The sequence below is a fragment of the Rana temporaria genome, chromosome 4 (assembly GCF_905171775.1).
Source record: "Rana temporaria chromosome 4, aRanTem1.1, whole genome shotgun sequence".
In the NCBI taxonomy this organism is placed as follows: domain Eukaryota; kingdom Metazoa; phylum Chordata; class Amphibia; order Anura; family Ranidae; genus Rana; species Rana temporaria.
This window is the reverse complement of record NC_053492.1, coordinates 41,010,401-41,082,447: the sequence shown is the minus strand read 5'-3', so window position 1 is coordinate 41,082,447 and position 72,047 is coordinate 41,010,401. Positions and strand designations below refer to the sequence as shown.

The 72,047-nt window shown below is 43.7% G+C and overlaps 1 protein-coding gene across 1 annotated transcript; it reads left to right on the top strand.

Moving 5' to 3' along the window:
* The first annotated feature begins 11,336 nt into the window (after window positions 1-11,336).
* LOC120936167 (cytochrome P450 2K6-like) lies at window positions 11,337-51,579 on the top strand. The gene is made up of 9 exons (XM_040348321.1): window positions 11,337-11,585; window positions 15,609-15,771; window positions 22,116-22,265; window positions 22,361-22,521; window positions 28,035-28,208; window positions 36,080-36,221; window positions 42,995-43,179; window positions 46,095-46,236; window positions 50,527-51,579. The coding sequence occupies exons 1-9, from the start codon at window positions 11,397-11,399 to the stop codon at window positions 50,706-50,708; spliced, it is 1,488 nt and encodes a 495-aa protein (XP_040204255.1). The 5' UTR covers window positions 11,337-11,396; the 3' UTR covers window positions 50,709-51,579.
* The last annotated feature ends 20,468 nt before the right edge of the window (window positions 51,580-72,047 follow it).

The window sequence follows — 72,047 nt, the reverse complement described above, 5'->3', positions numbered from 1 at the left end:
TTTTGTCACACCGTATTTGCGCAGCGGTCTTACAAGCGCACTTTTTTTGGATAAAAATCACTTTTTTGAATTAAAAAATAAGACAACAATACATTTTGCCCAATTTTTTTATATATTGTGAAAGATAATGTTACGCCGAGTAAAATGATACCCAACATGTCACGCTTAAAAATTGCGCCCGCTCGTGGCATGGCGTCAAACTTTTACCCTTAAAAATCTCGATAGGCGACGTTTAAAAAATTCTACAGGTTGCATTTTTTGAGTTGCAGAGTAGGTCTAGGGCTAGAATTATTGCTCACTCTAACGATCGCGGCGATACCTCACTTGTGTGGTTTGAATACCGTTTTCATATGCGGGCGCTACTCGCGTATGCGTTTGCTTCTGCGCGCGAGCTCGTCGGGACGGGGCGCTTTAAAAAAATTTTTTTGGGTTTTCTTATTTATTTTTATTTAGTTTTATAATTTTTTACACTGAAAAAAAAAAAAAAAAAATTGATCACTTTTATTCCTATTACAAGGAATGTAAACATCCCTTGTAATAGAAAAAAGCATGACAGGTCCTCTTAAATATGAGATCTGGGGTCAAAAAGACCTCAGATCTCATAATTAGACTTAAATGCAAAAAAAAAAAAATTTCATTTTTTCAAATGACAAAAAAAAAAATGTTTCTTTAAGAGGCTGGGTGAGGACGGGTGAAGGAGATTTCTCCTTCAGTCCCGTCCCCGCTCAGCTGCCGGACACATCCGATCCCCTCCGCCGCTACCGACGGCTCCGGTAAGCGGCGGAGGGCGCGGGAGAGCGGCGGGAGGGGCCCTCTCCCGCCACCGATAACGGCGATCTCGCGGCGAATCCGCCGCGGAGACCGCCATTATCGTGTACACCACCGCCCCCTGAAAAGATGAATATCTCGGTTGTGGCAGCAGCTGCTGCCGTTATCGAGATATTCAACTTTAAAAAGAGGATGTCTTTTTGACATGGGGCGGTGGTCAAGAGGTTAAAGAAAGATAATGCATAAGGTACTCGCCTCCTGTCTTCATATAATTAATATTTTCCGTCACAAGCTAGGAAAATCTCGAATTCTTGATCTAATATTTCACAACAGGGCCCAATCCAGCGCCCACCAAGAGTAACTGTGAGGGCTTACAGTGTTGTGGCAACACCACCACACCACCACCAAAAGTCCAATTTTTCTGCCCCTGTTCAACAGGGATATGTAATTACAATTCTTGATCTAATATTTCACAGCAGGGCCCGTTCCAGAGCCCACCAAGAGTAACTGTGAGGGCTTACAGAGTATATAGGGCAGGCCCCTACTTTCAAACATCCGACTTACAAACTGTAACAGAATGGCCCGGGACATCCCAGAGACTTTTAAAGGATGTGGGGTACTCCTGTGCCAGCGTCACTAATAACTCTTGGGTCTAGGGTCATCCTGTGCCCCTTTTGGGCATAGGGTGACTGAGAAATATTAATTATAAATTACATGAGATGTGACTAATAACTGATAATTCATATTGCAGGAATATTACAGTTTGGTTCATGCTGACCCACACCCGGTCAATAGGAGTGTCTCCTTCAATGTGAGGACACATGCTTTTGAGATGTTAATTGAGGCTCCTAAAGACCTTTCATTATGTATGCTAATAATACTGTTTTTGTAGCTGGCCAGCTAGAACCTGTCCTAGGTAGCTAACATAACCTACATGTATATACAGCTAAACCTGCTAAGAACCTAAATGTAATGCACATGTTTATATGTGAGAGACAAAAGCAAAGTTAATCACTGTTATTTTATGCTTGAATGTCATATAACAGTTGTATGTTGTGTTCACAGAGGCAAAAGAAAAAAAAATGCCTTTAAGAGTCGTTTATTTATATGACAGTGAAGGTAAGCTTAAATTACACAGTAGAATTCATACCAGAAAGCATAGAGTTAAGCTTTTGTGACTCATCAGTAGCCTTGCCCAATCACAGCTAATCTCACATTGAGCAGAGTCTTGACCTATCACAGCCACCTTTGCATCCATTCTGTCTGGGAGGTTCCTAATACTGTACATTCATGCAAATTCATTCCACATGAAGACAGAGAGCAGAGCAGACATACAGAGTTCAGTTTTATGGAAGCAAGGGCCTAAATAGGTACGTTACACAAGTTATATATATGTTCTTATTGTAAATAGTGTGATCAGAATTGAATACTGATCTAGTTGTGTGTTCACTTGTAGTTCCACCAAACAGTCATCTAACCGAACTAAGCCATTCAGAAAGAGTTAGGCAGGCTTATCTACAGATACGCGGCGTAGGTGTAAATGTGCGCCGGCGCGCTTTTGTTCCGTACCCACAGAACAAGATACGCCTGAAAATAGGCTTCCTCCGACCGACGCAACTTTTCTACGCTGGCCTAACTTGGGCGCATATTTAGGCGCGATGCATCTTCCTCTCTCATTAATTTCCTATTTAAATATGCAAATTTCGGAGATACGAATATTTGCAAATGTAAGTGCGCCCGACGCAGGCTAAGCCCGGTGCGCGCAAGCGTTACGTCAGGCCTAAAGTTATTCCATCAAAAAGGTGGAATAACTTTGCACCAGACGGACACAGGTCAGCTGGAGAGCAGCTACAGCACCGTTACGGACGAGCTGAGCAAGCTGAGCACCCACACTTGCAGGACAACACATCTGTGTGCCAACATGCCAGGGGCAGGCGTGCTCCTAGCACTACTAATGGGTCCACGAACTCGTAGGAGGGCACGGGAGCGGATATACCGAACGTGCATGAACATCTTTGACATGGGTGAATCGGAGGTGTATCGCATCTTCAGATTCAGCACTGATGCCATCCAGGATTTAGCCACAATCCTGCATGATGACATCACCAGCAAGACACATCGCGCACATGCAGTGCAGCCACTGGTCAAGGTATTAGCAACACTGCATTTCCTTGCCAGTGGCTCCTTTCAGCGTACAAGTGGAGTCTTGTCTGGGATGTCACAAACCACCATGAGCAGATGTGTGCACCAGGTTATCCCCGCAATCCTCAGACGCATGTCCCACCACATCATCAGACCCACCCAGGAGCACCTGCAGTAGAAGGCAATGGAGGATTTCTACAGAATTGACAGATTCCCACGCACTGTGGGGGCCATTGATTGCACACATGTGGCTCTACGGCCCCCCTGTGAGACAGAGCACATATACTGCAATCGGAAGCACTGGCATTCCATCAACGTACAGGTGATAGCCGATGCCCAATGCCTCATATGGCACGTCCGTGCCAAACACCCAGGGTCCAGCCATGACAGCTTCATATGCCGTCAAAGCGACATCCCAACAGATTTTGACCAGAACATGTATGGGGACACCCGGCTGGTTTGTGAGTGACATGGGTGTCAGGCATGACTGTCCCCCCCCATGATGCAGACATCACGAGGGGCACATGCACGACTAACATCCTCCTGTCTTTTCCCTTCTAGGTGACTCTGCATATGCACTTGGACCCCATCTCATGACTCCATTCCGGAATCCCCAAACCCCAGGAGAGAGAAGATACAATGAAGCACACGCACGTACCCGTGGAGTGGTGGAACGCACCTTTGGCCTCCTGAAGTCCCGTTTCCGATGCCTGGATAAGTCTGGGGGGACCCTGTTGTATTCCCCAAACTTTGTGTGCCAGATCATTGGTGCATGTTGCATGCTGCACAACTACGCCATGAGAAAGGGCCTGCAGATTGACATACGTGATGACCTGACCCCCGAACCACACAATCCCCCCATAACCGAAGGCTACCCCATCTGCTGTGGGAGCAGAAATCAGAAGACGCCTCACAGAAGACATCTTTTCACGTTAAACACACACATTAATCATGGCACAAGGATAATGCACGCATGCACACCGCTGTGGTCCCTAGCACACACACTTCACATCCTCATCGAATTGGATTAGACCAAAGTACACCGCACGGGACTTTGGAGCAGCAACGCCACGCCAAGGCTCCAATTATGTCACTGTACATTCATACACCTTTCACACGGCAGAGGGTGACACCCCTTTGCCAGCAGGAGTGACACCCCCCCATTCACACACCAGTCACACTGTAGCAGCACTCCTCACCGTGTGCTTTCACAAATCAAAGAAAAGCATCACCTGAGGCTTTTTTCTAAAATCAAGCTCATTACCTGAACACAAAACAAAAAATCAGGCTCATTACCTGAGCACAAAACAAAAAATCAAGCTCATCACCTGAGCAGAAAAAAAAAAGGCATTTATTTTGCCTTACGCTGGCTGCGCCTGCTGCCAGCTGTTTGGCTCCTCAGCTGCCTGGGGGGAGCCTGGGGTGGGGGGGGGGGTGGGAGATCTGGCTCATCCCCAGGTGGCCCAGTCCTGGCAGGTGACGGCTGCCTGGCCTCCAAGGCAACGGCTATCCGGCTGAGGACCACGTTGGTCTGGGCCTGCATCCTCAGCTGTCGGGTGAGGTTAGCCCTCTCATTCCGCTGCCTCCGTCTCCCCTCCTCCTGTATGGCAGTGGTGTTTGCCTTAACAGCCTCAATAAGGCAATCAACCTTGGTCACTAGGTTGGCAGTGGTGGCCTGCAGGTCAACCACACAGGTGGCTTCTGCAGAGCTGTTGCAGCTCACCTCCTGCACTGCCTCCCTTAGTTGTCCAGCATTGTCAGCCATCTTCTGGAGGTGCTCAGCTATCTCCCCCATATGCTGAGTCTGCTGACTCTGATCCAGGGAAATTTGGTCCTGGACATCCACCGCTACACCCCTCGTCTTCCTGGTCTTCTATCTTGGGCCAGAAGAGGCGACTGAGCGGGTGTAGGGGGAGCCCCTTGAGGTGGTTCCCCTGCTGGTGGGAGATGCAGAGGGGCTTCCTATCATGGGGGTGGAGGTGTGAGAGGGCCCAACCATCAGAATGGACTCCTCAATGATCAGACCGATCTGGCCTAGGTCCACAGATTCATCCAACACCACCTCAAGAGGAGAGGTGTGGACAGTCCCCACCACCACAGCATCTTGGGGGTCTTCATGAGGCTGCTCCTCGGACACTTACCTGTCCTCAAGACCTCTTGCCGGGAATCAAACCTCTCTGCTCCCTATGCAGACACCGGGCGATCCTCTCATCCTCCGGGGTCAGCTCAACATCGCAGGGTGGTCCACCCCCAGTGCCAGTCCGGTGTTTATTGATTTTGGCCAGCTTCTCCCGCACACGAAGTCGCATGTCGTTTATTTTTTTATTTATGTCCTTTCCAATGTGGGGGACATTGCCAAGGGCATTGACCCGAGAGGCTATAGTGTCCAGGATCTCCTGCTTCCTGGCACGGGTGGTATTCCTACTTTCCGGACCATGGAGGAACTCATCAAACTCCTCCATCCCTGAAATGATGATAGCCCTCTCCTGGGCAGTAAAGTTCTTTTTTCTCTTGCTGACAGGAGCAGCCATAGTACAGCCATAGCCATAGTACAGAAAAAAGAAACAAGCCACCAGCAAAATTACCTTGCTCAGGGGGGGGAAGCAGGATGTAATTTTGCGTCGGACGGATGCATGTCTGGGCGTATTTATGCGCTCGACGCAAGCCAATAGGCCGTACAACGGGAAGTTCGGCCCACCTAGATGCGCGCATGCGCACAAGAAAGCACAAGAAAGCAAGAAACCAAGAATGGTTGGGCCCTCTCACACCTCCCACCCCCAGAAGAAAGCGCTCTGGCTTAGACATCACTGCGCATGCTCCGTTGAAGTTAGGCCGGGCGTAAGCCACTGCACCACGCTCAGACAATCATTTGCATAAGTTCACACCCACTTCCACTTACACCGGCTTAAGCCTTCAATTTTAGGTTCGGCCGGCGCACATTGGTGAGCAAGTGCTTTGTGAATCATCAATTTTGCTCTCCGACTTATGCCGGCGTAGCGCATATACGTTGCGTTACGCCGGCCCAAATATGCGCCAATCTACCTGAATCTACCTAAAAGTCATCTAATCGCCCTAACTGCATTGAGTCATTCGTTCCACCGAACTAAGTTACATCCATCCATCCACTCTAACAAGCTAACTGCACCAAACTCATTACCGAACTAAAGCAACACTGCAAACCAAGTTGCAAACCACATTTATACCTTTAAGAGAAATCCGAGAATGCTTTGATAACTTACAGAGAGAGAGTATAAATACTGAATAAAGAAAGAAATATATCCACCGTTTTATGTTGAATGACAAGATTGAATATTTGAACCGCCATTGTCTGTTATACTTATTCAACACGTGTTTGTACATGGGCTGTCTGCTGCAAAGCAGCAGTGTTATCTATGAAGAAAAGTTAATAAAGACGTTATTTTAAGCATTTGGTGTGCTCTTTAAACCTTACTGCTTACTGCTCTTTAAACCTTAGGCCCCGTACACACGATAGAATCCATCCGCTGAAAAATCTCAGCGGATCGGTTTCAGCGGATAGATTCTATGGTGTGTACATTCCTGCGGATATTTATCCGCGGATATTTCCGAATTCCAGCAGATAAAAATGTGTAGACATGTCTACAAATCTATCCGCTGGAATCGGAACCAGCGGATCGATCCGGTGGTCTGTACAGACTCACCGGATCGATCCGTCCGAAGGGATCCCCCGCATGTGTCGTAATGATTCGACGCATGCGTGGAATTCCTTTTATGACAGCGTCGCGCACGTCGCCGCGTCATCATCGCGGCGACGGCGCGACACGTCTTCGCGAGGGGATTTCGGCGCGGATTTAGATCCAATGGTGAGTACACTCCATCGGATCCAAATCCGTGGAAATCCTTGAGAGGATTTATCCGCGGATACGGTCCGGTGGACCGTATCCGCGGATAAATCCTCTCGTGTGTACTAGGCCTTAATGCTTCCATAGAACGGCAATAGAGGAATTTCAGAGTAATAGACAGTCTTGTTGGACTGAAAAGTCAGAGATATCACAATTCTTCTAATGCCACAGTGCATGAGGCACTTTATAGTGTTGCGCCTGCCACAGTTTTGTGTGTGGAATGTGACTTTTCAAGCTGTAGTAATTACCTCCTCTAATGCGGAGACAGGCTGTCTGGAATGTTTAGTAATTAGCCCATCTGAAGGTGTATTAAAGCCCCCCCAGTGTGTGATGTGTGGGTGGAGAGTTGATTCATTGTTCACTTGGTTTCTAAAACTGTATATAAGAAAGCTAAGTTACCATTAAAGGCATTCATACTTTTGACTCAGAGAACGGGGCTTGTCTCGTTATTCTGGGAAATGAAATGGATCATGTCTGCTAGATTGTGGAGTGTCAGATAAGCTGTCGTGTGGCTGATGGAATGGGAATATCGTAAACGGTGGTGACCGTTACACAAACAACTCCTACTTACAAATGGAGGGAGACAACAGGAAATCAGAGGAAATCTACCCCTAAGAAGGGAAATTCTTTCCTGTAAGAGTTAATATGGGAAAAAGGTTTCTCCTCTCCGCTGATGTTTTATCACCAATCCTTGTTTCCCTAAAAAAAAAAAAAACATTTTCAAAATACAATTGTCATTGGGACAGAAAGTGAGGGTACATTTTCTGAACAGGGGCACAGACAGCAAACACAAATGTTACAGGGGTGATTACCCTTCCCTATGTTTTCCAAAAAGGTTAAAAATAGATTTATTGGCTGGAGCTACACTTAAAAAATGTACCTGTTCCAAATTACAAACAGTCACTGTCTTGTTTGCACCGCCTGTATACTGTTGTTCAGAGTATATAGGGCCTGGGGGCCCCACACCTTTTCTTTTTTTAATTTGGGTGCGGGGTTCCCCTTAATATCCATACAAGACCCAAAGGGCCTGGTAATGGGCTGGGGGAGGGTACCCATGCCGTTTTTCTCAATGATTTTTATCTATATTGCCGGGACCAGATATTACATTACAGCCACAAGCAGTTTTAAATGACTTTTATTCCTTTAGAAATGTCATTTTGTGCAGGGACAGTTCTAAACACGGGAAACTCGCGCCACTTTACAGGCATATTATAGACACCCCCAGGCACGATATTTAAAGGAATATTTCACTTTTATTTTTTTACTTTAAGCATCAATATAATCACTGCTCCCGAAAAAAAAACATGTCAGTTTTTAAAACTTTTTTTTTAGGACAATAACTTGCATATTAGCCTTTAAAATTCACACTTTTGATTTCTCCCGTTTGAGTCCCATAGACTTTAATGGTATTGAAAGTTCACGCAAACTTTCGGTCCGTTCGCATGTTCTGGATATCTTTCTAAAATATAGGTACCCACATCCTAAATATCATGAAAAAAGGGAATGGAAAGGGTGGGGCAGCAGGATTTTATTGATGCCATCAAAGGACATTACAACATAAAAAAAGTAATACATTTTATTTATATACATACAACAAATTATGTAGTATATACATATTAACAACACAATATAAAAGGTCAAATAGACGTACAAGATACACATTTGCAATTCTTGACGGTTGCTATACCCCCAACATTGGGGTAACTTCTACCTGGGAAATTACTGCGGTGAAGGTATGAATTTGTAGACCACCAGACTCAACATGTTTCACGGTCGCATGCTTCTTCAGGAGAAAACATGGGACAGGACACTAGAAATAAAAAGCATAAGCTGGCTGGACGCCCCAGGGTTGAAGCTGTGTATAAAGGGCACAATTGTTTCATTGACAGCATGACAGTGGATGCATTACATTTTTTTGACAGCTTTTAATTTAAAATGAGAAGGGATATAATCTCAGTCAGGCATTACTTTGGTCAGTTTCAACACCAAGTGATTTATTCTTGGTCCCTGCTCTGTTACTGGGGCAAGTAATGAGGGGACATTTCTCTAGCAGGAGCAGAGCCCTGTGCTGTAGTGCCTAGCCTAAAGCTGTAATTGTGTCAGGAACATCATGTCAGCCATCACAGAAATCATGCCAGCTGCAAGACTTGTGCTCATGCTCATAAATGTACACACGTACATGCATAGGAATACATACACATCAGCATGCACACGAACACTCAGTCATGTCCACCACAAATGCTGGCGCCCAGTAGCCTTTTTAAACCTGGGCCCTACATGGGATCATTGCTAGATGATCTTCCAGCTTTTATCCATGTTATCTTTGATCCTGAATCTGTTTGACTTTGTTATTGACCTGGCTTTTGTCTGACCTGCCTCTAGATAACCCTGCTAATTTATGTCTGTTGCCTACCTGTATTACCGACTTCAGCCTGGACTCTTGACTAAGATTTTGCCTATCAATTCTGTACTTCATATACGTCGGCAGAATGGCACGGACAGGCAAATGGGCTTACCTATACGTCCCTTTGAATTTGCAGCCCAGCAGGCACACAGACACTCGCCGCGTCCCTCATGTGTGTGCCCGCGTGTCCCGGGAACTCGATGTTCCCAGGCGGCCCGCAACTGCGTTCGGCAAAGGCAGAACAGGGGGGTGCCTTTGTAAACAAGGCATTTCCCTGTTCTGCCTAGTGACATGTCAGGGATCTACTGTTCCCTGTGATCAAGAACAGTGTTTGCTGATGTGTCACTGGTAGCTCCTCCCCCTTACAGTTAGAATCACTCCATAGGACACACTTAACCCCTTCAGCGCCCCCGACCCTTTTACTGCCAGTGTCATTTTTTGCAGTAATCAGTGCATTTTTATAGTTTTATGGTCCCAGAAATGTGTCAAAAGTGTCCAATGTGTCCGCCATAAAGTCGCAGATCGTCACCATTACTAGTAAAAAAAAAAAAAAGACATAAAACGACCCAGTATTTTGTAGACGCTATAACTTTTGCGCAAAACAATCAATATACGCTTATTTATTGACTAAAATTATGTAGAAGAATACACCTAGATTTAGCAAAAATAACTTTTGCTCAAACCAATCAATAAACGCTTATTGCAATTTTTTTTACCAAAAATAGGTAGAAGAATATGCATCGGCCTAAACTGAGGAAAGAAAATGTATTCTATATTTTTTGGGGGTATTTATTATAGCAAAAAGTAAAAAATATTGCATTTTTTTCAAAATTGTCGCTCTTTTTTTGTTTATAGCGCAAAAAATAAAAATCGCAGACATTATCAAATACCATAAGAAAGCTCTATTTGTAGGGAAAAAAGAGCGTAAATTTTGTTTGGGTACAGCCTTGCATGACCGTACAATTGTCAGTTAACCACTTAAGACACGGACCATTATGCAGGTAAAGGACCTGGCCAGTTTTTGCGATTCGGCACTGCGTCGCTTTAACTGACAATTGCGTGGTCGTGCGATGTGGCTCCCAAACAAAATTGGCGTCCTTTTTTTCCCACAAATAGAACTTTCTTTTAGTGGTATTTTATCACCTCTGAGGTTTTTATTTTTTGCGCTATAAACAAAAATAGAGCGGCAATTTTGAAAAAAATCAATATTTTTTACTTTTTGCTATAATAAATATCCCCAAAAATATATATTTTTTTTCCCTCAGTTTAGGCCTATATGTATTCTTCTACCTATTTTTTGTAAAAAAAAAACGCAATAAGCATTTATTGATTGGTTTGCGCAAAAGTTATAGCGTTTACAAAATAGGGGATAGTTTTATGGCATTTTTATTAATATTTTTTTTTTTACTAGTAATGGCAGTGATCAGCGATTTTCATGACTGCGACATTATGGCGGGCACATCGGACACTTTTGACACATTTTTGGGACCATTGTCATTTTCACAGTGAAAAGTGCTATAAAAATGCACTGTTTACTGTGGAAATGACAATGGCAGTGAAGTGGTTAACCACTAGGTGGCACTAAGGGGTTATGTGTGCCCTTAGGGAGTGATTCTTACTGTAGGGGGGTGTGACTGCAGGCATGACGTCACTGATCGTCATTCCCTATATAGGGAACAGGCGATCAGTGTTACTGCCACGGAGAAGAACGGGGAAGCTGTGTTTACACTCACCTCTCCCCGTTCTTCAGCTCCTGTGACCGATCGCGGGACACCGGCAGCGATCGGGTCCCGCGGGCCCGGTCATGGAGCTTCGGACCCGGTCACCAGACCCATGGCCGGGCTCTTAAAGGCGACGTACCTGTACGTGCCTGTGCCCAGCCGTGCCATTCTGCCGATGTATATAGTCGGTAGAGGGTCCTTAAGTGGTTAAAGCAACGCAGTGCCGAATCGCAAAAAGTGGCCCGGTCATTTGGCAGCCAAATGGTCCGGGGCTGAAGAGGTTAATGAGAATAGACTGGTAGGTTATAAAAGTTTGGTAAGAGATTTAGGTGTTCTCTAAACTTATCACATCGTTTGTTATTAACTTATGCAGAACTGATTATACACTGAAATAAAGGTGAAAGTTAACTGTTATGAAAGACAGCAAAAGAATAGCTGTCCACCAGATACCAGATCCTGACTCTTCTAATAGCTAACACAATGATGGATTTAGGGTTCTCTTCAGCTACATACATTGTGCTGGCTCTATCCATATTATATGTTCTTCATATTCTGAATAAGTGGAGCAAAGGCAATATTCAAAACTTTCCTCCAGGACCATGGGCTTTACCACTCATTGGAAATTTACATATTATGGATTTAAAGGCACCACACTTAACTTATCTGGAGGTAAGGGAACCTGTGTACCCAAAATGATATGATGGTTGACAAAGTTTTATTTTTATTTTGCAAAAGTATATCATTTGTACATAACAATATTAGAAAAAATAATGGAATGTTAAGGCAACTCAAATATAACCATTTTTAACTAATGCTTTCGATCAGTATTCCTTTTTTAAATAATAAAATAAGTGGTAGAATCATTTAATGCTGAGCATTCTTTCCTTTTAAAATTCTTATTTAAAATTCTGTAAAAATGTATATGTGTAATATAATATTTTATATATATATAGTTGCTGGGTTGAATGATAACATGTATTTGGTGATGGCCCGAAAGTACCTAGGTTCAATTTGAGGAACATTCAGCATACTTTACTGCAATGTTTCTCAACTCCGGTCCTCAAGAACCCCCAACAGGTCACGTTTTCAGGCTTTCCATTATTTTGCACAGGCGATTTGATCAGGCACATGGAACACGACAGATACAGTGATTTCACGCAACAGAGTCGCCCTGCCGCAGTATATATGCACGGGGCGGTCCGGAAGTTGTTATACTACCTTAAAAACCCCTTTTATAAATTGAAATTAATCAGATTGGGGTGCTGCAACTGTATTTAAGCTAAGCTAAATGTAAAAGTTAAAAAATAAATTACACATCCAAAATATGTGATGCCAGAATGCCGTGTCGCTATCATTGTATATCAAAATTGTACTGTTCTGTAACACCACATACAGCTTAAAAGGCATTTGATTTAAACAACTGGTGTTAAGTTTTTTTGAAGCCACATTGAAAGGACTTGGCTCCCAGTGTGCAGTATTTTTTATTTTATTTGTTACAGTTACATAGTAGGTGAGGTTGAAAAAAGACACAAGTCCATCAAGTCCAACCTACGATTTGATATGAGAAATGTCCCCCCATTGCAGTGACCAGCAAACAATCCTCTTTTTGACAATAGTTTTCTTATTTGCCCAAGAAATTGTCAACATTTAACAGCAGGATTTTTACCCCCTTAGGCCCCGTACACACGACCGGATCTATCCGGATCGTATGTAGGCCCGACCGGACAATTGTCCGGCGGATCGGACAAATTCCAGCGGACAAAAATTTCTTAGCATGCTAAGAAACCTGTCCGCTGGAAACCTGTCCGTCGGACGTGTTCGGTCGTCTGTACAGACTCACCGGACACGTCCGACCGACCGCCATCCCTCGCATGCATCGTACTGATTCGACGCATGCGTGGAAGCTTTGAACTTCCAGGGCCGCCCACGTCACCGCGTCATCGTCGCGGCGACGGCGCGGCCACGTCCCCGCGTATTGTTTACGCGTGGATTTCTGTCTGATGGTGCGTACAACCATCAGACAGAAATCTCCGGGCGGACATGCCCGCTGAAAACGGTCCGGCGGACCGTTTTCAGCGGACTGTCTGTCCGTGTGTACGAGGCCATAGACTTCAATAGAATTATCCTCAAAGCTTGGGTTCATCATATTTCGATCATGTTTGCAGAACCCTGGGTGAATCGAACCCGAGGAATTTTGGCCATCAATAGTAAAACAAACAGGAATGTATTACGGTATATAATAATTTAATTAAATAATTTCCTTTATATTCTATGTGCCTTTTTCAATATGTCTATCCTTATTTACATGTAATTAACACATATGGTTAGACCAGAATCAGACCTTTAATTCATTTTTAAAAAGCTTTTTTGATTAAGATGATTGCCTTGCTTTCTTGTGATGTCACATGAGCAGACAGACCCTCACATATCCAGTAAATGCGATTACTTAAAGGTGAACTAAGACCTTTTATGCAGGTGATGTGCACTAAGTAATGTGTGAGTTAAAATTGGCCTTAACCACTTGCTTACTGGGCACATAAACCCCCTTCGTGCCCAGGCGAAATTTCAGCTTCCGGCACTGCGTCACTTTAACTGACATTTGCGCGGTCGTGCGACGTGGCTCCCAAACAAAACTGACGTCCTTTTTTCCCCACAAATAGAGCTTTATTTTGGTGATATTTAATCACCTCTGCGGTTTTTATTTTTTGCGCTATAAACAAAAAAAGAGCGACAATTTAAAAAAATATATATATATGTTTTACTTGTTGCTATAATAAATATCCCATTTTAAAAAAAAAAAAAAATTCTCAGTTAAGGCAGATAGGTATTTTTCTACGTATTTTTGTAAAAAAAAAAATTCGCAATAAGCGACTGGTTTGCGCAAAAGTTCTAGCGCCTACAAAATAGGGGACAGAATTATGTTTTTTTTTTTTTTTTTTACTAGTAATGGCGGCGATCTGCAATTTTTATTGGGACTGCGATATTGCGGCGGACATATCGGACACTTTAGACACAAATTTGGGACCATTCACATTTATACAGCGATCAGTGCTATAAAAATGCACTAATTACTGTATAAATGTGACTGGCAGGGAAGGGGTAACACTAGGGGGTGAGGAAGGGGTTAAATGTATTCCCTGGGTGTGTTCTAACTGTGTGGGGGGAGGGGGCTGACTGGGGGAGGTAACCGATGCTGTGTCCCTATGTACAAGGGACACAGATCAGTCTCCTCTCCTCATGACAGCATGTGGAGCTCTGTGTTTACACACACAGAGCTCCACGTCCCTGCTGTCACCTGCTGTGTCACCGCCGATCGCGTGTACCCGAGGGACATCGCGGCAGCCAGGTACACGCATCGGCTCTTCAGCGATGCGCAGGGACAGTGTTTACCCGCTGCGCGCCACCCAGTGGAGCGCGGGTAATGATTTTAAAAAGACGTCCAAAGACGTCCACCCGGCACTTGAGAGCCGCGCTGTTGACGTCTTTTGTCAATAGCGCGGGTCTGAAGTGGTTAAAGGAGTTGTAAAGCTTTGTGTGTTTTTACCTTAAAGGATCACTAAAGGAAAACATTTTTTTTTGCTGAAATGACTGTTTACAGGGTATAGAGACATAATAGTTAACTGATTCCTTTTAAAAACGATTAAAAATAGATAAAAATCAATCATATAATGTGCCTCTTAGATGCAGAAACGAAACTGAAAGTAGTTTAGTCTTTGCATGTTATTTTATGCCTCTGTGCTGGACAGTGCCATAGAGAGTCATGGCTAGGAAAACGAAACAGACAACCAGGAAGTGTCCAGAACAAAGCAGTTTTACAGCAACATCAGAGCAAAAACGAGCAATGAGGACAAGAAACCAGGACTGCAGTAAGGTAAAGGAAGCTATTTAGCTAAAAAAAAAATCCTTTTGTGACCCTTTAATGCATCATATGCATTAAGGTGAAAAAATACCTTGCACTCTCTGCCCCCCGAGCCCCCGTTTTACTTACCTGAGCCCCGAAACTCTGTGGGCGCGATCCCACGTTGCTTTCCCCCAGCTCTTGTGGGCTCTTCATTGGATGATTGATAGCAGCGCAGCCATTGGCTCCCGCTGCTGTCAATTAAATCAATGACATGGCACGTAGGGGGCGGGGCCAAGTGATACACTCAGCGGCTATGGCTGCCGACTGTATTACATGGGAGCGTGCCTGCAAGGTAACCCCCTTGGGAGAGTACTTCCCCTGCGGGGGGTTAGCTCTTACGGGAGGAGCCAAAACAGCCGCAGAGGGACCCCAGAAGACGAGGGGCCACTCTGGAGGTAAGTATGGTATGTTTGTTATTTTTTTTATTTATTATTGAACCTTTACAATCCCTTTAAGCTACAATTGAAGTGTTAATGAAAAAGTATAAAAATAAAGTCAAGGTGCATTAAAACAGTAACGACCCCCAGCAAAAAAATCTGTGCCCAGCTAAAGGCCACTGTTTCTTCTGAGAGAAAGCAGCAGGCACATGCATAGTCACTACAACTACAGCTCTGCAGTCAGCAATGCTCATACTCATAATTTAGAAGGGGCACAGAGAATATGTTTCTGGAGCACACTGCAATAGAAGGCACCTAATGGTTCCTCTTTTAGGAAGCATTGTTTGTTTTACATTGCCCCAGCTTAAGTTTGCAATCTAATACGCTAAATATTTTATGTCTGTTTTATCTAAGCTTGCAAAGAAATATGGCCCAGTGTTTAGTGTTCAGTTGGGTACAAGCAAAATAGTGGTATTGGCTGGATACGAAGTTGTGAAAGATGCTCTTGTTAATTACGCTGAAGAGTTTGGAGGAAGAGGGAAAATTCAAATATTCCAAAAAATGGACAGAGGTTTTGGTGAGTCCGTTTTTTTTTTTGACAAATGATTGTAAAGCTTTTTTTTTTTTTTTGGTAAAAATAACAAACATTATATACTTCCCTACTCTGTGCAGTTGGTTTTGAACAGAGTAACCCATATCCTCCTCTTCTCTGGTCCCTCTTCGGCGCTCCTGGCCCCTCCCTCCTGTTGAGTGCTCCCACAGCAAGCAGCTTGCTATGGGGGGCACTTGAGCTGAGTTACAGCTCTCGGTGTCCATTCAGACACAGAGCAGTGGCCTGGACCCACCCCCTTTGTCTTTTCATTGGCTGACTGACTTTGATTGACAGCAGCAGGAGCCAAAGGCTTTTTATTTTGATGCATAGAATGCATTAAGATAAAAAAAACTGCTGCCTTTACAATCACTTTAAAGTTGATCTCCAAGCAGATATACACACTGCATTGCCCTGTATTCAATAATACCTGATTTTTTTTTTTTTTTTTTAATGGAAGCAGTTTAAGAACCTCAAATTAATTTTATAGTTGCCTCTTGCAGCCCCTTGAAGAGCAGAGCTCAGTATGGAAAAGGGAAAAGCAGCACCTGAGGCCAATCAGGTGTGCTCACATGCTTGCAAGGAACACACTGATAAGAGCCATGATTGACCGGGAGATGAGCGTATCAATCTGCTACTTCTATGGTCACTGCCCAGCCATATACTGGGGAGGAGACAAGACCCCTGTGTGCTACTGAACTGTAGCAGAATAAAACTGGATCTACATCCCTGCCAAATAAGGATGGGTGGCAGAACTCTGTAAATTTTAGTACTGGGTGTAAGAAAATACAATGGTAAATCAAAATCAGCTCCTTTTAATCAATGTATTTAGCTGTTTACATTTAATTTAACATTAAAGGATAAGCCAAAGCTCAAGTTCGTTATGCACTCCTGTGACCCGTTTTCAGCAGACATCGGGCTGAAGCCTGCTGTTGGCTGATGTCTCAGAGCCGGTCCAGGCTCGGGAAAGATCGTGACCATATGGTCAGGATCCACCCACATGCCTGGAATGACACCTTAGTCAGCCTCTCAGTGAACCCCTGAGAGCCTGAGCCTGCCTCTCCCACCCACTCCACAGTCCAGGGCTCCAGTGAGAGCAGAGAGCCCACAGCCTGACAGTGACCAGCTCTCTGCCCAGGAAGCTCTGAGAACTGACTGAATGCCAGGGTTTGATCACTCGGTTCTCAGTCTTATGCCGCGTATACACGACCGGTGTCTAGAAAAACTACGTTTTTTTCAACCCGATTGTTAAACCGGCCTTGCCTACACACGATCGTTAAAAAAAAATCTCTAGAAAAGCGCGGTGACCTACAACACGTACGACGGCACTATAAAGGGGAAGTTCCATTCGGATGGCGCCACCCTTGGGGCTGCTTTTGCTGATTTTGTGTTAGTAAAAGACGATTCGCGCTTTTCAGTCTGTTACAGCATGATGAATGTGCTTACTCCATTACAAACGCTAGTTTTACCAGAACGAGCGCTCCCGTCTCATAACTTGCTTCTGAGCATGCACGTTTTTTTTCACGTCGTTAAAGCCCACACACGACCGTTTTTTTACGACGTTAAAAAACGACAACGTTAAAAACAACGTGAAAAATTAGAGCATGTTCTAAATTTTTAATGCCCATTTTTTACATCGTGAAAAATGCTCTGGAGCCCAAACACGATCGTTTTTAATGACATAAAAAAATGGTCATTTTTTACAACCCGCAGCATAAGAGCCAGAGGGGGACAGATGCAGCATCAGACCGATGCTGCATTAACCCAGTTACCCATGACTCCCCAAAAATTTCCGATACTTCTCTTTTAATGGAAACCTGTCTTGAAAGAAATATGGAGGGTCCCTTTTTCTTAGCTTTTGGGTTATTGCTGCAAACCCAGAATGAATATTAGGTCAGTCTAAATGAAGACTAATCTAATTTGCATTCATGCCGCTGAATTATTGAAACAATTAACACAACAGCCCGGGAACTAGTATTTTTAAAATGTGAGGTTAGCAATAGCAGTCCGCTATGTCATTGTTACCATATTCCCCTAAGGATAGAGTTGTAGGTAAACTTACAGTAGCATTATTTAATTTTTCTTATTTTAGTTCAATCTTATTTTATTAGGAGACCAAAAATAACAGACATAGGCCCAGATTCACAAAGCACTTACGCCGACGTATCTCCAAATACGCTGCGTAAGTGTAAGTATGCGCCGTCGTATCTATGCACCGTGCCCATAAACTGAGATACGCCTGAAAATAGGCTTCATCCGACCAACGTAACTTTCCTACGCCGGCGTATCGTTGGCGCATATTTACGCTGGCCGCAAGTGGTACTCCCATTGATTTCCTATTCACCTATGCAAATGAGGGAGATACGCCGATTCACGAACGTACTTGCGCCCGGCACATAATATACACGGTTTGCGTAAGTCGTACGTCCAGCGTAAAGTTATTCCCCATATAGGAGGCGCAAGTCATGCAAAGGTATGGACCAGGGAACACAAGCCGTCGTATTTTACGTTGTTTACCTAGTATGTGAATAGGGCTAGGCGTAGGTTACGTTCACGTCGTAGGCAGTGACCCGACGTATCTTAGGCAGTTGTTTCGACGCGATTCTGAGCATGCGCACTGGGATGCGTCCACAGGACGGCACATGCGCCGTACGTTATTCGTAACTTTATGGCGCTCAGTCCTTCATTTACATGGGGTCACGCCTCATTAGCATGGCTCACGCCCACTTCCACTTACGCTGGCTTACTCTGAGGAAACCCAGCGTATCTTTAACAGCGACTGGGGGGCGAGTGCTTTGTAAATACTGTGCTTGGCTCTGTGCGCTGCGTCGGCGTAGCGTATATTCGATATGCTGCGCCGGCATAACTATGCGCCAATGTATGTGAATCCGGGCCATAGTGTATATGTCAAAATATTACATGATTCTTTGGTATAAAATTACAAAGGCAAGAAATCCACAAAGAGTAAATTGGCCATTTTTAAAGAATCATTACACTTATGAGGTATATGTAATATTAAAAATGTAAGGAGAACGATCACTAACAAGCAGCGATAACACAGATAGAATCAAAATAAATTGCTGCTCAATTAGGCATTGTGTACCATGGTGTTACATTGTCATATATAGAGAACATAAGCCCTGTGGCTTATATATCTTACCATATAAGAAGAGGCATTATTCAGCTGATGCTCTAAAAACATAGAAGGGTTTAGCAAAGCCTTTAGGTTGGATTAGAAAATAAGGTGTGCTGGCATCAATTTTGCCCTCTGCCCATGTTACAAACTCTGTGGAGTACCGGAACATGGACCAAGAAGTCCACGTAAGAGAGAATTGTTCCTCTTTATCTTTTTCCTGTGCCAACAGACCTTCCAGTTCTCTGATATGGTCCACTTCCATAGCCCAGTCACTCAGGGAGGGTATGCTTGTCGACTTCCAGTGACGGGGGATCACTGTACGGGCCACAGAAATAATAATTTTTCATATTTTTGGATGCAGTAACACTACTGTATTTATCATATTAAAAACTTCTCATAAAAAATAAATACAAATATTGTGATGAAATGCATTGAAAAAAGGTGGCTGAGAGTTAAAATTGTATTTTCCCTCAGGTCCTGTCTTTGCAAAACCCATGTAGGAAATCGGGGTAGGGAGACCTGGGTTGTCACTGGTAGCTTGGGTGATGTCATCACGCACATATGAACCAGGGAGTAACTGTGGCTATCTGTATGCTTACTGACCACTATTGACCCATTGTGTATTGTACTACTGCTCTATAATACTTGTGTGCACTGTATGTAGCACTATTCCTGCAGAAGTGCTGGTATGAAAGGTTCTGTATCCCCAGATAGAATAAACACAGCCATGCACACAGCTTCTTCTCTTTCTCTGGCTCAATAAAACAGTCTAGGGGTAGCTTTTATATATCTACTGCTGAGCAGAACTTGGATTGGTATGGGGCAGACATTGGATACCTCAAAGGAACTGAAGTAAATGAGGACTCTTCTCACTGTCACGGCGGAGGATTTCACAAAGTCTCTTCTTGCTAGAAGAACTGCTAAGGCTTGCCTACGTGTAGTGCTGTGAACTGCATACATTGGCCCAGATTCTCAAAGGGCTTATGACGGCGCAACGCAATGTGCGCCGTTGTAAGTCCTAATCTGGGCCGTCGTATCTATGCGACTGATTCTTAGAATCAGTTACGCATAGATAACCATTAGATCCGACAGGCGTAAGGCTCTTAAAAATGCAATTATTTTTTTCGCTGCTAGGTGTCGCCTCCGTCGTTTTCCCCGTCGAGTATGCAAATTAGCAAAATACGCGAAATTCCCGAACGTACGCGCGGTTGACGAAGTGAAGTTACGATGTTTACGTTAGATTTGCGACACGTAAAGTTGCCCCTGCTATATGAGGGGCAACCAATGTTAAGTATGGCCATCGTTCCCGCGTCGAAATTAAAAATTTTACGTTGTTTGCGTAAGTCGTCCGTGAATGAGGCTGGACACCAATGACGTCCTTGCGACGTCATTTAGCACAATGCACGTCGGGAAATTTTAGGGACGGCGCATGCGCAGCACGTTCGGCGCGGGAACGCGCCTAATTTAAATGATCCACCCTCTACCCGGCTCATTTGAATTAGGCGGGCTTGCGCCGGGGGATTTACGCTACGCCGCCACAACTTTACAGGCAAGTTCTTTGTGAATAAAGCACTTGCCTGTAAAACTTGCGGTGGCTTAACGTAAATGACATACGTTAAGCCGCCGCAGTATTACGCCCATCTACGAGAATATGGGCCATTGTCTGGAGCATAGAGCATGGGTCATCAGGATCATCAGCTTCCACCTTCTGATATCCACTGAGTGCTTCTTAGTGAGGTAGACATGATAACACCAACCACTGGACCCTCTTTCATCCAGCCTCTACCTGATACGTTCCAGAGTGCTTCTCCAGATCAAAAATAGGAAACCCCAGACTTTAGGAAATAGGCTGCCCAGCCAAAGCCATGTCTGGGACCTTAATGAACTCTCAGCAGTGTCTCCAGCAGGCTGCCTGGTGGGGCAGAATCCCTCTGACAAGGGCCTCCTCAGGCAAGGCTACCCAGGATCAAAAGACGTCCTACTCTAGTGCCCTAGACTATTTTGGACTCTCCAGCTCCCTTCTGGACACACCTCTTCAGGGATTGGCTGGATCCCCATAAATATTCAAGCTGCTTTCCCATTCTCCCTCCCACTGCACTTTTAGACTTTTACAGAAATCAGGAGGAAGCCATCAAACCAGCAACCTGTGTAACACTGAGCAGGCTAGAACAATCAACCCCAGCTCCACTGATTACAGAGGAACTAAACAACATGTACCTAACAACCTGCTCTGACTAGAAGGGTGCAACATCATATTGTGAGTGGATATTTATTGGAATTTTGTTTTCATAAAAGTTTTTAATCGGTAAAACACTTTTTGTTTTTGCCCTGAGAACCACAGTTAAGAGGTACCTGCTGGAATTGAAAATCAGGAGACAACCCTAATAACATGTAAAACATGCAACCTAATATAATATAATGGGTCATGGAGAAAAGGTAAGAGCACAACTGGTTTTGAGCATGGAGGTAAAGGAAGGTAGATTTGAGTACTATAATAATATCGGATGCACAAAACACAGTGTGAAGTGATAAAGTTGGAGAAAAAAACACTGTACACACGATCGGATATCTGATGGAATATATTTCGATAGATTTTTTCGCCGGATATCAGATGAAGCTGACTTTCATCAGTCTTGCCTACACACCATCAGTCAAAAATCCGACCGTGCCAAAACGCGGTGACGTACAACACTACGATGAGCCAAAAAAAAAATGAAGTTCAATGCTTCCGAGCATGCGTCGACTTGATTCTGAGCATGCGTGGATTTTTGTCTGATGGAGTTCCACACAGACGATTTGATTTTTTTAATCGTTTTTTTATCCATAGGAAAAATTTAAAACATGTTCTATTTTTTTTTCACTGATGGAAAAAAAACGATGGGGCCCATACACGATCGGTTTGTCCGATGAAAACGGTCCATCGGTCTGTTTTCATCGGACAAACCGATTGTGTGTACGCGGCATTAGAGATATTTTGGGGTGTTTATTGATTAGAAATATATGAAATTGCAATGCACTATTTTGGTTATACACAAATATTTTAGGTGACACCATTTTTTTATGTATATGGAGTAGCACTGCACTGTTTTTCATGTAGGGAAAAAAAATCTTCCAAAACATAATATAAAAATAGATACCTCCATGGGTATACATTGTCTTCTGTACAAGTGTATGATCATAATATTGAATTTCTCAGGACTTGTTCACTCACGTGGTGAAAACTGGAAGGTGATGAGAAGATTTACGTTGACAACGTTGCGTGATTTTGGGATGGGAAAAAGTTCTATTGAAAATAAAATTATTGAAGAATGTTCCTACCTAATCAAACATTTTGAAACTTTAAAAGGTAACAGTTGATTGGTTACAACAGGGATAATTAAACTTCCCACAGTCTAACATTATACCCTATGTTTTAACTTTTGCTTCAAATTTTCATTATAGGAAAGCCATTCGATAATATTATGATGGTAAACACTGCATTGGCTAATATCATTGTTTCAGTATTACTTGGACATCGAATGGACTATGAAGACCTGCAATTTAAGAGACTTATAACGTTGATGAATGAAAATTTTAGACTTTTCGGAACTCTGATGGTTGGGGTAATATATATTTCCATTTTTTTTTACTATAATAATTTTAACCTTTTTTAACATACAAACGTTTTTCCAAAAGTTTAAGACATGTACCTGTCATGGACCTTGGAATGCTGAAGTGTATCTCTTTGAAATCTGTTACACAGTGGGGGGTCTTCTTCCCTGTCTTAAAGCTCCAGACGGCTCCATTGTTCTGTGTCTGGCTATTGTGTACATTGATTGCCCCCTGGGGCTTCTGGCGCAATACACATAACAGTCCCTCCATTCAAGCTATCGGACCAATCCCTGCTGAACTAATTTTCAAGTCCTCATTTGCATGGTTATGAGGACCTGAAGGAGAACTCCATGTACTTTACAATTGACCAATAGGAAAGCGATTGTTGGGAGCGGGATGTTCCAAATTCTGTTTAAAAGTGTGTTGTGTACTTCCAATAAAGGTCTTCCTGTTTGAACTTACATACAGCCTGCCTGGTGTTTGTTCTAATGGATCCCGAACGGCACATAGCTGTAGTTCGGATCCCGGAGCCTTGGATGACCGAACCATCAGACGTTGCGATCTGCAAGCTGACTCACTAGTAGCAGAGGAGTGTCGGGAGAGCGGAAGCGAGCGAGCAAGGGTCTCGTTACAGTACCTCTGTAACAATCAGCCCCAAACTTTTGACAATTACTGGTCATTATTTAGCAATGCATCTCAGGTCCCTGCAATCTATTTTTTTAAAAATAAATTTGCTATAACAAGGAAATCTAAAAGAGACTGCTAGATTGTCTAATGCCCCATACACAGGATCAGAATTTCTGATGGCCTAAAATCCGATGGAATTTTTCGTCGGAATTCCGTTCAAGCTGTCTTGCATACACACTGTCAGACCAAATTCCGACCGTCCAAAACACGGTGACGTAAAAAACTACGACGAGCCGAGACAAATGGAGTTTAATGTTTCCGAGCATGCGTCGACTTGATTCTGAGCATGCGTGGGTTTTTTTCTCTGTGGGAGTTGCACACAGACGATATGAATTTCCTATCGTTTTTTTTTTCATCGGAAAAAAATAAAACATGTTCTATTTCTGTTATAAACATGTTCTAACACAAAAACTTTGGGGCAGATTCAGATACAATTGTGTATCTCAGATACGTTAAGCCGTAAATTTGGGCGCAAGTTCCGTATTCAGAAGTTACGGCGGCGTAACGTATGTGGGCCGGCGTAAGCCCGCCTAATTCAAATGGGGATGTTGTGGGCGTGTTTTATTTAAATTTCAGATGACCCCGCGTATTTTACGTTTTTTGTGAACGGCGCATGCACCGTTCGTGAAAAAATCCCAGTGAAAAAATCCCAGTGCGCATGCTCGAAATTACGCCGCATATCGTCATTGCTTTAGACGTGAACGTAACTTACGTACAGCCCTATTCGCGAACGACTTACGCAAACGATGTAAAATTTTCCAAACTCGGCGCGGGAACGACGTCCATACTTAACATTAGCTACTCCTCATATACGCCGGAAAAAGCCTAACGTAAACGACGTAAAAAAATGCGCCGGCCGGACGTACGTTTCTGAATCGGCGTAAATACCTAATTAGCATATTCCTCGCGTAACTATATGGAAGCGCCACCTAGTGACCAGCGTAAATATGCAGCCTAAGATACGACGGTGTAAGACAGGGAAATCTATGCGTTTCTGATTCTCTGAATCAGGCGCATAGATACGACGGCCCGCACTCAGGCCCCATACACACGAGAGGATTTATCCGCAGATACGGTCCAGCGGACCGCATCCGCGGATAAATCCTCTCGAGGATTTCAGAAGATTTCTATGCGATGGCGTGTACACACCATCGCATTAAAATCCCCGCTGAAATCCTCTGCCGATGACGTGTCGCGCCGTCGCCGCTATTATGACGCGGCGACGGGCGCGACGCTGTCATATAAGGAATTCCACGCATGCGTCAAATCATTACGACGCGTGCGGGGAATCCCTTTGGACGGATGGATCCGGTAAGTCTGTACAGACGAGCGGATCCATCCGTTGGAATGGATTCCAGCAGATGGATTTGTTGAGCATGTCAGCAAATATCCATCTGCTGGAAATCCATCCCAGGGGAGATTTATCTGCGGATAAATATCCGACGGAGTGTACACACCATAGAATCTATCCGCAGAAACCCATTTGATGGGATTTATCTGCGGATAGATTCTATGGTGTGTATGGGGCCTCAGAGATACGACGGCGTATCCGGAGATACGCCGTCGTATCTTGTATCTGAATCCGGGCCTTTGTGTTTAGCAGCCTCCCCGAATTACTTACATGAGCCCCTTCTCTCTCCAGCCGTCCGGGACACTCCTCCTAATTGGCAGCCTGCTCTATGCAAAACCAACTGCATAGAGCAGGTAAGTATAACATGATTTCTTTTTTTTTAACTATACTTTACAATCACTTTAATGTAATAATAAAAAAATGTCTGTGATCGGAATCGGGACTGCTCTGTGCAAAACCATTGGACATAGTAAGTACGTTTAACGTGTATGTTTCTTTAACCACTTCAGCCCCATAAGGTTTTACATCCTTAATGACCAGAGCATTTTTTGCATCACTTTAACTTGACAATTGCGAGTTCGTGTGACGTTTTACCCAAACAAAATTGACGTTCCTTTTTTTCCCCACAAATAGAGCTTTCTTTTGGTGGTATTTTATCACCTCTACGTTTTTTTTTTTATTCTTATTTTTCGTTATAAACAAAAGAAAGAGCATACATTTTGAAAAAAAAAATAATACATATCCAAAAAAATATATATATAAAAAATGTATTTATTCATCAGTTTAGGCCGATATATATTCTTCTACATATTTTTGGTAAAAAATATTGCAATAGGCCTTTATTGATTGGTTTGTGAAAAAGTTAACGCATCTACAAACTACAGGATCGATTTAGGGACTTAAAGCAGCATTTATTCAGCACTTTTAATGCCCCATAACTGTGCTTCAATGCCTGCCATGAAAATTACAATAGGCACCATACAGTGCTGTACACAGGAGTAGTAGCATTGTGTTAAAAATTAAGCAGCATGACACTTTCAACACTTGTCAGCCACCTCTATTGATTTTAATAGTAATGCTCTGTAACCACACCTTAGCAGCACCATAGCATTAATGGCTGGTTAGTGAAGCATTTAGAAAGTGCATCCCAAAATGCAAGGAAATACCAGAAAACATAGTGTCTTACAACATTGCTCATTATAATTATTATCACAGATCTTAGACGCAAGCAAAAAAAAACTAGTGATTAAGAAATTAAAGAACGTTTGGATCTTTTAGATACCATAAACTGAAAGTTTAAACAGCAGGAAATGAATTAATCATCAGTACGAAAAGCTGATTTAACTATTATCTTTTTGAAAATGGGACCATGTATCCCAAGTCTTTGTAAAGTGTAGAAAAGTCCCGAGCCTCTCTTGGCCCAATGATGACCTCCAAAGTCAGGGACAGTCGACATCCTTCTGTGTATAGTGGGTTATGAGGCATGGTGGGTGTAATGCAAGGTGGATTGATACAAAGAGATTTATTGTCTCTTAAACAGAACTGGGGGAGAGAGGGTTGGGGCCAGGACACCCTTAACCCCTTCCTTACCGGGCCATTATAAAATGACAAGTAGGAACCCTCCCTCGATCCGGGTGGACATCATATGACGTCCTTTCTTCCCGGCAATCTAGGTAATTCCTGTGGGTATGATAGCGGTGGCGTTGTTGTTGTTCATAAGGCTCCAGGATGTCCCATTGACACAGTAACGAAAGGCCTTCATCTACTGATCGGAATGTAAAAGATTTGTTGTACCTCGTGATCACTAATTCTACTGGGTGACCCCCCTTGGTTTCGCAGGGGTTTTGTGATTGTGAAGAGATTTTTCTGGAAGATGTGGAGGTTTAGATAAAGGATGGATGAGGTTGCTGACTAGCTCTGCTGGCATTATGTCAGGAAGAAAGGCTGTCATTAGTTGTGTAAAGTACTCTTTTAAGGCTGGCTGCTGTACAGACTACAGGATACCCCTAATTCTCATATTGTTCCTCCTGCAACGATCCTCCAAATCTGACAGCTTAGCTTTCATAAATTCAAACTCCTCCTCTTTTTTCACCATAAGCGTCCACTAGGTCATTGAAAGATGTGGTGACTGTCGCCAGTAAGGGACCATCCGCCTTATTACCAGGGACCACAGTGAGTAACTGAAGCAAATACCGGAGTTGGGAAACTTCAGTGGGTATCTAGCTAGGGACCCAGCCAGAGGAGGTGACGCTTGCAGAGCAACCCTTGTCTGTCAAGCCAGGGACCTAACAGGCCAGTGGGGTGAAGTTTGAGAGGTATCTTAAGTGCCAAGCTAGGGACCCAGCAGAGAGGCGAGGGTGATGCTTTAGGAAGATACCACTGTAAAGATTGGAGGTGCTCAAGAGATTCAGTGGGAGTGAAACAGTGGGTCTAGTGAGAGACCAGGAGCGCAGTGGGCTGAATAACTACAAGAAGTGATTGTAGTGAAAGTGAAAGAACTGTTACACTTGGTGTTAGGAACTGCTAAAGACTGTTGCCATAGGAGACAGCATTCCTGCGCCTGCAGATGTGGTGTCTTGCCGGATGCCTTTCCCTGCATGGCTGTCCTCCTGATGAAGTCTCGGAATCTGCCAATTGAACTTGTAACTATTTAAGGTTGTCCTGGCTCTAACCCTCTCTCCCCCAAAAAGTTTGTTAAGAGAAATAAACTTTCTTTTGCATCCAAGAAGTGTCTGGCGCCCAACAACTTTAACTTTTTTGCACCCACCTTACAACCCTCGTACACACGACCGAGAATCTCGTCGTAAAAGAAACCTTGTTTTCCTCGACGAGGTTCTTGTCAGGCTTGATGAGAATCTTGTCAAGCTTTCTTTGCATACACACTGTCAAGACAAAATCTCGTCGTTCTCAAACGCGGTGACGTACAACACGTACGACAGCACTATAAAGGGGAAGTTTGATTCCACTGGCCGCACCCTTGGGGCTGCTTTTGCTAATCTCATGTTACTGCGTGTTAAGTAAAAGTTTTGTGAGAGACGATTCACGCTTTTCAGTCTGTTACAGCATGACGAATGTGCTATTTCCATTACGAACGCTACTTTTACTGAAGGTGCGCTCCCGTCTCATACTTTATTCTGAACATGCGCGGGTTTCTAAGCATACACACGAATGTGTTTCTCGTTGTAAACCAGCCCGACGAGAAACACGACAAGGAGATTGAGACTCCCGACGAGAAAAAAAAGAGAGCATGTTCTCTTTTTTTCTCGTCGAGATCCACGACAGTTTTTTCAACTAAAAAGATTCACATGACCGTTTTTCTCGGCAAAAATGCTCTGCCAGCATTTTTCTTGATGGATTTTGCAGAGGAAAACGGTCGTGTGTATGAGGCTTCACAGAATGTTTAACCATAACTACTATAACAAAAATATATCTGCAAATACATCACCACTGCAACCTAACAGTTAAATACTTCACTTTTTTTTAAAGATATATAATATTTACCCGTTCTTGGGCTTTCTTCCTGGTTACCACAAAACTATCATGAATAATATGGATGAAATGTGTGAATTTGTTTCAAAAACATTCATAAAACATCTGAAGAACTTAGATGAGAATGACCAGAGAAGTTTCATTGACACATTTCTAGTGAGGCAAAAAGAGGTAAGTAGACATATGCAGAATGGAAAAATTTGTTTTGTTTAGTATACATTTGTTATGCTATGAATTCCAAATTTTTATAACAATTCAAATTCAAAACAGTCAAAAATGTATTGACCGATCTGAATTCTGTGCAAATAGCTGGTTGTTAAGCAGTGAGGCCAGGAAGCCAGGAGCTGCATCTTTAACAACTGATGACTCTCCACTGACAGCTGAATGTAAAAAAAGAATGAAAGATAAAGGAAAAAAACTGTGTGGGGTCCCCCCTCCTTTTCATGTCAGGCCCACGCCAAAATAACAAAAAAAAAGCTTGGGGTCCCCCCAAAATCCATACCAGACCCTTATCTGAGCATACAGACCAGCAAGTCAGAAAAGGATGGCACACGCGTGAGCGCCCCCCTCCTATACCATACCAGGCCACATGCCTTCAACATGGCAGGGGTTCTTTAAGGTACCCCAAAGCACCTTGTCCCCATGTTGATGAGGACAAGGGCCTCTTCCCCAAAACTCTGGCTGGTGGTTGTAGGGGTCTGCAGGCGTGGGGCTTACCCTGCCCAAATTTGAAGGTAATTACGGTAGTAAAGAATCTGTCCAGCAAGAAGTATATTCCTGGGAGATTCAGCAGATGAGGTCTTCTGGCTTTGTATACCTACCCTCATCCAGCATTTCTGGAAGCAAAGCAGGGGTAGAGGTGAGTGAAATGACAATTTTACCTGTTTCCTCCAGACATCATTTAAGTGAATGATCTGAACTTAACTCAGATGAACTGATTGGTTGAAAAATTATAGATTGATAAATAGAAGTAGAAAAAAAGATAGGCAAAAATTGTGTTTTATTTGTATAGAGATGTGATGGGCTAGGCCCTCAGTTAAAGAGGTTGTAAAGGTACAATTTTTTTGTTACTAAATAGCTTCCTTTACCTTAGTGCAGTCCTCGATTTTGCTTATAAATGTCCTTATTTCTTCTGAGAAATCCTCACTTCCTGTTCTTCCTGTTCTTCTGTCTGTAACTCCACACAGTAATGCAAGGCTTTCTCCCTGGTGTGGAGTGTCGTGCTTGCCCCCTCCCTTGGACTACAGGAGAGTCTCTACGTTGCAGATAGAGAAAGGAGCTGTGTGTTAGTGGGCGTCCTGACTCTCCTGTAGTTCAATGGAGGGGCGAGCACGACACTCCACACTCGTCGTAAACCAGCCTGATGAGAAACACGGCGAGGAAATTGAGACTCCCGACGAGGAAAAAGAGAACTTGTTCTCTTTTTTTCTCGTCGAGTTCCACAACAGTTTTCTCGCCTAAAAACATACACACGACCGTTTTCCTCTGCAAAAAAGCTCTGCCACCAAGTTTCTTGATGGATTCTGTCGAGGAAAACGGTCGTGTGTACGAGGCCTTACAAGGACAACTGTCTAACAAGGAAATTCCCTTGACTTTGGGAGATTTCCTCTAACGTCCTGATGTGTCTTTGGGACAGGAAGTGATGGGAAATTTCCTTAATAGTAAACAGACAGCAACAAATATAGTGGTATGGGTTTAACCCCTCTTCAACTGTATCCAAAAGCTAAAAAAAGGTTTTATGTCTTGGTTCACTTACCACGAAAGTGGTATTATGTTACTCTATATGTAAAATTTACTATACCTTCCTTTGCCCCATTCTCTCTTCTCAGAGTGGTCTTTTCTTTAGTGCACTATTTATGTTTAGCACTACCCCCGTAGGAGCTGCTGGTTTAGATTTGGGTTTTGCACGTTACCTCTAAGTTCGTTTTCAGGGGAAGAAAGTCTATAGGAATTGCAATGTCCACACAAGATGTAAAACCTTCAACTGTTAGGTTTTATTTTTGCTGCATAAAACTTGTGAAGAAAGTGGAGAGCACAACCATAGCACAACCATAGCCAGAACAGAGGCTAATTTCAATAGAATTCAACAAAGTCTGAGCCCACTATTAGCTCAGACACCCTCTAAATTTAGAATAGCGCCCCAATCATTGGGAGCAGGGCGCTATATATGATTATTATTGTTATTATTATTATTATTATTATACCAGTTCTATTTAGCACCAAGAGTTTGCAAAAGGTAATAACTGTGGGGGAAGAGCTGATAGAGAAAACAAAAGTATAGTTGTTAGGTGGAGGTGGGAATGGCTTCTCAGAAGAGAAGGGTTTTCATGGATCGCATAAAAGTGAACAAAATATGAGATAGTCAGATTGGGGTAGGGAATTCCACAGGATGGAAGAGGCTCGGAAGAAGTCCTGGAGGCGAGCGTGGGAGGAGATGACAAAGGAACTAGAGAGCAGGAGGTCTTGGGTAAAACAAAGAACAATTAGGTTGGTGATGTTACTAATGGCCAAGTTGTGGATAAATTTGTAAGTTAGTGTTAGCATTTTTAATTAAATTCATTAGGTGAGTGGTAGCCAATGGAGGGATTGAGAAAAAGGCATGGCAGACACCGAATGGCTGGTTGGATGGATGAGTCTGGCAGAAGTATTCATGATGGACTGAAGGGGGATAGCCTATACAAAGGTAAGCCAACGGTCCAGAAGTAATACAGAATAATGTCCATTGGTTTAGCTGTTAGTAAATAGTTTGGGAGTTTTTGGAGAGCAGTTTCTGTGGAGTGTTGAGGGGGAAATCCAGACTGAAGGGGAACAAGAAGGTTATTCTTAATGAGGTGGTTACTCAGTAGGTTGTAAACCACGTGTTCAATGAGTTTGGAAAAGGGGAGTAAGAAGATGGGATGTAGGTTGTTAATATTGGTGGGGTCCAAAGAAGACTTTTTGTATGGTGGTGATTAGTGCATGTTTTAGAGAGTCGGGGAAGATGCCAGAAGAGAGGGAGAGTTTGAATATGTGTATTTGGAAGTATAGGATAGAGTCAGATGGTTACCGCAGTATTTGAGAGGAGAAATTGTCCAGGGAACATGTGGCTAAATGGCTCCCCTTAGAGTGCAGTTCAGAGTGATACACAATTGTATAGCAGTAAAGCCTTGTGAAAGAATAAAGTATTGAAAGTTCATCCAGTTCCAGTTTTCTTGTCTTCAGCTAGCTTAATTGTACTGCAGTGTGAGGTGGTGCACGTATTTGTAATCCAAAATAGCAAGAGAAACAGTAACTGTAGAATATGGTGAGATTGATTACTTAGCTGCAAACTATCCCCACTTGTAGCTCCTTCTGTGAGTGAACAGTACAGTACTGACCCCGCAGTATGGGGGAAAAGGAAACATAAAATCCCAGCATCCAGCTGTAGAATACTCAGGTGCAATAGATCCACAGCTGTGGAACTACAGGTCTCAGCGGCAGTCTGTATAGCAGACAATCATTTAGCAATAGTATAGTCACTACATGGATAGGCAAATGCCTTCTCACCACTCTGGATCCCAGCTGGCTGTGGACTCTGTCTTTGTAGATGGCACCTCCGCGCTGTGCTGCTCCTCCCGGTGTGCTGGAAGGCAGGTGGCCCCAAAAGCCCCAAAGCGCTGGCTGGCCCTCCTGCTCTATCAGCAGGGCTGCTCACACGGATCCTTCTGGGGCAGGCGATCCGCTCTCTGCTATAGGCCGGAGGCTCTCCCAGCCCTGGGTACACACACAGGCCTCTTGCAGGTTGTTGAATGGCATCCAGAGCGAGAGAAAGCAGGCCATTTATCTGCTTACCCAGCAGGCTGTGCTGTGACTTGGCATTTTGGGTTTGTAGCTTGGCATTGTGGGTTTGTAGTTCCCTGCCTGATTTAACAACATGAGTACTTCCTCATTGTCCTAATATGCATAGCTGTTTTTCTTAACCAGAAGAAAATATCCCGATAAAGTTTCAATGGCCCCTAGAGGGAGCCAAACCCTTTCTAAAGAACAATACATTTCTTAACCACTTGCTTACTGGGCACATATACCCCCTCCTGCCCAGGTGAAATTTCAGCTTCCGACACTGCGTCGCTTTAACTAACAATTGCGCGGTCGTGCGACGTGGCTCCCAAACAAAATTGACGTCCTTTTTTCCCCACAAATAGAGCTTTCTTTTGGTGGTATTTGATCGCCTGTGCGGTTTTTATTTTTTGCGCTATAAACAAAAAAGTGCGACAATTTTGAAAAAAAATACAATATTTTTTACTTGTTGCTATAATAAATATCCCAATTAAAAAAAAACAAACACATTTTTTTTCTCAGTTTAGGCCGATACGTATTCTTCTACATATTTTTGGTAAAAAAAAAAAAAATCGCAATAAGCGACTGGTTTGCGCAAAAGTTATAGCGCCTACAAAATAGGGGACAGAATTATTATTTTTTATTATTTTTTTTTTTACTAGAAATGGCGGCGATCTGCAATTTTTATTGGGACTGCGATGTTATGGCGGACACATCGGACACTTTTGACACATTTTTGGCGCCATTCACATTTATACTGCGATCAGTGCTATAAATATGCACTAATTACTGTATAAATGTGACATTGAAGGGGTTAACACTAGGGGGTGAGGAAGGGGTTAAATGTATCCCTGCATTGTGTTATAAATGTAGGTGGAGGGGGGGGTGACTGGGGGGGTAACCGATCTATGTCCCTATGTACAAGGGACACAGATCGGTCTCCTCTCCAGAGACAGCACTGCTGTCTCTGTGTAAAACGGCAATGAGAGATGATCTCGTATGTTTACATATGAGATCATCTCTCATTGGCCGCACAGATCGCATCGCAAACGGCCACTCTGATTGGCCGTTCGCGGCGATCTGTAATTGGCTGTTTCCAAGGGACACAGCCAACACAGAGTTTCCCCGCTGCACACTCTGGAGCGCGCGCGGGGAACGCCCAAAGGGGCGGACGTCTATTGACGTCCTGTTGGATTTTGGGATCCGCGCTGTAGCCGTCATTCGACTATAGCGCGGGTCCCAGGAGGTTAAATGATAAATTTGGTAGTAGACCTGTGCTACAGACAGAAATGGCTAGATTGGGGGCGGGACATGGGTTAGATTGTGTCCTAAAAGAGGTCAGTAGGAGCATATAGAAGAGAAGGGTTAAAGTGGCGATTGTTACTATTGGTAATTGTTAGGCGGGTTGGAGGTGGTGAAAGACAGGGAGAGAGTGAAACAAATAAGGTAGTGCTCAGAGAGAGAAAAAGGATTGTTGGAGAGCTTGCACAGAGTGCATAGGCAGGAGAACAACTGCCCAAACCATAGGTGTGCGCAACCTATTGCATTAGGTGGGTTGTCCCGATACCGATACTAGTATCGGTATGGGGACTGATACCAAGCATTTGCCCGAGTACTTGTACTCGGGCAAAAGCTCCGATGCTTCACCCGATACCTTGACAGTCAGCGGTGATCAGTGCAGTGGGGGAGTTACAAGCACTGATCACCGCTGATTGTCCTCATTTCTCCTCCATTCTGCTGCTGTACCCCTCTGTGTCCACCCTCTGTGCTGCTGCTGTGTCCCCCCATCTCCGCTGCTGCCGTGTCCCCCCATCTCCGCTGCTGCCGTGTCCCTCATCTCCGCTGCCGCCGTGTCCCCCCATCTCCGCTGCCGTCGTGTCCCCCCATCTCCGTGCTGCTGTCGTCGTGTCCCCCCCATCTCCGTGCTGCTGCCGCTGTGTCCCCCCCATCTCCGTGCTGCTGCTGCCGTGTCCCCCCCATCTCCGTGCTGCTGCCGCCGTGTCCCCCCCATCTCCGTGCTGCTGCCGCCATGTCCCCCCATCTCCATGCTGCTGCCGCCGTGTCCCCCCCATCTCCGTGCTGCTGCCGTGTCCCCCTCCGTACTCCTCCACCCCCTCGATCTGTCAGGGTGGAGAGCGGCGGTAGGAGCCGGTAAACCCGGCTCCTACCTTTTCTGAACGTACATCACTGACTGTCCATTCACATAACTGAAACATCGTAAACTGTGTTTACAATGTTTCAGTTAATGAATGAAGAGAAGCGGCTGTCTTCTCTCCTTTCATTTTCAGCGCAGCTGAGGCTGCTGAGAAAGGGACTGGGGAATCAGTGTCCCTAGTCCCTTTCCCTGTCTCAGAGGGGAGATGTCAGAGGTCTGTTAAGACCCCTTATATCTCACCAAAGCCCCCCCAACAGGGCTGTTAAAAAAAAAAAAAAAGGGAATTGCAATAAATAATAAAAAAAGTAATTGTAAAAAATAAAAAAACACTGACACTGTCCATCCCCCCCCACTCCCCTTAAAAAAAAAAGCATTGTAAAAATAAAAATAAAATAAAAATTGTAAAAAAAATAATAAAAAATAAATACTGACACATGTGCCACTGTCACATGCGATTTAAAAAAAGTATTGGTAATCGGTATCGGCGAGTACTTGATAAAAAGTATCGGTATTTGTATCCCCCATTATTATCACCGTCCCAAAAGCTTGCAGCCTTTTCCATCTGTGCAAGGAGCTGAGTCTCCACCTCCTCATTAACATTGGGTGGTCTATAACAAACTCCAATGATTAACTTTGAACTACGCACATCTGTATGCAGTTCCACCCATAATGCTTCAGACTCATCACATTCTCCATAAACCAGGTCCTCTTTCACACTCAATTTGAGATCACTTCTTACATTGAGATAGACCCCACCACCTTTCCTTTTTACCCTGTCTCTCCGAAAGAGTACATAGCCAGGAATATTAATAGCCCAGTGAGAAATGAAGCCAAGTTTCAACAGTACCGATTACATTATAGCTCTCTTCATGCACCAGAGCTTCCAACTCACCTATTTTGCTTGGCAGACTTCTGGAATTGGTGAACAAACACTTTAACGCATTATTACATTTTGCTCTAGTGTTTTTCATATAATTTTTAGTAGTACAAATGGCACTATAATTTCCAATGGCTGAGCTGATTGCAACATGGGAACTTTCTTGTCATGTGCCATAACCCTCCCCCCATTTATAGCGGCGTATCTAGGGTATGGCAGCCATGGCAAGTGCCATGGACGCCATATGAAGGGGGCACTGTTGAGTGGCTGGGCAGCAAGGCACCTACCAGGGTCTGAGAGTCTCTTCTTCCCTCCTCCAGAGCATAGGCAGGATCTCCTTTTCAGCACCTTTGCTAATGGACAATGGCAGCGCTATCCCTGCTGCGTTCAGCCACAGCCCTCTCCTGTTCTCCCAGGATTTCCCATTCCATCTGGTCAGATTGGCAGCGCACAAAGAAGAAGGAGGAACATCAGTTTCTCCCTCTCCTCTGTGAAAACTGAGGCCTTAAGTTATGAAGATTTCATCACTTCCAGTATTGGTTCTGCATTTACCTGGCCTTGGAGGACAAAGGAGGGATAAGGGGTCTAATAAACCCCAGATTTCTCCATAAAGGTATCACAAGGGATGATAAATATCACTAGGTTTGTTAGCTGTCTTTTTTGTTAGGGTTATTTGAAAGATGGGTTTCAAATGTTTCGACAGGGGTGCAGTTTCAGTGCTTGCCATAGGTGCTATTTTTACTAGATATGCCTCATCCCATTTATCCCCATTCCACCCTCCATTCATGTCTGACCCCCTAACTGACCTGTCTGCCTGATGTAATTATAATTCAGCCTCCCCCTCAATCCTAGTTTAAATACTCCTCCAGCCTTCCCATAAACCTCTCCCCCAGCACAGCAGACCCCCTTCCATTCAAGTGCAAACCATCTTTAGCATATACGTTGCACCCCAATAAAAAGTCAGCCCAGTGCTCTAGAAACCCAGTCTTGAACTTGAAGCAGAAAATCATACTCTATATTCCCTGCACTGGAAGCCTAGTGTTTAAAGCACAGCACCAAAGCCCAGACACAGGATAATAACAAACCAGACTGAAAATTGACCATTTGACTACCATTGTATCAATATAAACATACTACAGCGCAGTATTTAATCGTCAAGTATCTGGTTGCAAGGGAAATGTTCACTGCTATATGCATTACAACTGTCATTTGCAGGAGGCTGGGAACCCTCATTCTTACTTCCATATTGAAAATCTAACAAGACTGATAAGAAATTTATTTTTTGCGGGAACGGAGACAACTTCAACTACTCTGCGCTGGGGTCTGCTGCTAATGATGAAATACCCAGAGATACAAGGTAATATACATCTTTGGCTAAAAATGTACAACCATTTGTCAATAAAAAACAAAAAAGTTTGCATTATTTGAGGCACCATAAGTAAGCGTGAAGCCTCGTACACATGCTCGGTTTTCTCAGCAAAAACCAGCAAGAAAACTGCTGGCAGAGCTTTCTTGCCGAGTAATCCGAGCGTGTGTACGAGGCTTTCAGGTTTCTCGTCTGGAAATCTGCCCAGAATCTCGGCGAGAAAAATAGAGGTCCTGCTTTCTATTTTCTCGTCGAGATTCTTGTCGGCCTGTTTCCCGACGAGATACCCGAGCGTCTATATACTTACCTGCCACCGTAGAAACCTGTGCATGCTCAAAATGACTTTGACGCATGCGCGGTAGCTTCCACGACATAGGTAGGGTGAAGCAAGGTGGTGGCGAAGGCATCGAATGTGACGAGTGCATGCTCGTCGTACGCGATGATGTCACTGCATTCTTGCCTTTCAAAAGAACCACGGTTCTTTTAAAATGAGTGTGTGTACATTCCGACGGCAAGAGATTCTTGCCAAGAATCTCGTCAGGAAAAACTATGTTTTTTTCTGACGAGATTCTTGCCTGTGTGTACAAGGCTTGACTCAACTTCCATGTCCTCCTCCAACTGCTCTGCTGCTGGTGCCATGGGAAGAGAAAGAGAAGACCGGAGTTTAAAAAAAATTGCGTAGGGCTGGCATGACAGGGGAAACAGGGGACAAACTGGGAAATGAGAGAGCTCACCTGATTGGGACAGCTGGGGGAATAGGAGTCACAGCGTAAGGAGAGAGCTTCCCACCCACCCTTCCCATTTTTTTTGTTTTCTCTTTTGATTAGGACTTTTTTTTACAAAGGGCGGCAGGGTCCTAAGGATGTCGTGGCAGTTGATGGGTGTTGATCTTTTCGGGTGAATGAAGAAACCTTGGATAAGGAAGAGTTTGGGACCCATCGGCGGTATGGGTCCCGCTGGTGATATTCCAGTTAATGGTGCACTGCGGTGAGTGGTTGTCTCCGAACTAGTATGTCAGCTGGAGGCCTATTAGTATATAAAAGGTACCGCAGTGCATTATTAAAACATATATTAGTTTGGGATTCCTGCAAAGACCAACATGAATATTGACTGATGGTTTTGGTTTAACAGATGTTTTCTACAGTTATGTTAATAAGAGGCTGCTACGACCAATATTTACTCCAACTTGGTGTGGTCTCCATTAATGGGTTAATGGTAAGGGTGGTTGGAGTATGGGGTTGGTCGGGCAGGTATGGGGAAGTATGGATCATCTGTTATACAATGGTCAAGCATCAGTACTGTCACATGATGTGCACTATGCAATTTTTAATTACATCAGATTATACTTCATACTTGGTAAGCCTACAGCATGGTAAATGAAACAATCAGCGCACATACATAAATATATGAACAATTGCAAGCTGAACACCAAAGGTAGATCACACAAAAAACCTTAACCTCCTTGGCGGTATTCCTGAGTCGGGGGGGGGAAATCCTGTACCATTAGCGGTATCCCCGAGCCAGACTTGGGATCACATCGCAGTATCCACAGGCAGAGTTTACTTACCTTGTCCCTACATCCTGCGATGCCTCCCCGCTGTGTGATCAAGCTGCCTCCTCGCTCGATTCACACAGTGCCGCCGAGCTCCGCTCCCTGTGACGTCACGACGCACGGGGGTGAAGATCGTCGCCAAATTCAAAAAAGTAAATACACAGTACATATACAGTATACTGTAATCTTACAGATTACAGTACTGTATGAAATAAATACACATCCCCTTTGTCCCTAGTGGTCTGCCCAGTGTCCTACATGCACTTTTATATTATAAATACTGTTCTTTCTGCCTGGAAACTGTAGATTGTCCATAGCAACCAAAAAGTTTATGTCAAAAGTGGTTTTAGACCAGCTAGAAAAAGCGATGATAAACTATAATCACTTACAGAATTGAGTGATAGCGATTTGTTGGGAAATTCATCTTCAGACACTGAAAGTAATGACAGCGACAATTCTGCAACTGAGCAAATTTCAGTGTTTTTGATTTGATTACATTATTGAATAATTTTTATTAGAATTACATTATTATTTGTTATAATTATTTATAGTTATTTATTAAATTATAATTTATGATTTTCTATTTCAAACTTTATCATACCCGGGATGTCTACTAGACTCCTGTTTGGTCAGATTTAAGTGAGTTTTTCCTAAGAATTACAGGCCTACAATATAAAACGCCACATTTTCAAGCAAAATAATTGTACCCCTTTAGCACCTAAAACCAGAAAGAATCATACCATCAGGGAGTTCAAAACAGTATAGAAAATAATAAACGGTGCAGCGCAAACAAGGGGGTTAACTGGATAATGGGACAGTGAGGAACAACCCCGTGGATGGCAGGTGATCTTCAAACGATAAAGTTGTGACTCAATGTGACAAGTCCTCCACCATTTATGAGAAATGCATTCTTACCAGATCAGGTGGACCATAGAGTAAACATTAGGGGGTAGATCCACGTACATCGGCGCATATATAGACCGGTGTAGCGCATCTCATTTACGTTACGCCGGCTCAACTTAGAGAGGCAAGTACCGTATCCTCAGAGTATTTGCACCCGCCAATGCGCCGGCGCAACGTAAATTACGAGGAGTAAGCCAGCGTAATTGAAAGTAGGAAGGAAGTGGGCGTGTTCCATTGAAATGAGCCGTGACCCTATGCAAATGAAGGGCTGGACGGACGGCGCATGCGCAATGACGCTGACTATGTTCAGCGCCTCTCTGCGCATGCTCACAACTCTGCCCGGCGTAATCAGCGAGATAGGAACTAGACCCGGCGTAATTAGTGAGATACGCCCAGGGCATAAATATGCCCAAACATGCGCCCGTCCAGTGCAAAAGTACATCCTCTTGTTTGCCCCACTCAAGCAAGGTACTTTTGTTCTGTTGTTTGTTGGTGTTTGTTGGTGTGTTTTTTGGAGAGATGTCTGCAGCTCGTAAAAAGAGGAAGCTGAATTTCTCCCCACAGGAGAGGGCTATTATTGTCAGGGCCATGACCCAATATGATAGGTACCTCCATGGGCCAGAGAGTGCCAACACCACCACGGCCAGGAGGAGGGAGAGCCTGCAACTGATAGCAGACGATGTCAATGCATTGGGGAGTGAGGCCAGGACCCCCAATGAGATCTTAAAGAAGATCAATGATCTCAGGCGCGTCGTCCGAGGTAAGCTGGCCAAGATGACCACTCATGCCAGGGGCACTGGAGGGGGACCATCAACCACTCTCAGGCTCAGTGCTGAAGAGCGGGTGGTTGCCCAGTGCCTCCACAGGCATCAAGTGGAGGGAGTTCCTGTATTTGACTCCATTGAGGAGGCCTTGAGGACATGTAAATGTGTTTTATTTCCTATCTGGTGTGTAGCATGTGTGGGGGGGAGGGAACATGAGACAAGTGTGTGGATCCTCCAACATGTGAATGTTTTGTGTCATCCACAGATGTGCAGGAGGGTGCTGGGCCATCTGGCCAGTCCACAGCCTCCCCTGGACATGAGTCTGAGGCAGACTCCAGGCAAGTCAGGAGTCATCTGTGGAGGGGAGTGGCCACAGCTCTCCTCAGGAGGAGGTTGAGGAGGAGGAGGTGCTGAGTGCCAATGAGGTCCTTCTCCATTTGGAGGAGGCTTTCCCTATGCCTGGCACTAGTCAGGCCTCCATCAGGGGTAGCTCCTCCCACTCCTCCCACAACAGGGCTTCCCCCCCAAGGGTCTCCCCTACTCCTAGGCCCCACGCCACATCAGGAGCCAGGAAGGTGACCAGGAAGACAAGGGGGGTGGCAGAAGTTCTGCCTGAAAACCTGCGGAGGGACCAGGCCCACCAGACCCGCCATCTGGGTCAGGTTGCCCAGTGCATGGAGCGCATGTCAGACAGCATGGCCTCCATAAAGGAGTCTGTGCAGGATGTGGCCTGCAACTCCTCGGCTGTGATAACCTGCATGACTGACCTGCAGACCACCACAGCAGGCGTGGGTCAGGAGGTGCGCGCCCTGACCAAGGCTGTCCGGGCCAACACGGCAGCCATCCAGGCGGGGGTGAGGCTGCAGGAGGACACCAATGTGGTCCTCACCCGCATCGCCCTGCCGTTGGAGGGCAGGTCGCCAAGTGGGCAGGGACCAGGGGATGCTCCTCCTTCTCCTGATTTCCCCCCCCCATGATTCTCCCCTGAGGAGCCGGGGCCGGGGCCGTGGCCGCCGCAGGCGTGGGGCACAGCAGCGCCGGTAGTTTTTTTTTGTTGTTTTATTTTTACTCAGGTTATAAGTGTTTTATGTTTCTTTGTTATTTTACTCATGTTATGAGTTCTTAAAAAATTTTGTAGCCCAGGCAGGCTACAGTGTGACTGATGTATGAATGTGGGGGTGACATTCCTGCCGGAAAAGGGGTGTCACCCTCGGTTGTGGTGGAGAAAGGATCCCCAGGATCAGGGAGAAGTGATCCCCAGGTCCGTGTGAATGGTGTATGAATGTCCAGCAACATAATTGGAGCCTTGGCGCGGCGTTGCTGCTCACAAGTCCTGAATGGTGGACTTGGGCTAATCCAATTTGATGTGGATGTGGGGTGTGTGCTAGGGATCACAGTGCGGGGGCGTGCCTGCTATAGCCATTAAAGGGGCCGACGTACACCTACGGCTATTTGCGCAGCTGAGCCAACTTGCTGCAGTATAACTGCAGCGGCTGGTCGGCAAGCAGTTAACTGACAATTGCGCGGTTGTGCGATGCTGTACCCAAATAAAATTGATTACATTTTTTTCCCACAAATAGAGCTTTTTATTTGTTGCTCTATAAACAAAAAAAGAGCAACAATTTTGAAAAAAAAATACAATATTTGTTTTACTTTCTGCTATAAAACTAATCCAATTAAAAACATGTAAAAAATCTAATTGTTTCACCAATTTAGGCCAATGTGTATTTTGCTACATGTTTTTGGTTTTTGCAAAATGTATTGCATCTACAAAACATGTTGTATTGTTATGCCATTTTTTCTTTCTTTTTTTGTAATTGCGACGATCAGCGATTTTTAGCGGGACTGAGACATTGCGGTGGACAAACCTAACTGACACTTTTGACACTTTTTTGGGAGCCAGTAACATTATTACAGTGATCAGTGCTAAAAATATGCACTCTTACTGAACTAATGACACTGGCAGGGAAGGGGTTAACATCAGGAGCGATCAAAGGGTTAAGTATGTCCCTAGGAGGTGCTAATTGCTAACTGTGTTGGGGATGGACTGACTGGTTGAACACAGAGATCCGTGTTCCTGCTTAGCGGAAACACAGGATATCTTTTTTCATCCCTGTCAGAATGGCAATCTGCCTTGTTTACATAGGCAGATCGCCGTTCTGCCTCTCTGGAGAGCGATCGCTGATTGGCCACCCTCTGGCCAATTGGAAAGTGCGCGCCTCCAATATCTATTGCACGAAATGACCTGCAGGTACGTTGTTTTGCGCAATAGAGCCACCCTACTGCAGTATATCTGTGGTTGGCAGTCCTAAAGTGGTTAATTAGGTAAACAATTTCCCCCTTGAAAAATGCAATTTACTATAAAAAAGTTACATAGTTACATAGTTAGTCAGGTTGAAAAAAGACACAAGTCCATCCAGTTCAACCACAAAAAACAAAATAAAAAAACACAGTAAAATCCTATACACCCAACTTCATACCCACAGTTGATCCAGAGGAAGGCAAAAAACCCCAGCGGAGCATGATCCAATTTGCTACAGCAGGGGAAAAAATTCCTTCCTGATCCCCCGAGAGGCAATCGGATTTACCCTGGATCAACTTTACCTACAAATCTTAGTACTCAGTTATATTCTGTACATTTAGGAAAGAATCCAGACCTTTCTTAAAGCAATCTACTGATCTGGCCAGAACCACCTCTGGAGGGAGTCTGTTCCACATTTTCACAGCTCTTACTGTGAAAAAACCTTTCCGTATTTGGAGGTGAAATCTCTTTTCCTCTAGACGTAAAGAGTGCCCCCTTGTCCTCAGTGATGACCGTAAAGTGAATAACTCAACACCAAGTTCACTGTATGGACCTCTTATATATTTGTACATGTTGATCATATCCCCCCTTATTCTCCTCTTCTCAAGAGTGAATAAATCTAGTTCCTCTAATCTTTCCTCATAGCTGAGCTCCTCCATGCCTCTTATCAGTTTGGTTGCTCTTCTCTGCACTTTCTCCAGTTCTCCTATATCCTTTTTGAGAACTGGTGCCCAAAACTGAACTGCATATTCCAGATGAGGTCTTACTAATGATTTGTACAGGGGCAAAATTATATCTCTGTCTCTGGAGTCCATACCTCTCTTAATACAAGAAAGGACTTTGCTCGCTTTGGAAACCGCAGCTTGGCATTGCATGCCATTATTGAGCTTATGAGCTTATCCCATACTGTAAATACTTAAGATCCCTGTCATGTGTAATCAGAAAAAAAATTGGAAATGATCTCCTTTGTAATGTTTAATTAGATAGTCATCCACAAAAAAAGTCAGCCCATAAGTACTAAGGTAGATATCTCCTCTTGCATAGTGTTTTGATTTGTAAAATGCAACTCATCTAGTTAATCGTGTGTGCTAGTCTCACTTATCTATGTATACAGTAAAGATTGTATATATTGTATAATACTATATATATAATCATAACATTTGGTTCCCAAAGTAGGAGGAACAGAACAAAAATTTCAATTAATGTTTAATTTTATTCTTCTACTCTTCCTTATTACCTCCAGAAAAGGTGCAACAAGAGATCTCTAAAGTTGTTGGGTTAGCACAACCTACGTACAGCCATCGGGGACAGATGCCATATACGAATGCCGTCATACATGAGATCCAGAGATTTGCCGACATTGTACCACTCAATGTGCCTCACGAGACAACTAAAGATGTCAATTTTAGGGGATATTTTATACCAAAGGTATCTATTTTAGATCCTGTAAAACTCTATTATGAGCTACTAACACATAGCATTAAAAAGAAAATGTATTTTCAATGAGTTGAAGTAGAACTATGAGCAAAACTTTTTTTTTTTCCATTTTGGATCGTGTAAGGAAGGGTTATAACTAGGGTTACTACCTTTTCTTCAAGCCAAACCTGAGAATTTTAGCCACAGCATTTTTTTTTTTAAGTATAAGCCTTGGGACACTTGGGATTGTAAAAGCCTTGGGACACTTTTGGTGGCCTGAAAGAGTAGTATAGCGTGCCGTGCATGCGGCTGAATTGTGAGTGTTCTGCATGGAATGCGGGGTGAGAAATATTTAATATACGTGTAGCACTACCCCCGAAGGAGCTGCTGGTTTGTTTTGGGTCTACGCTCTGGTTTTCAACCCCTAAAACTGGCTCGAACCCTCCCTTGCCCTAACTGGTATCAGTGGGAATTGTGAACCCCAGTAACTGTTAGGAAACACAATACCTTGCCACACCACAGTAAATTATGTAAACAAATGGTTACCTTGAGTTGTATTGATCCCGTAGGATGACAGAGGAACTGCACACACAGGTTCAGCTTAACCAGAGTAACTTTTTACTTAGTAAGATAAAAGCAAAATAAACAAAGGTAAACAGTAGTGACCCTTGCAGAGCCCTGAAAGAGTCAGAATTAGTGATAACAGATAAATACAAATTAAATTATTATTACTATGTGGACCTGTGTAAGTACACAACAACGGGATTCCTTCAGTAAGATATTCACACTGAAGCACCCCCTACCAAAGCCTCACCCAGCTCTCCCATGTAACAGTACTGTACAATCTACTGAAACCAATTACCCAATTAAAGGGTATGTAAATGAATATCAACGGTTTACTATACCTAACAGGTAGTCTTTAGATAATATACTTCTCTAATATAGTTTGGTTGGCCAGACCAGACCTCAATACAAATTAACACAACAGTTGGTGCACTTCCGCGTTGGCATGCATTGGCGCACAACAAAAGTAATTTGTAATCCGAAAAGGGAATAAGTAGACACGGCCGGAAAATGCCCAAATAGTCTAATCACAGTGGAAAGGGTAAACGATCCACCCTCCTGCAATGCAGTTAGTATGCTCTGGCAGGTGCCCGTCTCACCCAATCAGATCCTTCCAGAACACTCCGTCTACGAACTCCAACACACCATCCTTCAGGATTACAGTCTCTGGTCCTCCCACAGGTCACCGGTGAACTGGGACACTGTCCGATCACTCCGTCAGGCATCCTCTCTGTCTCTGGATGCCGATCGGCCCGGCCGTGTATAAGTCTCAAACTCTCGCCTAGATTTACGGGAAGACACCTCACACAGGTGTCCTCCTGGGTTGAAGAGGCGGTGCAGAGAGAGCGTGCCAAACACGTCCTCTTCCTTAAATCACCTCCCCCAGCAGGCTGTGCGGGGAGCAAAGCATTCTGGGGCTGTACAGTTGCTCTCTGGGTATTGTAGTCTATGAATAAACCAGGGCAATGGAGTCTCTTTCTCTCTGTACTCAGTTTCCCAACATTCCTTGCTGTACCAGTGTGAAAGTAAAATAGAAGGTGGCTATAACCCAACTTGGCCACCGGAGGGATCTGGGATCCTTCTGGATAAACAGATGGTAGTCTTTTAATCACATAAGAAAGGTGATACCTCACTACATACAAAATGCAGGGGTCAGATATGTGCTAGCAGGGGGCTAGTGCTAGCAGAGGGTTAGAGTTAGATATGTGCTGGGGGGACTGTTTGAGAGGGGAGAGGGCTAGTGTTGGGGGGGGGAGTCAGATATGTGCTTTTTGGTGCTTCAGGACGGGAGAAAGCTAGTGCTTGCAGGGGGGGTTGGATGCGTGCTGGGGGATGCTTTGGGAGGGGAGAGGGCTAGTGCTGGAGGGGAGTTTAGATATGTGCTAGGTGGTGCTTTGGGAGGGGAGAGAGAGCTAGCAAGGGGGGCTTGGATATATGCTGGGTGTGCTTTGGGAGGGGAGAGGAATTGTGCTAGCAGGGGGGGGTCAGATATGTGCTAGGGGGATGCTTTGGGAGGGGAGAAAGCTAGAGCTAGCAGGGGATCTGTCAGATATGTGCTGCTGGGTTGTTGGATATGTGCTGGGGGTCGCTTTAAGAGGGGAGAGGGCTAGTGCAACGGGGGTCAGATATGTGTTCGGGGCGCTTTGAAAGGTGGAGAGAAATAGTGCTAGAAGGGGTTTAAGGATAGTGCAAGTGGGGTAGGGGGTTGGATATGTGCTGGGGGGGTGCTTTAAGAGGGGAGAGAAATAGTGCTAGAAGGGGTTGTCAGATTTCAAAGCCAACCCACACTTCTAGTCCTTTCCCCTACCTCCCCAGCACATATCCTCTTAACCCCCCAATATGTTTTTTTTTTAAGAATGTTCTCTTTCCCATCCACTCTCTCTCCCTCCCTTGTCCATCTACAGATCATAGAGACCTTTCTACAGACCTCAGATCAGCACATCCCTGCTCCCCTCCTCCTCCTGTGTAAACAGAGCGGAGAAAGAGGAGGAGGGGACAGCTTTGATCCACTAACACCAACAGGCTGCCGTCTGGGAGGGGAGGAAAGACATATCAGATAGCGAGAAGATTCCTTACTCCCGGTGCATTCCGGTGTGAATGATGTGTCCGGGTCTGGAGTAGATGAAAACCCAAACACATTGTTCAAAAACTGGGCTGTCCGGGAGACAAGACAGACAGCAATAAAAATTGACAGGGGCTCTAATCCCTCTCCTTTTCACCTTTATACTTTAAGATCAAAACAGTTCTCCCAATATAAACTGCAGAACAGTTTTTAATTAGATTACTTTTTTTTTAATAAATGATAATAGTAAGTATCTTCCATAGAATAAGTTGTACTTAAAAGTTATTTTCTATTTATATAGGAAACCTATATCATCCCTCTATTATCCTCTGTATTGCGGGACAAGACGCAGTTTGAAAAGCCTGATGAGTTCTACCCAAATCATTTCCTAGATTCCCATGGAAATTTTATAAAGAAAGATGCCTTCATGCCATTCTCTGCAGGTTTGTATTTATCTCTGTTTCATCATCACAACTGGCCTCAGCATAGCTGGACATGGCTATAATCAATAGAAGCCAATCAGATATTTGTACACAGAATTTCATATGTAATTGAGTCAATTAAGTCAAGAAGTGAGTTGGGTACCTGTCAAAACTAGCCACCCGACCCCCCCCCCCCCAAAAAAAAAAATAGTACATACCAAATGTGGCATGTCAGGGGGTCAGGAGTTCCACTTCCGCTTTAAGTTGATTGGCAGAGGTGGAATATTGATGATTGCTTCTGATCACATATTCAGGTCTTTTAGATGATCATTTTAAATTGATCAATTACACTTTAAACTGATATGCAAAGTGATAAACAATACCATTCGTGTTGCATTGTTCAATATTCTATTTGATGAGAAACTGTTTGCCATTACTCGTTCCAAAATAAATCAGAAAATGACTGCCCACCAAGTCAAAATAATTTTTTACATAAGAGTAAATTCCCCACTACCCAATTTACTGCCCCCCCCAATCCCTAAACACTTACTGACTCCTGTCACCGCTCTAGCACTGTTTGGGCAGCAGCACCACTCCTCTCTCTTCCTGGTCTTACATAGACACAGAGGGCAATGGGAGCAATAGGCTCTTGCTGCTATCAGTCAAACTCTTGTGAGGAGTTGTTTGTGTCCATAGACACACACAGTGCTTACTTGTCGTGCTGTGTGCCTCCATAGACACACACACACAGCTCTTACCATTAGAGTTGAGCGGACACCTGGATGTTCGGGATCGGGTTCGAACCCGAACTTTAAAAAAAAAGTTCGGGTTCGGGAACCCGAACCTGAACCCGAACTCCGAACCCCATTGTAGTCAATGGGACACAGACTTTTAGAAAAAAAATGTGCGGAGGTCCCCGCAAATTCAATAACCAGACCCTTTAGGTCTGGTATGGATATTCAGGGGAACCCCGCCGTCAATTTAAAACAAAAATGACGTGCGGTTCCCCCTAAATATCCATAACCAGACCCTTCAGGTCTGGTATGGATATTCAGGGGAACCCCGCCGTCAATTTAAAACAAAAATTACGTGCGGTTCCCCCTAAATATCCATAACCAGACCCATTATCCGAGCACGTTGACCTGGCCGGCCGCAGAAAAGAGGGGGGGACAGAGTGCGCCCCCCCCCTCTCCTGAACCGCACCAGGCCACATGCCCTCAAAAAAACACACTGACACCAAAGAATAAAGTCCTTTATTAAAAAAAAAAACATCCAGCGGTGAGAAATCCACTCGTTCCGGCTTCCTGCATTGTCCTGATCCTGCAACGGCTGCGGGTGATCTCCCGCGATGAGAAGATCCTGCGTCGGGTGATCTCCGCTCCGGCGATGAGAACATCCATTCATCCAGCGCAGCAGCATCCCGGACCTCCTCTCACCGCTGGGCACAGCCCAGCGAATGAGCGGCTGAAGCTGTGACATTTCTTATATAGAGGAGGCAGAGCCACCCGTCACGTGACCCTGCCCCCTCTGACGTACCCTCTGCTACGTCACTGGGTAAGCCCGAGAAGAGGAAAGACCTTTCCTCTTCTCGGGCTTACCCAGTGACGTAGCAGAGGGTACGTCAGAGGGGGCGGGGTCACGTGACGGGTGGCTCTGCATCCTCTATATAAGAAATGTCACAGCTTCAGCCGCTCATTCGCTGGGCTGTGCCCAGCGGTGAGAGGAGGTCCGGGATGCTGCTGCGCTGGATGGATGGATCTTCTCAGTGCTGGAGCGGAGATCACCCGACGCAGGATCTTCTCATCGCTGGAGATCACCTGCAGCCATCGCAGGATCAGGTCAACGCAGGAAGCCGGGAACGAGTGGATTTCTCACCGCTGGATGTTTTTTTTTTTTTTTTATAATGGACTTTATTCTTTGGTGTCAGTGTGTTTTTTTACAAGACTTTACACTTCCTTCGTGAAATGGTAGAGGTACAGTGTACCCCATTACCATTTCACACAGGGGGGGTCAGGATCTGGGGGTCCCCTTTGTTAAAGGGGTCTTCCAGATTCTGATAAACCTCCCGCCCGCATACACCCACAACCACTGGGCAAGGGTTGTGGGGATGAGACCCTTGTCCCCATCAACATGGGGACATCCTCCCCATGTTGAGGGCATGTGGCCTGGTGCGGTTCAGGAGAGGGGGGGGGACGCACTCTGTCCCCCCCTCTTTTCTGCAGCCGGCCAGGTCAACGTGCTCAGATAACGGGTCTGGTTATGGATATTTAGGGGGAACCGCACGTCATTTTTGTTTTAAATTGACGGCGGGGTTCCCCTGAATATCCATACCAGACCTAAAGGGTCTGGTTATTGAATTTACGGGGACCTCCGCACATTTTTTTTCCCCGAACTCCGATCCCGGACTTAAACTTTTTTCAATTATTCGGGTTCGGGTCCGGGTTCGGGAAAAACCCAAAGTCCGTACCGAACCCGAACTTTACAGTTCGGGTTCGCTCAACCCTACTTACCATCACTATGGGCACACACAGCCCATCTCAGAAGCATACATGTAAGCTGCTTCTATAGCAGAGCGGCTAGTGCCAGCTGGGGACAAGCCGAAGTGGAGGTATGGGACTACTCTGCGCAATATGGTTGTACAGAACAGGTAAGCATAACATATTTTTTTGTTTAATAAAAAATAAAACTTTTGTATTTTAAACTCAAATATATGAGTTAAGGCTTTCAAAGGGCTTCTCCTTCTTCCTGGTGGGCCAAACAGAGCAGCAGAAGAAGGATGACATTGAAATTGATTTACCCTGTTATGGCAAAGCACATGTTCACTTTAAGCTTTAAATGTTATTGTTACCAGTATACATATCTCATAAATTGTCTGAACATGGACCTTTAGAAAAAAAGATAAGGTATTATATATGTACTTTTCAGAGAGGGACGTTGAACTGGGAAGAATAATTTAAACAATTAAAAAGCACTTACAAACCTCTGCAAATTCTGATAAATAAAGCTTTATTGGATTATTTTAAAGTGGTAGTAAACTCTGTTACACCACTTGCACCTACAGGTAAGCCTATAATAAGGCTTACTTGTAGGTACTGTGAATATCTCCTAAACTTGCACAGTTTACAATGCCTGACCTTCAGAGCCCGTGCAATAAACAGCGGCTCCTGTGCGCATCTAAGGGAGTGACATCATCACGCCCCTGGCCACTCAAGTAGCCAGAGGCTGTGAACATGGAATGAAGACTAGGGTTAGATGTCAGCCATCTCAGCGGTGACAGTGTGATGTTTGAGGGCTTCATTATAAGGTATTTTTTTCATAGTGTGCTAGTATGTGATGCATACTAGCACATTATAAAGTTGTGAGTTATTGGCGCAAAGTAAGAGCCAGTGTATCCAGGGAGTGTTGAAAATAACAATACAGTGGAACCTTGGATTACGAGTAACGCGGTTAACGAGCGTTTAGCAATACGAGCACTGTATTTAAAAAAATCGTGACTAGGTTTGCAAGTGTTGTCTCGCAAAACGAGCACGATTCAGGCCAAAGCGATGTGCAGTACCACTTTTTGGGGGGAACCGGAGGCGAGCAGAGCCGAACGTCACTGATCTCAGCCGTTCGGAAAGGCCTGAGGACAGCAGGGCTGACCTTGGCATATCTCAGGTAGGAAGTTTTTCCGAGGTTAGCCGAGGTCAGCCGAAGTGCCCTCGGGCCTCTTCAGGCATTTCCGAGGCTCTCAGGCGCCCCCTGCCTCTGGCCGCATGCGGTATTGCATCCCATTGAAGTCAATGCGAAACAAATAATTTTTGTTTCCATTGACTTCAATGGGGAAACTCGCTTTGATATGCAAGTACTTTGGATTATGAGCATTCTCCTGGAATGGATTATGCTTGTACACCGAGGTTCCACTGTATCTAAAATCAATAACTCTGAGTATTGGTCTAAAAGGATGACTATTTTAAATGTTCATAAGGTCCATAAGCCAATTTACTCCATGGCAACTCAGTGTGCAAACAAGAAGCAAGTTGAAATTAACTGAGGGGAACGCACACTACTGAGTGTAGCGTTTAGATAAATTTATTGTATCATACAGAAGGTTTCACACAAAGGTAAGAAGTTTGGAAGCATGTAACACTGCAATGTTCCCTGACTGTGGAGTGGTGAGTCCAGAGAATTCTGTGTAGCTGGAGGCTCAGAGGGTCATGTCCAAGAAGTGCCGATATCTACCGGCCACATCCCTCTGATCGTTATCACATCTCTTCATTGATTTACTTTTTTCATCACTTATGTGACGCTTCTCTTTCTCTCTCCTTTCAGGACGTAGAGCCTGTGCTGGAGAAAATTTGGCTAGAATGGAGCTTTTCATTTTCTTTGCCAGCTTGCTGCAGAAGTTCACATTTCGTTTTCCTCCTGGAGTCAGCAATTCAGATCTAATGCCTGATATTGGATTTACCAATATGCCAAAACAACACAACATCTGTGCTATTCCCCGGTATTAGAATAAATGTGCAAAGCTTTAGACGGGGTTCTCATTTATGAAAATTAAATGCAGGTTTCCCTGCATCCAATTCGCATTACAGGAGAGTGTGCCTGGCTCTTAATGGAGCTGGTTCACACAGCTTTGGGGCGGCCACGGAGCGCACAGCAGAGGGGTCCTGTGCATCTTTGGCTCTGTTTCAGTTCAAAAATTCTGACCTAATTCAGACCCGAACAGTGAACAGGGATGCACTGGACCCCCTGCTGTGCCCTGTGGCCTATTTGGTTTTAATATAATGAAAATTTACCGGTGGTGCTGGACCACAAAAAGTGGATGGTCAAAACTTGTGAGTGCCCAAGAGCAGAGTTTGGAATTATGGTCGGGAGATCCCACTAATAAAATAATCAAGGCGTGTAAAGTGACAGTTACAATATCTAGAGAAATACCAGTTCAAAGAAATGTGCAGAAGTCTATATCAACAACCTCTATTCTTTAAGGCCGAGTTCACACTATATATGTTACTGTTTTACATTTTATGCGCATAGATTATCTGTATGAGTATAAGGTTTTCCATGCTGGGAGTGCAACATACCCTCCGATTGAGTTCTAGATTTTAGATGCATCATCTGAACATGATACATTTTTGTAATTAAACATTTTAATCATGTTTAAATCAATAAAATAGTTAGATTTTATATAATTTTGTGCGGGTGCCTTAAAAGTCCACTGTGTCTGTTTTTTGTTTATTTCCAGTGTTCCAACTGACCACCATAGTAGCAGTACACTTTTTAGGTAGCTGCTGCCTGACCTTGGCATAAACATTAGACATGTGCACACTGAAATATTTTGTTTTGGAATTTCGTTTTTCGTCCGAAAAATAAATGTATTTAGTTACTCCCGAAACTTGTTTTTATTTATTTTGTTTTTAGTTATTGCATTCATCCGAAAATCTGAATGAATTAAGGTCGAATCTGTCATTGAAGGCTAATGCCGCGTACACACCATCACTTTATGTGATGAAAAAAAACGACACTTTCTGTGAAGTAAAAAATGACGTTTTTGAAACTTCAATTTTCAAAGACGAAGTTGCCTACACACCATCGTTTTCTCACAATGATCTTGCAAAGTGAGGTTACGTTCCACCACGTTTTACCATTGAAGCTTGCTTCATAAGTAGCTTCTGGGCATGCGTGGATGAAAAAACGTCTTAGAAAACGACGTTTTTTGCTACACACGGTCAATTTCTGTGAAGTAAAAAGCGCACTTTTGAAAAACGACACATAAAATTGAAGCATGCTTCAATTTTTTTTGATCGTTTTTTACAAGACATAAAACAACGTTTTCCCCCCCACACGGTCATTTAAAGTGACGTTTTTAAAAACGTCATTTTTTTTCATCACATAAAGTGATGGTGTGTACGCGGCAATATGGTGTCTGTCGAATGTTCAAAGAAGATTTGACGGAGCAGCGAAACTGTACGACACAGCCGCGATTGTACATTTCCGGTTGAATGTTCCGCCTACAAGCTAGCTATAGTAGAATTCTAATGTTGTATGACTAGTAATAATTATATTTATTAATTATTATTACTAGTCAACCAACATTAGAATTTTTTTATAGCCTATGGACCGAGCATTTGACTGTAAATGTACGATTGCAGCATCGTACAGTTTAGCTGCTTCGCCAAATCTTCTTTGAACTTTCGACAGACACCATAAGCCTTCAATGACATATTCAACGTTTGTATGTTTTTCAATGCTTTGTCGAATCTTCGTCATTCATGTTGAATTGTCAAGTTAGTTCTAGCTATTTTACTGCTCCTCCTCTTTGGTTACAATCAGCCAATCATCATCATCATCATTATTATTTTTATTTTACTTCCCCCACCAAGTTCCAGCAGCGATCTTTTCTCTCTATAATGTCTTATCTTTTCTCTCTATAACATCGAATCTTTTCTCTCTATAACGTTGAATCTTTTCTCTCTATGTCGAATCGTTTCTCTCTGTTTCAAATCTTTTCTCTCTATGTAGAATAATCTTGGACTAATAGAGTTAAGGTTAGGCACATTGGACCGCAGGTTTCGATAGACACAGATTGTTATTGTCAGCGTCATGTTGAATCTCCTATCTATATCGAACTGTTGTTGCAACGAAAATAAAGCATTTGTTTATGTTGGATCTTTCGGTTTTCGTATTCTGTGCATTCATTTTCGTTTGTTAAAACGATAACAAAAATGCCTGAAATTTGAACAAAAATGAATGCACATGTCTAATAAACATTAAAAAAGCATTAAACCAAGCTGACCAGCTTCAGCTCCGTTTATTTAACAAGACCCTTTTATTGGTAGATGTTTGACAAGGGTGAAAACTGTGTGATCCTTTAGCAACAGTCCAAAACTCAAAAGTTATGCTATGCTGAAGTGGCCTAAAATTAGTAACCCGAATGTCATGGAATGACCCAATCATCGTCCAGACCTTAATCAATTAATTATCTATTGGTAAGTCTTGGGAATTGTAATTCAGAAGTGCAGCGCTGTGAGAACTAATAATAAATTAAAACAATAAAAATAATGTCCAAATGAGCATATGCAATCTTCAAAATGTTGAAAATGAAGAACCTCCACCGAGAATTCAGTGTGCAGATAAGGAAACACACCACACCCTGTGCAGTCAAACTGCTTACCAGATCAACATCATTATAGGCATGTAGAGTTAAATAATGCAGGGATAGATGGCAGTCGCACTTCCACTCGGAGAGTAAAAATCCACAAACCCATCAAGGGTAAGAGGCCATCCACAACTCAAAAGGATCCAAAGTTATATATTGCGTTCATCAGCAAGATTAGGAAAACCAAAACATGCAGAGAGGAAACACAATAGTGAAGCCTGTATATGAAAGTAACACACAATTTTATTGTAATGTACTTACAAACATAATTGGAAAACAGGCATCAAAAAACGTCAAAGTTCCATGGAGAATAGCGTACATGTGTCAGGTCAGCCTTACATGTTTCATCCGACAGGATATCTTAAAGCAGGGGTCCTCCCTAAATTTTTTTTTTTTTTTCTAGCATCTCATTCAGCATAGTAGCGTGAGCTACAGTATGCCTTTATATATTTTTTTGGCGCCGTACTCACTGTGTAATCGCGTAGTAAAGTTTCAGGGGAATGGGCGTTCCTATTCAGAGGGCTTGTGATTGACGGCCGGCTATGGCGCGCCACGCTTCACGGAAATAGCCGAAATAGGTGTTTGCTCTTCACGGCGCCTGCGCAATCAGCTCCGATGTCTGTGCGCAGGCGCCGTATAGCGCAGGGAAGAGCCGAGACCTACTCCGGCTATTTTGGTGAAGCGTGACTCGCCATAGCCGGCCATTAATCACGAGCTCTCTGAATAGGAACGCCCATTCCCCGCAGGGAGTCTGAAATTTTACTACGCGATTAAACAGTGAGTACGGCGCCAAAAAAATATATAAAGGCATACTGTAGCTTGCGCTACTATGCTGAATGAGATGCTATAAAGTTGTTTTTTAGGGTGAAACACCACTTTAAGTCTTGGGAATTGCTGTTTACCAATTGCTTCTTCCAACCTGACACTGGAATTTGCCCAATAGATTCTACCATTATGTGTATGTATAAATGTATACAGGTAGTAGGTAACAATGTAGTAATTAAGTTATATGAAGTAAGTCATTTTTAAACAGAGTGACCCTTTAAGGTGCTCTGAGTCACAATAACACACTAACTTGCTAGTAGCAAACTAAGCCCTGCTCTATCAATAGCCACACTTCACACTGCAAAAGGTTCTGGTGTGAAGGAACCTTTTATAGTGTGGGGTGGGACTATGGGCACTGAACCATGATTGGGCAAAGTCATCATGACTTTGTCCAATCATGGCACTGACAGTGCTCTGTGACCTGATTAGGCAAAGCTCTCCACCTGACCAGTTGTCAGGTACATTGCTTCAGCCAATTACTGTGAGGCACGCAGTACATTGTGAGGCATTTAGCATGCAAACATCCTGTTGAACCCTCCCAAAAAATTCAGGTGTTCACCAAATGGAAGAACAGGCTGATGTTCAGGCCAAACTTTTGCTCGGCTCGAACTGTTACCCAACTGCAGTGATTTGGTCCACCTAATTTTCCATTAAGATTAAGGCAGTTCCTATTCGAGGACCTCCTCCCATTTCCTCATATGAGGATGATGTGGAAATATATTCTTTGAAAACATATGCCAGTATGTGATGAATTTATGAGATAAGACCTTTTTTTTGGAGGAATCTCCACTACAGACCCACTCAAATGGAGTAAGCTTACTGAAAGTAACTAAATGAACTTACTGATATATTTGAAGTTGGCTGTTAAAAAGCATTTTAAGGAGCTTGTACCTATCTTGCAAACTAGAGAGGAAAGAAGGCCTCTAGTCAAAGGATTCAATAATTGACCAAACCTCAAAAGAGACTAGAGTGTGCTAGGGTAATGCTATTAGGTGTGATAAGAGTGTAAAATGTAGAAGAAAATATCATCATCCAGTTTGAAGATGATAGATAATATTTATCTTTAGTCAGTCTTCATATATGGGGACTCAATTACTAAAAGGACAGAGAGGGCAATCTGTCACAAACACTGTAAGCACCAAACTGTATGTTGTTTACCAGGCGCTCGGATTCGGCACATTGCGGACTGGGTTGACAGATTATTGGGTGGGGCTGGAAAGGATCCAGCTGGCATTGTACATGTGGGTACCAATGACAAATTTAGAGGAAGATGGAGAATCCTAAAAAATTATTTCAGGGACTTAGTAGCTAAATTAAGGAGTAGGACCTCCAAGGTAGTATTACCACTGTTACGTTGAGCCACGCCAGAGAGGCAGCGGGAGGTTCGGGAAATTAACAAGTGGATGAGAAGCTAGTGTAGAAAGGAGGGGTTCAGGTTCCTGGAGAACTGGGCTGACTTCCCAGTCAGTTACTGGCTCTTTAGCTGGGACAGGCTGTACCTAAACGGGGAGGTTGAAGCTTTGGTGGGAGAGAAGATGGCTGAAAATTTAGAGCATCTTTTAAACTAGGTGATGGGGGAGGGTCCAGATGTAAAGGGTAGCCAGCATGGATTAACCTCCCTAGCGGTATGATTATTTCAGATTTTAGGTGCTGAAAGCGGTACCATTATTTGCAAGGAAATTTGGCGTTTTATACTGTAGGCCTGTAATTTTTAGTAATAACTCACTTAAATCTGACCAAACAAGAGTCTAGTAGGCATCCCGGGTATGAAATGTTTTTAAAAACAAAATGATAAATTATAATATAATAAATAATTATAAATAATTATAACAAATAATAATCTAATTATAATAAAAATTATTCAATAATGTAATCAACTCAAAATCACTGAAATTTGCTCAGTTGCAGAATTGTCGCTGTCATTACTTTTATTTTTTTATGACGAATTTCCCCACAAATCGCTATCGCACAATTCTGCAAGTGATTATAATTTACTATCACTGTTTTCTAGCTGCTCTAAAACCATTTTTGACATAAAGGGACACTTTTGGTTGCTATTAGCAATCTACAGTTTGCAGGCAGAAAGAACAGTTTTTATTATATAAAAGAACATGTAGGGCACTGGGCAGACCACTAGGGACAAGGGGGGTGTGTATTTTTTACATGCAGTACTGTAATCTATAAGATTACAGTATACTGTATGTAATGTGTTTGTTTACGTTTTTTAATTTGGCGCCGATCTCCGCCCCCGTGCGTCGTAACGTCGCAGGGAATGGAGATCGTCGGCACACAGAGGCACTGTGTGAATCGAGCGAGCACCCGCTCGCTCACACAGCGCGGTGGCATCGCTGGATCCAGGGACAAGGTAAGTAAAGCCTGCCTATGGATGCTGCGAGGTGAGTCCGAGTCTGACTCGGGGTTACCGATCCTAGCACAAAAATCTCACCCCGAGTCAGGGTCGGGAATACCACCAGGGGGGTTAAGGTTCAGTGGGTAATATTGGGGGCATTATTGGGAGGGTGACTAGAATACCAAAACCCAAGGTAAGTAAGTTGGCAAATCCAAATTACAGCCTCATAACAACTAACAAGGTTACAATAGTACAGTCATGGCCAAAATTGTTTGCACCCCCGAAATTTTCCAGAAAATCAAGTATTTCTCACAGAAAAGTATTGCAGTAACACATGTTTTGCTATACACGTGTTTATTCCCTTTGTGTGTATTGGAACAAAATAAAAAATGGGAGGAAAAATTCTTGGCACCCTTAACTTAATGGGGGTGTAGGTTGGCGCTGTTCTGATGAGGGAGGAAACAACCGCAAAGTAGCCTCTAACTAGGTGTATACCTGGAAATTAATGAGGTGTAACATGAAATGTGTACCACACAATAAATAAATAAAGAAAACTTTGACAAAAGGAGAATTTTGGAAAAAAATCCTTTGAATTTTTTTTTTAAATGAATAAGTGTTGAACCTTCGGCCGGGTGTTCACTGATATTCCAGTGAATTCACGTGTTTATAAGTAGAGGTAACATACAAGCAACCTATGCCAAAGAAGTGAAAAAATAAAAATGATAGAAATAAATAAATAGGTGTACGTCCTTACAGGTGTTTGGCCCTCGGCCGGGTGTTTAGTGAAACATAAGTGCTATATAGAAATGAAAAATGAAAAAAACACCCTCTACCTAGGTGTAGAGCAAAATGTTCAAAGATGGAAAACCAAAAGCAAGATTATATATATGAAAAAAGTGCTGCCGAGTGATAGACCCTCGGCCGGGTTTGAAGAAAAAAATGCACAATGAAAACCAAAATAAATAAAATTAATCCTATATGAAATTATAGTGTCCACACCCGGCCGAGGGTCTATCACTCGGCAGCACTTTTTTCATATATATAATCTTGCTTTTGGTTTTCCATCTTTGAACATTTTGCTCTACACCTAGGTAGAGGGTGTTTTTTTCCTTTTTCATTTCTATATAGCACTTATGTTTCACTAAACACCCGGCCTAGGGCCAAACACCTTTAAGGACGTACACCTATTTATTTATTTTTATCATTTTTATTTTTTCACTTCTTTGGCATAGGTTGCTTGTATGTTACCTCTACTTAAAAACACGTGAATTCACTGGAATATTAGTAAACACCCGGCCGAGGGTTCAACACTTATTCATTTAAAAAAATGTTTTCAAAGGATTTTTTTCCAAAATTCTCCTTTTGTCAAAGTTTTCTTTATTTTCTTATTGTGTGGTACACATTTCACGTTACACCTCATTAATTTCCAGGTATACACCTAGTTAGAGGCTATTTTGCTGTTGTTTCCTCCCTCATCAGAACAGAGCCAACCTACACCCCCCTCCTTTTCTTTCATCTTCTTACTCCACCCAGGTGGCAGTAAATTAGTAGGGGCAGCAGTTCGTTTTATTTTCTGTGTACTTTTGCTCTCCATAGCGCGGACCCAACCCATCCACCATTTTATACCCTTAACTTAATATTTGGTTGCACACCCTTTGGAAAAAATAACTGAAATCAGTCGCTTCCTATAACCATCAATAAGCTTCTTACACCTCTCACCCGGAATTTTGGACCACTCTTCATTTGCAAACTGCTCCAGGTCTCTCTTTTTGGAAGCAATTTTAAGATCTCAATGGGATTTAGACCTGGACTCATTGCTGGCCACTTTAGAACTCTCCAGCGCTTTGTTGCCATCCATTTCTGGGTGCTTTTTGACGTATGTTTGGGGTCATTGTCCTGCTGGAAGACCCAAGATCTCAGACGCAAACCCAGCTTTCTGACACTGGGCTCTACAGTGCGACCCAAAATCCTTTGGTAATCCTCAGATTTCATGATGCCTTGCACACATTCAAGGCACCCAGTGCCAGAGGCAGCAATACAACCCAAAAACCTCTACCATATTTCACTGTAGGTACTGTGTTGCGATTGAACACCTGTGGAGAGATCTTAAAAGCTTGCAATTGCCTACATTTCTTGCAGGACAATTTCGTGGGTCAGATGGTAAATGCACCAACAAGAAACAATGCGTTACTAGACCTACTGATACTAACAATACAGACCTGATCACAGATGTAGAAATACAGGGTTACTTAGGAAACAGCGACCACAGGTCAATTAGATTCAGTGCAAATCACAGAAATAGGAAACACAAGTGTAATACATGCACACTAAATTTCAAAAGACACATCTTTCCTAAACTGCGCTCTTTGATGATATTAAATGGAATAATATTCTAGGAACAAAGAACACAGAGGAAAAATGGGAGTGATTTAAGAGCATACTAAATAAAGCTATTGGCGGGGGGCGTGGCCCGCGATGCGGACTAAGCAGATGTGTGCTCTGAGCTCTGCTGGAGGAAAATCCGAATATCTTATCCGATTCGGGGTATAACTTACTCCCTGGCGTTTCTGCTGCACCTACATGCCTTCTAAATACTCTGGAGGTTCGAAGAGGGGTAAGAAACTGAGGTTCCCCCAGTTTGTGGACGTTGAGACAAGCCCGGTGTCGGCCCTGCAGCCTTTACCTGCACGAGGCAGCAACATGGCGTCTCAGACGGACCACGAGGAGAGGCCGGAGACCCCCCCGCCGGGTATCCCGGAGGTGATGGCGGCTATTACGGCTTGCCAAACGGTACTCACCTCCAAGATAGAAGCGGTCCAGCTGGACATGGGGCTACTGTGGCAGGACCTTGATAAGATTCACTCCAGACTGACGGTGGCAGAGCAGCGTGTGGGGGATGTGGAGGACTCAGTGACAGATCACACGGCGTCTATCCGGGTCCTTCAGACTAAGGTCCGGGCCCTTGAATACTGTGCGGAGAATGCAGAGAACCGAGGCAGGAGGAACAACCTCTGTATCGTCGGCCTGCTGGAGGGAGTTGAAGGCCACAACCCCACGGTCTTTACTGAGGAAATGCTGCGCTCCCTTCTGCCCGCTGCCCAGCTCTCACCATACTTCACGGTGAAGAGAGCTCACTGTGTTCCGCCGAGGCCTGGACCGGAGGACCGGCCTAGACTGGCCAAGTCGACCTTACAGCTCCCAGTGCGCTGTGGGGGGCTTGCGCTGCCCAATCTGAAAGTATATTATTGGGCAATGTTGGTCACTGTCCGCTTGTGGTTCGAGCAATCCAGATCCAATGCGGCCACCTACTTGGAAGCGGCCATTATGGGTTCCCTTCGTGAGCTGGGCAACTTGGTGTATAGAGGTGCTGCTGCTTATCCTTCCCTCCCAGCCCCCACTAAGGTAACCATCAAGGTTTGGGGGGTGGCTCGGAAACGGTTCCTCCGCCCGCACCAATACTCTCCCTTCTGTCCGTTATGGGGTAACCCTGCCCTGTCACACTTTAGGTTGCTGCCAGACCCACATCTTTGGGCCCGGTTTGGGATAAAGATACTTAAGGATGTTATGCCCCAGGGAACGCTGCTATTGTTCAGTGAACTGTCAGCTAAGTTTGGACTGCCGGGTGGGATGCTATTTCGGTACTACCAATTGAGGCATGCGGCGAGAGCCCATTTCCCTCCCCTATTAGATTGGAAGCAGATGCTATAGAGGCTCTCTTAGCACAGGAGTCTCTTAAGAAAACCCTTTCCACTCTGTACTTTGCTCTTCTCGGGGTGGACTCACCTAAGATAGAGGCCCTATGGGGGAAGTGGGAGACTGACATCCCTAGCCTGGACAGGGAGGCCTGGGAGGAATGTTTTGAGGCTGGTTCTAGGCTGATGATTTCTTCCAGAGACAAGTTATTGCACACTAAATTCATTCACCGCGTCTACTACACACCGCAGAGGCTGCACAAGATCTACCCGCAGAGGTCGCAGGATTGTCCCAGGTGTCGATCTCCTGATAGCACCTTCCTACACATGTTCTGGGCCTGCCCCTCCTTGGCGGGGTACTGGGCTGAGGTGTTTGAATGTATTAATGTACGACTGCAGTTATCTCTTCAGATTTCCCCTGAGCTGGCGCTGCTGGGCATTCAGTAGGATGACCAGAGACCCAGGTATACTAAGCTGCTTATTTCCCTAGTCCTTTTTTATGCTAAGAAGGAAATTTTACTTAAATGGACATCCCCCCCCCCTACGGTGGAGTCTTGGGACTCTTCCATAAATGCTGTATTACCCCTGTATAAGCTGACGTACACCAACAGGGGTTGTCCCCAGAAGTTTGACCGCCTGTGGCTGCCCTGGACTGAGCAGTTGTCATTTCCTGTGGTGGTCCTGGGGTTTGGTCCCTTGGGCTCCTTATGGGGGGTGGCTGTCTCCCCCCCCCTCTCCTGGCCTATGTCTGTTCCCCATGTTTTATCGTGACCCTGTGTGTTGTATTAGCTATTTGCACGTATGCTGGACATCCACTTATACATTGTTTATTAAGTGTATGAATGTCTTTTTGCCCAATTGCTTAATTTTCCTGTTTTATTTTTCTTTATGGACTGTAATTGAGTATTTTAATGACCGCCTTGTGTGAAGCTATGTTTTCTCAATAAAGACCAACCTTGTTGTTAAAATAAAGCTATTGGCCAGTGCATTCCAACGGAAAATACGTTTAAAGGAGCTAAAGAAAAACCTGGCTAAAATCCAACGTAAAAATGCATACAAAAGCAAAGAAAAGCCCTTTAAAAAATACAAAACTGAGGGGTCATTGTCAGCATTCCAACAATACAAAGAATGCAATAAGAAATGTAAGTGTGCAAGCAGGGCAGCTAAGATATAACACGAAAGGCGCAGAGGAGAGTAAAAAAAAAATAAACAAGACAATTTTTAATTACATAAACAGTAAGAAAGTGAGGCCAGAACATATTGGCCCCACAAAGGATGATAGAGGGAATTTGGCTACAAAAGACAGAGAGAAGGCAAAGGTTTTGACTGTATTCTTCTCCTCAGAATGTTTGGCCTCTGTATGTGGCCAGGTTGTGTAAAAATTTCAGACATATGGCATCGACATACTAAGGAGGCGTACCAGAATGTATTTTGGGGTGTAATTTTTGCTACGTACATACTATGTGTTGGAAATATCTTATAAATGGACAACTTTGTGTAAAAAAAAATATATTTTTCATTTTTTCCCCACATTTTTCAAAAACTCTGGAAAAAAATGCACCATTCAAAAGACTCATTATGCCTTATAAATTATACCTTGGGGTGTTTGCTTTCCGAAATGGGGTCATTTTATGGGCGTTTCGATTGCTCCAGGGCCTTCAAAAGTGTAAAAGATAGTCAACAAGTTAGTAGTGACATTTATGCTCCTAGAACACCTGATGGTGCACCCTACATGTTGGGCCTCTCTTTTTGTGGCTAGGCTGTGAAAAAGTCCCACATGTGGTATTGTCATACTCAGGAGGAATAGCAGAATGTGTTTTGGGGTGTAGTTGCAAGTATGCATGTGCCATGTGTGAGAAATAACCTATTATAATGACAATTTTGGGGGGGAAATCGTAATTTTGCAAAGTATTGTGGGAAAAAATGACAACTTCAAAAAACTTACCATGCCTCTTACTAAATACCTTGGAATGTCTACTTTACAAAAAGGGCTTATTAGGGTCTCAATAAATTAGATCAAATAACATCCACTAATTTGGGTTATTTTTACTTTAGTATGAATTGTGGCCAAAATTTATGAAGAAATTTATGAAGAAAGTCTTCTAATTTGCTAAATTTTATAACAGAAACAAAGAATTTTTTTTTTTTTTTAAGAATTCCGGTCTTTTTTTATTTGTAGCAGAAAGAATTTAAAACACAGTTGTGATTAAATACCACCAAAAGAAAGCTCTATTTGTATGAAAAAAAAAAAAGTTTGGGTACAGTGTTGCAGTATGAATGAGTAATTCTCAATCAAAGTGTGAGAGCACTGAAAGCTGAAAATTGGTCTGGGCAGGAGAAGGGTTTAAGTGCCCAGTAAGCAAGTGGTTAAGCAAATATTTTAGGGAGAATAGATATTTTAATCAAGGCTAGTCCGCCTAATTCCTCGTATACACGACCGGTTTTCCTGTCAGGAAAACTGCTATGAGAGCTTTTGGCCGGGAAAACCGGCTGTGTGCATGCTCCATCGCAGTTTTCCTGACGAGAAAACTGCTGGAAAAAAAATAGGGATTCCCGGCAGACTTTTTCCCATCGGGAAAACCGGTCACATGTATGCTTTTCCGAGGGGAAAAAAAAAACGCATGCTCAGAATCAAGTATGAGACGGGAGCGCTCGTTCTGGTAAAACTAGCGTTCATAATAAAGATAGGACATTCGTCATGCTGTAAAGGACTGAAAAGCACGAGGCTGAAAATCACGAATCGTCTCTCACCAAACGTTTACTAACATGAGAATCAGTAGAAGCAGCCCAAAGGGTGGCGCTGTTTGAATGGAACTTCCCCTTTATAGTTCAGTCATATGTGGTGTACATCACCGCGCTTTGGACGGGCGTTATTTGGCCTGAACGTGTGTATGCAAGGTAGGCTTGAGAGGAATCCCGTCGGGAAAAGCGTTGTTTTTTTTCCTGCCGAGAAAAACGGTTATGTGTACGAGGCATCAGAATTAGATTAGATGATATGACTTCCACTTACGGTTACAGATACACTTACAGTAAGTAGGGTCTTAGAGATATCACATGACAGATAAGGTTTCTGTTTTAGAAGAGTTGATCTTAAATTCCAATAAGGCACTATAGCTCCTAATTTTCCGATCCAGATTAGGGAGAGAAATCGGTGGATTAGTGAGTGTAAGGAGTATGTCATCAGCAAGGAAATAGCAAATTGTTTGTTCCTGTTCATGAAGGTATGAAGGCCACTAACCATTTAACGCCAATTGCAAATGGTATCATTCAGAATATGCTGTAGGGGTAGAATAAAGAGCTTTAACAGCTTTTGTGAATTTATGGAATTTTCAGTCTGGCATACATCATATAATACTGTAAGTTGTTGAAATTGATGAGTAGTGTAAAGAGGGGATTTGTGCATTTTTTCTCGGGGGGGGGGGGGGGGGGGGTGAAAATAGAAGATTTAAGTTTTCCTTCTGGATTAAAAAAATAACGCTCTTTAGAAAAAATGTGAAATAAAGAATTTCTTGTAAGAAAGCAATTTGAGTGGTGCTTGGGGTATGCATATGATAGAACTATCTTGGAAGGCCCTCTGAAACCATGAAGAATCAAACACAAATGCTTGGGGCTAACAATAATGCCAAATGGATGAAAGTTTATGGTTGACCAGATAAGGATTGTTATCCCAGCTGATTTCCAATTGGGGGTACGAGCTGAATATAAAATTAAAGTGATTGTAAAGTCTAGTTTTAAAAAATATATATATTATTATACTTACCTCCTATGTTCAGTGGATTTGCACAGGGCAACCTGGATCCTCCTCTTCTTGGGTTCCTCTTCTGTGCTCCTGGCCCCTCCCTCTTGTCGAGTGTCCCCACAGCAAACAGCTTGTTATGGGGGCACTCAGATCAGACTCTCTCTCCTGATTGGCTAACCAACTTTAATTGACAGCTGCAGGAGCCAATGGCATCACTGTTGTGTCTCAGAAAATCAGGAGGGGGAGTCCCAGATGGCCGAGGGACTTATGGACATCGCTGGACAGAAATAGGGCTCAGGTAAATATTAGGAGGGCTGAGGGGGGCTGCTGCACACAGAAGGCTTTTTATCTTAATGCATAGAATGCATTAAAAGAAAAAACCTTCTGCCTTTACAACTCCTGTAAGTAGTGTCTGGCTGCATATTCGAGAAACCCTTTGGAATCCAGATATGTCTCCTTAAAGCGGAGTTCCGGCCACAATTTCACTTTTTAAATAAAAATACCCCTGTAATACACAAGCTTAATGTATTCTAGTAAAGTTAGACTGTAAACTAAGGTCCGTTTTGTTAGGTTGTTACAGCATTTAGACACTTTATAAACTAGCATTAGGCCGTGGCCATCTTAAGTGTGGGCATATGAAGCCAGACTGTATTACTTCCTGGATTTCAGCTTTGCAGACTTTGCACATGCTCAGTGCTGCACTGTGAAGTGGAGTGGGGGGGGGGGGGGGGATCCGCGGGAGCCGCGAGTGACTATTATAGAAAAAAATTTTTTTGAGAAGGGGGGGGGATGATCCGCGGGAACCGCGAGTGACAATTAAATAAAAATTTATTGAGAAGCGGGGGGGGGGACGCTGGAGCCGCGAGTGACAATTAATGAAAAACTTATTGAGAAGCGGGGGGGGGTCCTCGGGAGCCGCGAATGACAATTAAATATATATACAAATTTATTGACAAGAGGGGGGGGCGGTCGGCGCGAGTGACAGTTAAATAAAAATTTACTGAGAAGCGGGGGGGGGGGGCCACGGGAGCCGCGAGTGCAAATGAAATAAAAATTTATTGAGAAGCGGGGGTGGCCGCAGGAGCCGCGAGGGACAATTAATGAAAAACTTATTGAGGAGCGGGGGGGAGTGAGTGACAATTGAATAAAAAAAATTTGAGAAGCGGGAGGGGGGTGCCGCGGGAGCCATGATTGACAATTGAATACAAATTTATTGAGAAGCAGGGGGGGGGCCGTGGGAACAGCAAATGACAATTGAATAACAATTTATTGAGAAGCGGGGTGGGGGGCGGGTGCCGCGAATGACAATTGAATAAAAATTTATTGAGAAGCGGGGGGGGGGCCGCGGGAGCCGTGATTGAAAAGAGCGGAGAGGGGAGAGGGAAGAGGGGAGGTGACTCAACAATCCCAGGAGGCTGTGCGGTGTTAAAAACAACCACTTTAAGGTATGTAAAAAAAAAAAATTTTTTTACTCAGCTAATTAAATTTTTTAAAAAGTGCTCATGCAGAGTTTAATTTGAGGGTGGAGCTCCGCTTTAATAAATATAATATCAGACGTACAGTATGTTTGTGAAACACTTGTAAGTCCAACTTCCTCTTGTGATTTGAGTTTAGAAATGTATTATTTTAGGTTAATAGTCTCATAGACATGCAAAACTGAAAAAAATATTTTGTTTCATATAGATTCGTTAGGTTACTAATTTTGTTTTGTTGATTAGTTTTGGAATTAGTTTAGATTTGTTTTTATTCCTTTTATACATTTTCTAACAATTTCCAAATGTTCGTAAATATTTGTAAATATTCAAAGAAGCTCAGCTATGAGGAAAGATTAGAGGAACTGAATTTATTCACTCTTGAGAAGAGGAGAATTAGGGGGGATATGATCAACATGTACAAATATATAAGAGGTCCATACAGTGAACTTGGTGTTGAGTTATTCACTTTACGGTCAACACTGAGGACAAGGGGGCACTCTTTACGTCTAGAGGAAAAGAGATTTCACCTCCAAATACGGAAAGGTTTCTTCACAGTAAGAGCTGTAAAAATGTGGAACAGACTCCCTCCAGAGGTGGTTCTGGCCAGCTCAGTAGATTGCTTTAAGAAAGGCCTGGATTCTTTCCTAAATGTACAGAATATAACTGAGTACTAAGATTTGTAGGTAAAGTTGATCCGGGGTAAATCCGATTGCCTCTCGGGGGATCAGGAAGGAATTTTTTCCCCTGTTGTAGCAAATTGGATCATGCTCTGCTGGGGTTTTTTGCCTTCTCTGGATCAACTGTGGGTATGGAGTTGGGTGTATGGGATTGTACTGTGTGTTTTTTATTTTGTTTGTTTATTTTTTGTGGTTGAACTGGATGGACTTGTGTCTTTTTTCAACCTGACTAACTATGTAACTATGTAACTATGTAAATTTGGTCGAAAATTGATCGACCGATTCAAATTCTGTGTGAAGAATAGTTGGTTGTTTAGGAGCCGGCTGGGAAGCCATCCACTGTGTGCTTAACAGCCGATGACTCATCAGCTGTCAGTGGGCTTCCCCGCTGACAGCTATATGTGTACAGAATTGCCGGCAAATAAAAATTCATACCATGCCATTCGGGGGACATTTATTTTGTGTGTTTTTTAATGAAGGAACTGTCAAAAACTGTTGTATTTTTACTTACTTTTTACACTTTTTTGTTGAATGAGTAGGTCATTCACATGGAGGTGGGGTGGGATCTGGCTGGCCGGTAATTGAGGCCATGGCTTTGCAACCTTCACAGAAGGAAACTGAGGACTGTAGAAAGCCGCAAAGCCGCGGCCTCAATTACCGGCCGGCCTGCACCGGCCGGTAATTGAGGCCGCGGCTTTGCGGCCCTCACAGAAGGAAGCTGAGGACTGCAGAAGGAATCTAGAAGTGGCCATCTTGTGGTGGCCGTTGGCATTACAGGTTACATTACATTACATTACAAGTAGCAAAAAACAGCAGTTCTAATGTGTCTTTTTACTGCCATCTCCTTCCCTCTAATTAGAACCCCCAAACATTATATATATTTTTTATTCTAACACCCTAGAGAATAAAATGGCGGTCGTTGCAATACTTTCTGTCACACCGTATTTGTGCAGCGGTCTTACAAACCCTGCGTTAGTGGATAGGTGAAAGATGATAAAGTATGACAATTGTCTAGTCTGAACTCTTGAAATCCTGGGAGTATATATCTTGATATAAAAGTTTGTGTTCTTTGACCTTGATAGTTTAAGATTTAAACATTAATACCGAGGCCAATATGGTGAAGGATGAGCATATTATATTTATAGAACTGTATAACTTTTTCTAATAAAAGTACGATTAAATGGTCATTAATCAGGATAAACCTATAAACCTATTTTTCAGCAACCAACTACAGTGGTATTGTCTCCACTGGGACTAACCACCCTTCAGTCTCGTTAGAGGTCTTCTGGATGCAAGTTTCCTGTAATTGAAAGTAATTTTTATATTGAAGTAATATCTTATACTAAACGTAACTCTAATTCCGCGTACACACGATTGAAATTTCCAATGGGAAAAATCAGACAGACTTTTTCCATTGGAAATTCCGACCAAAATCCGGCGGACTTTTGTCCGGCGTTTTTAAGGCAGTTTTCCCATCGGAAAAACTGTGAGGAGCATACACACTGCCGGGATTCCCGGCCAAATGCTCTCTTTGCAGTTTTCCTGTCAGGAAGACTGATCGTGTGTACAAGGCTTCAGAAAAATCATGTGAGTCTAACATGCTGCTCCATGGACATTGGATAATCTCCCTATTTGGCTGGAAAAAGAAAATAGTCCACTTGCCCAGATGTAAGAGACCTACTTGAAAATAAAATTTTAGGGCCATTGCTGACAGCCAGATGACTCAGCCTTGTCCCCTCTTTCTCTGCTAGGTACCACACTGTTACTGGTCTCTCAAGGAACAAATATATTTTAATGACTAACCACACCCAACTACCCCAACACCTGCCAACATGGGGACAAGTGCAGGAGTCCTCTCTTGTCAACCAGAGTGGATTTGAAAAGGATAGGATACAGTTCTGGGTAGTGATAAGGTGCCACACCTTATAAATCAATATACCACTTAAAGAGGAACTGCAGTCTGCTAACATAATTTGTAATAAATCATCTTTGCCATTCTGAAGCTTCCCTCCAACCACTTTGCATATTATTTTATATATACACTGTGATTCTGTAGTCGCCAAATATGCTGCAGAAATCTCCCTCCACTGAGTCTGGCTGCAGTAATTTTAACTGTGGGCAGCTGAAGCTGCTGCCTGTTCACTTACTGGATTTACACAGACACACAGAGGCGCACCTCCAGCTCAGCAACTTTCATTGGCCCTCTTATGACTCACCTCCCCTCCCTTCCTGGCAAACTCTCAAGCATCGTACACACGACCGAGTTTCTCGGCAAAAACCAGCAAGAAACTTGCTGTTTTGTTTTTTTTGCCGAGGAAACCGGTCGTGTGTACATTTTTAGACGAGGAAACTGTCGAGGAACTCGTTGAGCCAAAAAGAGGAATGACGGGAATGGAAAAAAATTGGCACGTCAAGTTCCTCGACAGCCTAACAAGGGACTCGACGAGCAAAACGATGTGTTTCACTCGTCGAGTTCTTCGGTCGTGTGTACAAGGCCTCACGAGAGTGAGAGAGAAAGTTCTGTTAAAATGCCATAGCCTAGGCTTTTTACCAGACAAAAAAACAGGAAGGTATTTACTGGCAGAAAAAAAAAAATACTATCCAAATTTAAAACAAGGGCAGGAGATTTAATAGATAGGAAGTTAAAAAAAATGACTGAAGTTCCTTTTTAAGGAATATGTAAACCCAACATTTCATATTTCCTGTTTTCTTTGCATTTCTTCCTTTGTGTGAAATTCCTGATGTTCCTGCCTGTCCCTTTGTTCACCCATTACAAACTGACCACACTAGGCATAAGATCAGAGCGTGGTCAGTTCTCTAGCTGTGCCCAGAACTCAGCCTGCTCTCCTCCAATGATCAGGCTTATGCTGACATGTTTTGTGTCCTCGGATGATGATAAATCTGGTTAAATACCTGAACTAACAGACACAAAAGAAGTATTATAGAACTCATTCTGCAAAACCTGCTTGGCTACTTTGTGCAATAAATGTAATAGTCTTTTTATTTTATGCCCCAGGCCATAAATGTGAATATTAATATAAAGTTTCATGATTTTATGTTTGTGCTAGGTGAAGATTAATTCACACTTGTTTACTGCTAAACTGGGCAAACTGCTAAATGAACAGATTAAATAGATATATAAGAGTTCCTACACCTGCCAAAGAATTTGTATGTTTTTCCATCCAGTCCTGAGATTTACATTTACATTTAGCGAGACCTGCCTGGCATGTTTTTTTTTCTCTCCCCCAGCCCGTAATTGGGCAGTGAAGCCAAAGCAACAGAGCTCATTGGATTACACTTTGGCTCAGCACTTCAGCGAATGCACAAAGCGAAAATCTAAAAGGCAATACAAAAATTGAATACAAGTGCATACATTTATATCTAAATATCTGTAATAGCCTCTCTAAGCCATTTCCTGATAAATTGCCCACAAAAAAACATATTTTCTGGCAGTGCCCCTCCGGAGACAAGACTCTGTACCCACCCATCTAATGGGTGTTTAAAAGGAAGAGTTCTGATTCCATAGTCATGTCTCCTCCGCTCACTTGCTTGTAAACTACTGTAACTTAATACTCTGTAACTATTGCTTAACTCTAAGGCCGGGTACACACGGACAAACATGTATGGTGAAAGCGGTCCGTCGGACCGTTTTCACCATACATGTCTGCCAGAGGGCTTCTGTACGATGGTTGTACACACCATCGTACAGAAGTCCGCGCGTAAACAATACGCGGGGCGTGTCCGCGGTGTCGCCGCGTCGATGACGCGGTGTCGCCGCGACAATGACGCGGCGACGTGGGCGGCCCGCCTTTAAAATGCTTCCACGCATGCGTCGAAGTCATTCGACGCATGCGAGGGACGGCGGGCGCCTGGACATGTACGGTAGGTCTGTACTGACGACCGTACATGTCCGAGCGGGCTGAATTCCAGCGGGCTGTTTTAAAACAAGTCCAGGAATATTTGCCCGCTGGGAAAAGGCCCGGCGGGCAAATGTTTGCTGGAATTCGGCCCGCTCGCGCCCACACACGACCAAACATGTCTGCTGAAACTGGCCTGCGGGCCAGTTTCGGCAGACATGTTTGGTCGTGAGTATGGGGCCTTAGAACACTCGCTGGTATGGTAGCATGCCAAATGCTTTTTTTTTTCAACCAAATCCTGGGGCACTATCCCAGGAACACTTAACAACAAAACACACCTGCATGAATAATTATTCTGCAATGGTTGTAGGGACAGACGTACTGCTTGGAAAGCTTGTAAGTTGCTAACTGTACTCCATTTGGTGATCTGCTCCTCTTTTGAAATAAAACACCTCTGTCCATTTTTACTTCTCAGATGTACTTCTTTTTCATCTGATGTATATACTGTACAATTATAAAAAAAATATACCACTGAACTGTCAAATTATTCAACTTGTTTTCTTTTGTATTTTCATTCTCCATGGGAATGGGAACAAGGCAGGGGGGTGTCTTTTGCCTACACGCTTTCTACTAAAAGGTTTCTCCATTTCTCAAACCATAAATGAGTAAAAGGTATGGGCCAGATTCACATACTTGCGCTGCGGCGTAACGTGTCCCCTTTACGTTACACCGCCGCAAGTTTTCATCGTAAGTGCTTGATGTGCGGCGTAGCGTAAAGCCGTCTGGCGCAAGCCCGCCTAATTCAAATGGGGCGTGTACCATTTAAATTAGGCGCGTTCCCGCGCCGGACGTACTGCGTATGCTCCGTTTTGAAATTTCCCGCCCTGCTTTGCGCGAAATGACATCACCCCGACGTAATGTTTTGAACGGCGACATGCGTTACGTACTTGCGTATTCCCGGACGACTTACGCCAAAAAAAAATTGAAATTCGACGCGGGAACGACGGCCATACTTTAACATGGGCTGTTTATTGTTACACCACCTAAATAGCAGCCGTAACTTTGTGACGCGAAAAGCCGATTAGCGACAAAGTAAGAGAATGCAACGAATGTGCGTACCTTCGTGGATCGCCGTAAACAGCTAATTAGCATACCCGACGCGGAAAACGACGCGATCTCCACCCAGCGGCCGTCGAAGTATTGCATCTTAAGATCCGAAGGCGTACGAAGCCGTACGCCTGTCGGATCTTAGCCAAATGCCGTTGTATCTTTGTTTGTGAATTACAAATAAAGATACGACGCGGCAAATTTGAAAGTACGCCGGAGTATCAGCAGATACTCTGGCGTACTTCTTCTCTAAATCTGGCCCTATGTCTTTACACTCTCTTTAGTCCTTTAACTGTCAGCTCTGTGGGCCAAGGAATTGTTCTAAAATGTGCTGTGGACCCTGCCTCTCTCCCTCTCTATAAAATAGTAGAAATGATTTGAAATATTTTAACACCACATCCCAATTTTTAGATACAATAACACAAGAAAAATGGGACTTTAAAAGGTGTACATCGACACAATTATCTTATAAAATCATTTATTTTTGTATCAATAAAAATAATTTGTGTAATAACATTTCAAAACTGCAAAGCTGATAAATTTAACAGATACGTTTTACATGTTCTATGTTAAAATTGATGCAACCATCTCGACATGTTTCGGCAAATTTGTTACACAGCTTCTTCAGGAGTATATGCATCAATCTGTTACATTTCCAGCAGATTTTGGCCCGGATTCACAAAGCACTTACGCCGACGTATCTCAAGATACGCCGACGTAAGTACAAATGTGCGCCGTCGTATCTATGCGCCGATCCACATACTAAGATACGCCTAAAAATAGGCTTCCTACGACCGTCATAACTTGCCTACGCCGTCGTATCGTGGGTGCATATTTACGCTGGCCGCAAGTGGCGCTCGCATTGATTTCCTATTCAAATATGGTAATGAGGGAGATACATCGATTCACGAACGTACTTGCGCCCGGCGCATAATATACACGGTTTGCGTAAGTCGTACGTCCGGCGTAAAG

Bases quoted from the DNA above. Each gene is read 5' to 3' on its own strand.
- LOC120936167 (XM_040348321.1), top strand. From the start codon at position 11,397: ATGATGGATTTAGGGTTCTCTTCAGCTACATACATTGTGCTGGCTCTA. The intron at 11,586-15,608 runs GTAAGGGAACCT...GTTTTATCTAAG, and splicing joins CACACTTAACTTATCTGGAG to CTTGCAAAGAAATATGGCCC. The intron at 43,180-46,094 runs GTATCTATTTTA...CTATTTATATAG, and splicing joins GGGGATATTTTATACCAAAG to GAAACCTATATCATCCCTCT.